Source organism: Dermacentor silvarum, chromosome 1 (genome assembly GCF_013339745.2).
Source record: "Dermacentor silvarum isolate Dsil-2018 chromosome 1, BIME_Dsil_1.4, whole genome shotgun sequence".
Classification (NCBI taxonomy): Eukaryota; Metazoa; Arthropoda; class Arachnida; order Ixodida; family Ixodidae; genus Dermacentor; species Dermacentor silvarum.
Window position 1 is genome coordinate 149,579,929 of NC_051154.1, and position 67,150 is coordinate 149,647,078.

At 48.0% G+C, this 67,150-nt stretch overlaps 1 protein-coding gene across 1 annotated transcript; it reads right to left on the reverse strand.

The window, feature by feature from the left end:
- Positions 1-39,035: 39,035 nt before the first annotated feature.
- Positions 39,036-45,922, reverse strand: LOC125946781 (uncharacterized). Its single transcript, XM_049670800.1, has 4 exons — positions 44,857-45,922; positions 43,860-44,046; positions 42,599-43,060; positions 39,036-39,044 (listed from the first exon to the last, which is right to left on the reverse strand). The coding sequence occupies exons 1-4, from the start codon at positions 45,846-45,848 to the stop codon at positions 39,036-39,038; spliced, it is 1,650 nt and encodes a 549-aa protein (XP_049526757.1). The 5' UTR covers positions 45,849-45,922.
- Between the last annotated feature and the right edge of the window lie 21,228 nt (positions 45,923-67,150).

Below are 67,150 nucleotides of genomic sequence, written 5' to 3' on the forward strand. Positions count from 1 at the left end.
GATATCGGCTGCAGCAACGATCACAGAGCAGCATTTACCGGACCACTGTAGCCATCGCCTCAGCACCCGATTTTCTAAAGTAATGCTTCTATACGCTTGATGAATTATCGGATAAAGATAGCTTTTTCATCTGTCTGACTGAACCGCAGGCAGGGCAATCAGGGACGATGCGTCCAAGCAGTGACAAATGTCGTAGAGCTAAACCTATCAGAAACAAAAAAGGCTACCGAAACGAAAACCAAAGTTCGTTTATGAATATAAGCATACCTTACCGTTCTTCACTTGTGATCGTCACGCCCAGAGTGAAATGAAACCTAGGAATCAGCTGCACAAACGTGAATTTTGTTTGATATATTCCACATCTTCCTTATTCTATTAATTTCCGCATTTTGCAATGGTCGCTCGTTCATCAACTTCTGGTATTTGTCGATTTTGTCTTTTTCCCATCTCGCGAGAATGGTTGCAAGAGCTCAAATATGCGTATTACTTTTGTTCCTGACGCCTTAAACTCCGTGTGATACTGATCTAATGTTTGTTAAGTAGTATTCCTTCAGTGTACCTTCTATTAATCTTATTTGGTGGTCGCTTTCATTTCTTTTCCTGATCATTGCATTTGTTGCATTGCTTTTGTATTTCTTTTTCATATGTGTATGTATATACATACGTGTATATGTAAATATTTATCTATTCTGCCCCTCCTGCTTGGGCCCCCGATTGGGCCTGCAGTGTTGAATAAATAAAATAAATAAAAATACGACATTGCTGGGCGGCAAAGCGGACGGAAAGCCTCGCACGACTGACAGTTGAAACCGCGCAGGGTATACAAAAGGCGCGGTCCGAAACGGGGGGTGCCGTACGTGGCATGCGGAAAGGCTTGAGCCGCCCATATGCCGTGCCTACGTGATGATTCAGCTCACTTTTTTCCGGGATGTGCCAGTGATCAACACCTTGGAAACGTCAATCAAACGCCTTTCCAAAACACGGCGGTACGCAAGCCATCATGTTGCAGGTAAGCATGGGCACAACATCATCAGTAAGCGAAGCCACTAACTACATAAAGTAAGCAAAACAAGCAGTGTGACCACATATTATTTACTAGAACATTGAGGCAGAACAAGAAACAAGGAGTAGAAACAGCGCTCGAAAACAAGCGTTTGAAGCGAAGGTAGGAAATAGCCCAACAGTCGCCAAGCGTCAAGAACCAATGCTGCTGCCGACGGGCGACCGACGGAAGCCAACCTCTGTGCTGTGTTCCGATTGGTCCACGCTCTCCGCCACGCCCTACGACTTCCGGTGGCGGCGGTTCGCTGGCGGCGAATATCTGGAGGGAGTGGATCGGCGGCGAACAGCCAGTTTTTTAAGGCGAAAGTCTTTAATGGCTCATACTCGCAGCGTCCGACCTTCCGTCCGTCCGTGCCCTGGAACGGTGCCAGCTGTGGCCTCTCCCCCTGATACTCTCTCAGCAATCACGTGATGGCACAGCGGTGCATAGCAACAGTTGCGCCGCCACAGCTGTGGCCTCTCCATGGAGGAAGGAAAAAAACTAGGAGGGAGCGTCACGTGACAATCTTGAAGCCTAGTCATAAAACATGTAGAGGAATGTGATGATGGGAAATAAGCCCTCACGGTATAGGCAAGCGGTAGATTTTACTCGGCTCGCTTCGGTGGCTTCGGTTTCGTCTGCAGCGGGGGTTTCGGAATATGTGCACATAGTCGGCCTGGCAAACGCGCGCCGAGGTTAGCGAAGGAATTCAACAGTGTGAAGCAGGTGAGTCTCGCCGCTTTATTAGCAGACAGGCACCAAGGCTATTGCGAACGAAGGCGTCGGTTAACCGGCATTGCGCCGAACAACCCGGGAGGACCACCTCAAGTACGACTGGTTGCGTTTCGGGGCGCTTTCAGGAAACGAGGAAACCTTTCGCCCTGCAAACGTGTGAAAGCAAGCAAGCCACCCTTCCGACGACGATTTGTTACGTTTGGGGACGTCTTCTGGGAAACAATGATGCCTTTCGCCCGCGCAAAAATGTGCAGGCGATTAAGCGAACGTACAGGGTCCGAAGCGACTGTTTTCCCACGGCAAAAAAAATTCGTCCTGTCTTGTGCCCAAGGATGGACTGGCGAGCCGCGGACTCCGAACATATTTAGGGCCGTGCCGGCCCATAGTAAAGGTAGCGCAGTCGACACTGTTTCTCTGCTCAAAGTCTTCGGCCTCTCAGCAGACCGGCGAGAACTCCCGTCAGCAGTAGGCGCACCTGCGTGATGAAGTGTTGTGTGCCAGGATGCCCTAATCGAACAGAAAATTGGCGTGATTGTCTGTCCTTCCATAGGTAAGCACAATGAACATTTCTTTTATTTATGAAAATGGAACTGCAATATTCGCTACTGACTACGTGCTCGTGTGAATTATAACTGACGAAATAGTGGTGCAATGGACGTCGTCATTTTTTTCCAACTTTGTCATAATTCCCACGAAGTGTTAAACATTTATTTCTCCTTACAGTACTTTTATCAGCTAGCGTACACTCCTAAAAAGCCCACGATGTGAAACTATTTATTGTCGAACAATTACATTTCCTGCTATAAAAATTGTTACTGCCTTAATTTTGTACGTATTTCTTGTGGCTGAAAACAATAAAAATTGCAATAAAACTTATTCATTGAAGAAACTATGAACGATTAGTCTTCACGTGATATACTAAGTTTTGCAATAGTCAATAAGAACAATAATTTCATAGAGAATATTCTGCACGTAGTAACTCTGCTTGTAAGTGCAAAGTTCAATCATAATGTTGCAAAGATCAATCACTCCCCATGTTGAGGCTAAATACCATTTTTTTTTCTTTTTTTTTCAGAAGATATGGTGTTGGTTGACAAATTTTAAACAACCGGTAAATGACAGTTGAGATGAAATAACGCAGTTGTATTTTAAATTACAGGAGTGAACATCATTTGCATTCATTTATTAGCAGTACCCTGAAGGCCTGGAGGCATTAGAGAGGGGGCATTACATTACATTATGCATGTTTTACAGCTATGTCTATGATATTATTGTGTGAAACATACGCTGCGAAGTTACTACAGCTCCATTTTCACCGAGATTCAATTAGTTGTATTATGACAAGGAAGTCTAGCACGGCTGTGGACGACACGAAGGACGCCGACAGAAAGACATAACAGTGTAGGTTTAGCCAGGCGCACCAGGAACAGCGTCGTGCCCGAGCCCCACTTCAGTAGCGCTGGCGATCCGGCTGCGGAGCTCTGCACCGCGCACTTCTTCTTCCTTAGAGGGAGCGAGCTAGTTGCCGATATTCTTCTGCATACCGGGCGGCTTCGGAAACCGGTCTACCCTCTGATAAGTCGGGATGGTAAGGAAGAATAGTGTCAATGGGAAATGACGGTTCTCGGCCATATAGAAGAAAGAAGGGAGAAAAGCCCGTCGTTGCCTGGGGTGCCGTATTGTAGGCGTACGTGACATAGGGAAGGATGAGGTCCCAGTTGGTGTGGTTGGAGGCGACATACATCGAAAGCATGTCGCCAAGAGTTCGGTTAAAGCGTTCTGTCAATCCATTTGTTTGCGGGTGATATGCGGTGGTACAGCGATGAATAATGTGGCATTCAGTGAGAAGTTCTTGAAGGACATCGGCGAGAAAGACGCGGCCTCGGTCGCTCAGTAGTTCACGGGGAGCACCGTGACGTAGAACGAAGCGTTGAAGCAGGAATGACGCAACGTCACGAGCCGTCGCGGCGGGAAGAGCGGCCGTTTCGGCATACCTCGTGAGGTGGTCTATAGCTACAATGACCCAGCGATTGCCAGCAGCTGTGTATGGCGGAGGCCCGTATAGGTCTATTCCAACAGGGTCAAAGGGTCGTGAAGGGCACGGCAAAGGTTGCATTGGTCCAGAAGAGTGGCAAGGATCAGGCTTGCGGCTTTGACATTCTGTGCAAGCGCGAATGTACTTTTGTACAAATGTGTACATACCGCGCCAGTAAAACCTATGACGTAGTCTGGTGTAGGTCTTGAAGAGACCAGCGTGTGCACACTGAGGGTCGGCGTGGAAAGCGGCACATACATCAGTGCGGAGCTGCCGGGGTATTACAAGCAGCCATTTGCGGCCATCGGAACTGTAGTTACGGCGATAGACGATGGCATCGCGGATGGCGAAGTGCGAAGCTTGCCGGCGTAGGGCTCGGGATGGTGGGCGTTCAGGTGAATCAGAGATGTAATCTATCAAAGATGAAATTCAGGAGTCTTTGCGCTTCTCCAAAGCCATGTCGACTGAAGCCAAGGGGGGAAGTGGGTCGTCTAGGACGGAGACACTGACAATGTCGGTGTGGACAAGCGAGCGCGAAAGAGCATCTGCATCGGCGTGCTTCTTGCCTGAGCGGTAGACAACCCGGATGTCGTACTCTTGGAGCCTCAGCGCCCACCGGGCTAGGCGGCCGCAAGGATCCTTGAGGGACGAAAACCAGCAAAGTGTGTGGTGATCGGTGACAACATCGAAGGACAGGACGTACAGGTATGGACAAATTTTGTAATGGCCCAGATAATCGCTAGACATTCTTTTTCCGTGAATGAATAATTCGCTTCAGCTTTCGTAAGAGTGCGGCTCGCGCAAACAACAACATATTCTTGGTAGCCGGGCTTTCGCTGGGCGAGCACAGCGCCAAGACCAACGCCGCTTGCATCCGTATGGATTTCCGTGGGAGCAGTTCGATCGAAATGGCGCAGTATCGGTGGTGTTGTAAGCAGGCGAGGTAGCGTCGCGAAGGCCTCGTCGCAAGCCGGGGACCACGTGGAAAGATTGGGGTCTCCCTTAAGTAGCTCTGTCACCGGTGCCATAATCGAAGCGAAATTTCGAATGAAGCGGCGGAAGTACGAGCAGATGCCAATGAAACTACGCAAGTCTTTTAGAGACGTTGGCCTTGGGAATTCTTTAACTTTGCGGCATCGGGGAGAACGCCGTCCTTCAACACGACATGTCCGAGAATTGTCAGCTTGCGTGCCCCAAAGTGACATTTTTTCAGGTTGAGTTGGAGGCCAGCGTCACTGAGACAGCGTAAAACCTGCTCCAAGCGATCAAGGTGAGTAAGAAAATCTGGTGCGAACACTACTACATCATCCAAATAACACAAGCACGTGTTCCATTTGAGGCCTCGAAGAATAGTATCCATCATCCGCTCAAAAGTCCTGGGCGCGTTGCAAAGGCCGAATGGCATCACACGAAATTCTTATAAGCCATCTTGTGTGATGAAAGCAGTTTTAGGCTTTATCGTCTGCAGCCATAGGTACTTGCCAATAACCAGAGCGTATATAGAGGGAAGAAAAGAACTCTGCACCTTGTAAGCAGTCTAAGCCGTCATCGATCTGCGGCATTGGATAAACATCCTTTCGGGTTATTTTGTTTAGGCGACGGTAGTCCACGCAAAAGCGGATCGAGCTATCCTTTTTTTTAACTAAAACAACTGGCGATGCCCATGGACTCTCGGATGGTTCAATAACACCACGCTAGAGCATTTCACCTACTTGCTCATCAATGACGCGTCGTTCTGTCGAAGATACGCGGTATGGTCGCTGCCGTAGCGGTGCGTGAGCACCGGTGTCAATCCGGTGACACACAGTCGTCGTTCGACCCAGAGAAGTGCTATGGCTGTCAAAAGCAGGGCGAAATTAGTCGAGGAGACGGAGGAGGTCATGGCGCTGCTTGGGGTTTAAGGCGTTGTCGATTACGTGGCTGAAAACGTCTTCAGGCGATGTGGCAGGTACGGGACTACCGGAGAGGGTGTTGACCTCGGACGATCCAATAGGAAGTTCCAACGCGGTAATGGTGTCGTAAGGCTCCACAGTGCCGAGAGATTCACCGCGAAGCAACGTAATCGGGAATGGGAAGTGGTTGTAGACAGGAAGGTGAGTCACACCTGCTTGAAAGCCAAGCAGTGCGGTTGGGAGTGGTGAAATGTGGCGCCGAACGAAAGCAGTGGAAGGTGGGAAGAGTACGGTAGAGTCGGAGGCAATGGAACAGGATACAGGTGCCAGAACAGATGCGTGCGGAGGTATCTGGATGTCGTCAGTGAGGGATAACTTGGTGCAGGAAAGCGAAACGTCGTCAGATATGGCATTGCCAAGCGAAGAGAAGGCAACTTCTGCACGGGAGCAATCAATGACAGCTTGGTGACGAGAGAGAAAATCCCAACGTAAAATAATATCGTGGGAACAGTGGGGAAGAACGACGAACTCGACGATGTAGAGCAGTCCTTGAATTTTAAGTCTGGTGGTGCACGCAGCGACAGGCTGGACGTGCTGTGCTGTGGCCGTGCGGAGTAATAGACCGAAGAAAGGCGTCGTGACTTTTCGTATTGAGCGGCATAGTTTTTCGGCAATCACAGATATGGCGGCACCTGTGTCTATGAGGGCAAGCACAGAGACACCTTCAACAGCGACATCAATAACGTTGGGGGGGGGGGGAAGAAGAGGGCTTGAGCGTTGCGACGATGACGCAGTTCTTGCCTCGGGAACTGCGCCACTTAGTTTTCGGTGTCAGCGGAAGAGGGACGTCGACGCACCGGGGAGAGCGAGTGACGACAAGGAGAAGGAGAATGGCGGTCAGAAACTGGGCGAAGGCTAGGGCGGGGAAGAGGTAAATCGCGGTCGGCAGCGTAAGACAACGGATGGTCGTACGCTGCTGTGCGTGGGTTGTCACGTGGGTAAAGGGGACGGCGGCGGCACAGGCGTGCAACGTGTCCGGGAATACCACACGAATAGCAGATGGGCCGATTGTCCGCTGTGCGCCAGGGATTATTTGCTCGATGGACTGGGGGTCGTGGTGGCGTGGAGGTAAAAACAGGGCTAGGCATCGGAGGCGGAGCCCGGAACGTCGGTGGGCGTGGTCGTGCGTCGGTGTCGGCGTAAGTCAGTGGGGCGGTGAGTTGAGGCGCCCGCTCCAGAGGAAGGACCTCGGACACATGTTCTTCTATGACGTGGCGTATAGGGTCGGCCTAAGGGACGAACTGGACTCCGGCGGGTTCGAGATAAAGGAGAGCTGTCGCGCAACTTCTTCCCGGACGAAAGCCTTGATCTGCGAGAGGTGGTTAGAATCGTGAAAAGGAGAGGTCAAGCCGGACAACGATTCCTGATGGGGAACAGGACGGCGGGTGAGGAGGCGTTGACGGTGGAGCTCGTCATAGCTTTGGCAGAGTTGAATAACTTGGGCAACAGTAGAGGGGCTCTTTGAAATCAGCATCTGAAACGCGTCCTCGTCGATGCCCTACAGTATATGCTTGATTTTATTGCCCTCAGTCATGGATACATCGACGCGTTTGCAGAGAGCGATGACATCTTCGATGTAGCTCGTAAAGGTCTCACCGGGCTGCTGAGAGCGCGACTGCAGACGCTGTTCGGCACGAAGCTTTTGAACAGCAGGGCGGCCGAAGACCTCGCTGAACTTTGTCTTGAACACAGTCCAGCTTGGGACTTCGCTTTCGTGATTGCGAAACCACAAGTGGGCAATTCCGGTGAGGTAAAAAGGTACGGTTGTCAATTTCGTGGTGTCATCCCATTTGTTGTTAAGACTGACGCGTTCGTATGATGATAGTCATCAACGTCGTCGTCATCAGCACCGCTAAAGATGGGAGGATCCCGCTGAAGGAGTGTGTGGGGCATACGGAGGACTGGGGAGCAGGTGGTGGTAAGCTCGTGGCGCTTGCGGAGATCATGATGGCAGGGAAGATCCGGCTGCGCAATTCCAGGATTACAGGAGACCCAGCAAACCTCCACCAATTATGACGAGGAAGTCTAGCACGGCTGTGGACGACACGAAGGACGCCGACAGGAAGACACAAGAGCGTAGGTTTAGCCAGGCGCACCAGGAACAGCGTCGAGCCCGAGCCCCACTTCAGTAGCGCTGGCGATCCGCCTGCGGAGCTCTACACGACGCACTTCTTCTTACAGTATGTGTATTTTACAGGCCCACTTAGATCGAACATAGTTTTCTGCACAAGGGGATGTTGTGTGTAGGGAAAGCATGCACAGATCATGCGAGGCCTTTTGCATGACTCTGCAAAGGTTGTGTAAGTTCATTCCACAGCAAATGTTATTGTTGGACCTCAAAATACCTGGTGGGTTATTCTTTAACTGCAGACGCTTGCAAAGGATGATGCCACAACAATGAGTCAACCTTAAAGTGAAGCAGCTACATCCACTGGAACATCGCAGCATCAAGATGAGCCAGTAAGTTGATGCACAGCTGTATACAGCCATAATGCATGTTTCCAGTTTGATCATGCCTTTTTCATGACTGTGGTAGATGTCCCCCACCATTCCTGAAGTAAAGTATGCTTTTCTTATATTCGGGCAGGTCTCTCTCAAGTCACAATGGACATGGACATCTCTGAGGGCTTGTCGGATGTGCTAGCAGAGGGTACTGCTACATCTTCTAGATTGTCCTTCACTGATTCAGACATCGCTGATGAGCCTTCCGAAATCCAACATGTCCTGGCATGTATGAGTGTCGTAATGATCACAGGGCTTGCTTAAGACATTTTCTCATTCGTGTGCATTGGTTCATTCATGTTCTGATCTGCTTTGCAAAAATCTGTTGTTTCCCTGTAATATATATTTTGGATTTCACCTTTAAAGTAATTATTACAGTTTCAAAAATGCATATGAGACTGTCATACAGCTTTTTGTAATATGTTTTCGACAGATTTAAAAGAACTATTAGTAATGCTCAGAATGAAGAGAAAGATAGAACTGTTCAACCTATAATCAGCTACATTACAGCCCTTTTTTGACACAGGTGACAAGCATACTGCATTCAAATTTTATTGTTGACACTGGCAAAGGCAAGTGCTAATGAAAGAAAGCCATATATGCTACATCATAACCTCACTTTAGTCAATCTAGGATAAGTACAAGATAAGGAAAATAAAACGAAGTGCAGCAAAGCAGTGATACAAGATGAAAAACTACTCTTTTCTTTCAGTAAAGTTGGAATAAGGAAAACACACTCCTTCTCTGAATTATACTTCAGCCATGTCCTCTCATTACGCGCGTAATTAACACCCTTGCTAGGATCCAACATTTAATACAGTAATAAAATTTATAACATGCCAACTGTGCTGGTAAGCTTTATCAACATCATTTCTTGGGAGAGTAGATAAAAAATACAGTACATAGCCACAGCCACTGATCTCCCTAACAATGTCCTGCTTGCTGGTCATTATTGTGCTTAAATTTTAAATGAAGCCAATGGTGTAGCTATTAGTCCTGGGTTTTAGCTTCAACTGTGCATCTGGTATTTCGTTTGCACGGCCAGCAATTTCAAGCTACGTTGCAGTAAGCAGTCCCTTATCATTTCACTTGGTGTATTTTGTCCAGTCTCCCAGTCCAAGGCCCACTAGGGCGCTTAATGGCGAAGCTTCTGCAACGCTGCCTACGCACAACCCAGTGACTCCTCGAACAGCAAGGCATACTATGATAAGGATAATACTCGACCACTACGATTTTTACATACTTGTTTTCTTTGGTAACTGCAAGGGAAGTAGCATTTATTTTTATGGCAACTGTTTAATAGCTGAAGCATAATAAATGTCACTCAGTGAACTGCCCTTGGACACTAACATTTAAGATCACGGCAACCATGTAATTAAAAGCTGAAACATTCATATTCGCCCAAAGCGGTATGAGTTTCCTCAGGGTTTGAATTAAACACCAATTGGCGGCCAATAGTTCGTTTTCAATTTCTCTTTTCCATTCAAATGACACAATGAACTCGAAGACAAACAGGTTTTTCACAATTTTCTATGCTCTTTATTTGTTTGATCGGGCACGATGAGCCGTGATACGGGGAAAAGTGGTCTTTTGTGTAGGAATATGAGCTCAGTATGTTTTGCCCACTCAAACTAAAAGGCTTCTGTGAAACATCTCGCATTGAACTATACTACATTGACCTCTTTTGTGTAAGTTGTTTTGTACTTTTACCTTTCCTGCCTGTGCCCAGATGGTCCTGCGGTATTTTGCAAATAAATAAACAAACAAAATTAGGTTGCACTAGCAAGCTCGTGTGGGTGGCAGTTGTATGCCCTCGCAATTTTTAAATTCACAAACGTGTAAACGGAAACCGTTGTGAGCAAGGTAATGACTTAAAATTTAGCCTTATATTCTTCATAGCTTGCACGAGAGGGTATGCTACAGCAATTAAGTACTTTGTTCTGCCTACGTTATTTGTGTCATGTTGGTTGCTCGTACACCTGTTACAACATGTGATATTTTGCAGCCACAGCCAGAAGACACGCCTGTAAAGGCTTTTCTGAGGCATGAAGTATGGCGTTACTCACAATTACAAACTGCGGCCAAGAAGATCAAGATTCTACAGCAATCCCATCACCAGCTTTTGCAACAGGTTACTCATCTCCAAGATGTCACAGAAGTTTTATCTGACAATCGCAATCTAGGAAATGACGATGTCGCCATGTTGCAGAGTCTTGGTGGGGCAAAAAAAGATTTGCTCATGCGTCAACTGCCACGTAAGTCTGGTGCAGCAGTGTCACCCGCTTACTCGCCAGAGCTCAGGGCATTTGCACTGACTTTGCATTTTTAGTCCCCTAGAGCATACAGATATGTACGAGCTGTTTTCAACACATGCCTCCCGCATCTAAAGACACGGTGTAACTGGTATCAATCCATTCATGGGGCTGCTGGCTTTTCAAAAGAGGCAATGACTGCATTGGCTATAGATGTAAAGCACGGCCACTCCACATTATGCAATCTGTTTGTGGATGAGATGGGCATTCGGAGATATTTGAAGTGGGATGGAAAAAGGTTGCATGGATATGTTGACATGGGCATTAGTGTCAATGATGACAGCTTTCCAGTTGAAAAGATGCATTTGTTTTAATGCTTGTTGCAATCAATGGCAGATGGAAGCTGCCGATTCGCTACTTTCTAGTGGATGGCCTTGGTAGTGAGCAGTTGCGCAATTTGGTGCTGCAAGCTGCTAGCTTCACTCAAGAAAAAGGTGCACACATTGTGAGTTTGACGTGCGATGGCGCTGCAGCGAATTTGTCATTTCTGCGCAGCCTTGGCTGCAAGGTGGACCTGACTGAGCTGGATACTTCTGTTCCGCATCCAGTCACAAAAAAAGCCTTTATCCATCAACTTCGGCTGGCGCACTAGGTTCTATGTTAAGGCATTTGTTTTTTAGCGACCTTGTAAAGCGCATATATTGTTCAAGAGCGCATTGTTCAAAAGCGCATATATTGTTCAAGGTATGCAGACGTCAAAGTTTTATAGAGGGAAAATGTGATACCTTATTGTAAATTGTGCAAGTACATGTTTGTTGTCTTGCTGAATGCTGTAGCTTGAATCACCTGAATGCGAATTCTGCTTAAACAATTGTTCTGTTCAGCACCAAGCTAAACAGTATGGACAATGACGGTGGGTTAACTGGCCTACCTTTCACTAAAGCAAACTGTGTGATGACATGGACATGCTGTGAATGCTCTCAATGTATTGTGCGTGAGCTAAGTACACTCTTGAGGATGACAATGTATTTTTGAAAGTTTGATCCTGTATGTCTTTTACCTGACCTTCGTGGAAATTTGCCTCTGTCACCTGGAATACCGTTGGTTTTACTATTTCCAAAATAATTTAATGTGCTCACTTTGTTCACTTGCTTTACAATAGGCTTTTATGATTCCAGATTCACTGTAACCACGAACAATTGTTGTATACCACTAAATGAGTGTTTTAAATACCGTTAAATATGCATTTATTTTAGGTTCACAGTGTAATGTAGCCGTCACCACTTAATTTTGCTGCGTGTTAGCTCAGCTCGGACAGCGCTAATATTTTTTAGGTATGTGATACAACATAAGCTTTTTTGTACATTTCACTTGCAGCAATATGCATTGTATTTTGAAGTTGACATACTTAGTTTGTGGGTCTGACCTCACATCAATTCTTTGAACTTTGACTTTGTCAACTATACCACTTTTTTTTCGATTTCTGCATATGCATTGCTTATTTTTTTTTTTTTTGACAAGCACAATCACCGAAGCCTCTCGCTATTTTTGAGTACAGCGCAGAGATAAATATTATACAATTATTTTCCTCTAGTGAAGGCGTTGCATACAAGCCATTGTAAGCAAAACTGCAGCTACATTCAAGGATAGCTGACCCCACTGACCAGTTTTATTAAAGGTATCAATACTACGTGTGATATAGTTTACTTTGTACAACATTATTATACAAATGTCCTGTGGCATACAAGTATGCTAAGACTGATACCAAAGAGCAGTGGCACAATAAGTTTTTCTACTTGGTGTTTATAATTTTCTTTTGTGTATAATCTTTCCAATATACTTCATTTAAAATATAAATGTGGCATTCTTCTGTATTTGTGTGAAATCTTCTGGCTTCTATAGGTGCAATAAACATTGAATAAAGAATGAAACAATTACTGTTGTCATAAAAATGTGCTTTCCATAGTACAAGTACACCAGAAACACAATGAATCCACAAGTGCAAATGAATGCTGATATTTTTCCCTTGCCGCTATGCATTCAGTTTTCATGGCGTTTCACACTAGGAGAGGAAGAATGGTCCCTCTGGTAGTGTTTGACTCTAGGACATAATTCTGCTGTGAAGCTATACTCGCATTCGAAAACAGCTGAATAAACTCTAGATAATCCACAAATTTCGTCCATTTGCATTATCATATAACGAAAATGGATCCCCAAAGCGCGTCTCAACAGCGTCGTCGCACCACACAATCTTAGAAAATAGTGCACGTAAATCTGAATAACCGGTGACGACTTCGGCGTTTAGAATGCAGGCTGTTGGGACTCGGGTAGCGTTTAGGCCGGTGATCCTTCAGCCGAAGAGGAGTACGTCCGGGAGTAAGAGCGATAGAAAAAAAAAGGGTTTATTCTACATATTTACAGTGGCTCCAAATATGGAAGGCCACTCCATGGGAGAGCACTTTGAAAGTCTCAGCTCACTACATGTCTGAGCACATATCAGAACACGTCAGGACACACCACTGCACCCAAGGTGTCTCCTTATAAAACATTCGTCATCCCTAGTCTACCCGACTGAGGAATCAGATGACCTTGATGCGGCCAATCAGAGGGGTCGTATTGTTCACTGAACTCCGCCTCTACTGTTGCACCTTCAAAGCAAGGACGAGGCAATCCGGAAACAGGGGGTTCACACTCCTTCCACGAAAGTCGGTGGCTTAGTTTCTTGCCCTCCGACGGTCATCTTGCCAGGGTCGGGAGAATGGCCTTCGCGCTAATCCCCGCTTCTAACGAAAGCTCGCGGTTGTGGTCGGTCGCTTCTAAGTGAGCTTCTTTGTCATCGCGTCACTGCCGGTGTCGGGCCGCGTCGCCAGGTAGGCGGCCGCTGATGAAAGGGGCGGCATCGGGGATGATGATGATAAAACCTTTTATTGAAAATAAGAAAATAAAGCTTGGGTACGGGAAGACATGGTCAGGTCCCTAGTCCGGGACACCGTTGGCAAAAGCCGCTGCCCATGCTCTTTCGATGAGGGCTCGTTGCTCCTCGAGGTCCGAGCTAGACAGGGCCGTCTCCCAGTCCTCCCACGTTGGCTGATATATTATGGCAATACTGCTATTTTCCTGACAAGCCCATACCATATGGTACAAGTCTGCCTTTTGGCCTCAAAATTTGCACTGCGCCGAAAAAGACTCGGGCTCTATGGCGTGAAGCCTAGATGGATTATTAAATGACATAGTCTGTAGCCGACGGAGGTGAGATTCTTCTGATTTATTAAGAGCCCTAGCGGGCCCTGGCAGTGTCTGCCTCTCAAGACGCAGATGCTGTAGTATCTCTGAGTATGTTGTTTACGGAGAGGGGGAGACAAAGTCAGCAAAGGAGGACGTAGAAGGATCCCGGGGAAGAAAAGCTCGGGCTGAAGCATGTGCACGCTCGTTTCCCTGAACCCCCTCGTGATACCCATATCAGCTAGCCTGGTACCCATATCAGCTGCTTCGGTGCAGCGCGAGTCTTAGCTTGACTAAGAATTTTGCATGCCAGCGGCGTGATTCTGTCACGCATATAGTTTCTATAAGCCGCCTGCGAATCTGTAATAATGTATTCTGACGCGGAGTGTTTCGCGGCTAGGGCTATCGCCACTTCCTCCACAGCCAAGGTTTCCCCATCACGAACTGAAAGCCCGTCTACAACCTGCATTTGGTGCACCACTGATATTGTCGATATCCCCTTTACAGGGCCCGCAGCGACCACGAAGAAGGCCCCATCTGTTCTGGAATAGCACTTGTTCATCGGGGGAAGCACGCAAAGAATGCGCACTGCTGAGTTGGGGCGCCTGTTTGACCGTATCGTCGGTGTCGGGCACTGTCGCCGTCTGGGCGACGCCGATTAAAGGGCCGGCCTCGATGGGAAACAATCAAAGAATGCGCCCGGCCGATTCGGGACGCAACAAGGCTAATGCTAATTATTTCTCTAAAAAAAAGTATCCCTCAAAACATCTCGTTTCTTCTTAGGTGCAAGACAGTGGGACAAAAATTAGCAAGATAATACGCACCGCAGCTTAAGGTGCACAACGGCTTATTTGACGAAACTTAATAAGGAGCACGTGGGAAAAAATAAGACCACACTCGGGCGTTGTGGACGGGTTTCGAGCCGCGAGCGCTGGCAACTCCACTAACCGCGGTGGTAAGCGCTAGTGAGGCCTTGAAAATTTTCTGTGTTCATGAGTAAAGTGCCGCAATCTTGCTGCAAGTTTCAAGGCATCCCATTTGAAGCGAAGAACGACGCGCGCAGTAGCAGAAAACCACCACCCGTATACGGGCCTCCAAGCCTGTGACGTCAGGCGCCACTAAAGGTTAAAACGTACCTAACAATCACGAATGCTCCGGCAACCTTGTGGGCCTATTCCTACCCAAAAGGCACCGCGCACAGGGCCCCCGAGAGAGGGAGGGGCGGCTTCAAAGGAGGTTGGCTTGCCGAGGCTAGCGGAATCACGTGACGCTCCCTCCTAGTATTTTTCTTCTCCCATGGGCCATTCCCCCTTACACTCTCTCAGGAATCACATGATGGCACAGCGGCGCGCGCGGCAACGCTCCTTCGTCAGATGTCTCTTTGCAGCAGTCGAGTTAGTCGGATGGCTCCCAAGCGGCCTGGTGATGATTCCACAGCAAGCGGTTCGGAGAAGCGCCCCAAGAATGTGGATTCCCCCGATACCAAACGCCAGAAGAAGAATGAGCGAATGCGCATGCGGCGGTAGTCAGTCGAATGGGAACAGGCTTTCGCCGAACCCACTTTGGAATTTACAAAGTGTCCTTCAAATTTTTGACGTCGGGCGGCGCGCGGCCTTCGCCGAGCGGCCGCCGCCGAAGTTCATCGCTTTTTCGCGCCATGGAGGTTAGGCTTTAGGAAAAATTGCACATCGGATGCACCGTGGCGTTTATTTACATTTTGCTGGACATCGTGAATAGATTCACTAAAAAAGTGTAGTTGCGGAGTAGCCTTTAAAATGCGCGGAAAGTAGAAGGTGGCATAACTACTTCCACAACGCGGGCGTAAAGCTTTCCGTGTGTCTGCGCATCCAACGCTCCTCTGACTTACTGGTTAACAGCTGTACAACAAAAACTACTGAAGACTTATGGTTGAACCATGCACTTCGGCGCACATTTTCTAAAGTATTCCGCAGACGAGTAGACCCCCCTTCCGACAAAAGCAAATATAGCACACGCAACGCACGGGTGTCAAGCGACGGCCGAGAGGCAAGTGGTGTTAGCGGGCTATGCGAGCTCTCTGTCCAGAAGAGTCCGCGAAGCTATCGAAATAGGCGCATCGTAGAGCCACGCACCTCGTATATTTCCCAGTTCGGCAAAGGGCGCTGAAGGAAAAGTACTTCCGCAATGCGGGCGTAAAGCTTTCCGTACGTCTGCCCATTCCACGCTCCTCTAAACGCAATAAGTTGTCTCGTCCGCGCGGCCCATTTTCGTTGTTGTCACCGTAGAGAAAACTCCAACAATGATGGTCAACAGTATACTTACTGTTTTATAGCCATGGGATATCCCATTCACCACAACTTCTGAGAAAGGCATTTTTCATTCACGTTCTTTTCATATACGTCTCGCCGCTAACGACGCTCGTTTCTTTTGCGTGGAAATGGTGCGTATACAAATGTATCAATGAAGCGAATGAGTTATTCTTTATGTCTTTTCCGTCTTTCGTGTCATGGGCTATCTCTTTATTGCAATATACGCACAGTTTTCTATCTTACGGCGGTACCTAATGTATTTGATACGATACCGGACACACGTTTTACACCTCGAAACAACAGCGCATTTTCTCGCTATGATTGGACATTATCGCGTGTTACGGGGCCGCCTGACGTTCAAAAAATGTGTTCGCACATCTTAAAACGTATAAAATTAGCATTTAAAAAGCCCCTCACAAGGTATGAACATTGTAAACATGCAATCACGCCGTGATGATCTTGTGTTCAAAGTGTGTGCACTGATGTACGCTGTAAAAACAACCGAAGATTCACTAAAAAAAGCTCGGGCACCCATCTTCTGGAAGGAGCGGATCGGCCCACCATCGAGATGACGTCAAATGTGTGGCGCTTCTTCGCCACACGCGTGGCGCTTGCAGCCCATCCAGTAGCAGCGCGAACAACTCGCGGATTTCCATGAAGGTCATGAAACACACGCGCTCGAAAACCGCCTCTCGAACAGCACCGCACACCATGAAAAGAAGAGAGATGAAATAAAGGAGGCAAGGCTCGTGACAGTGGTCACCGTGACATAAACGAAGTGTAGCTCACCTCCCGACTCTGGTCTGTGGCACTTTATTTGCTTATATCTCGGTCATCAATAAACATTTTAAAATATTCTTAGCGTTTAACGGTCCGTCCACGGGGCTTTACAACTTATATACAGGGTGTTTCAGCGAACACTTTCAAAAATTCTTAAAGGTTGCCTGTGGCACATAGCACAATTCTAGTTCATGAACTGGTCTACTCGAAGAGGCGGACATTACTTCTACAATTGAAGTGCATATTCGAATAATTAACAGAAATTCACTAATTAAGTTTCTAACTAATTACCGAATGGCCAATATTGCCATTTACAAAATGTAGCCGTGGAATTCGCAAGGCGGATCCACATGAAACGAATTCTCGGGATGACACCTGTTTCAAGATATTAATTCCAGAACTTTGCGGAGAAATGCATTGGCGTTCCAGTTAGGTTCTTAAGAAAACGTCGTTTTTTTTTTTTTTGCATTGAAGCACAAATATGGAGCTCTAGCAATATGTCTACATCCATCTTACGTGCACGAGCTCGAACGTCGTCGACGAGGCTTCCCGGACGGTGCGTAAAGCGAAAGCGAAGAATACAAAGAATAAGGAGACGTAGACCTCGACGAGGCCGTTGGCTGGCGCATGTTCCCTTTGAGGGGCACTTGCCACAGCATTCTTGACCTTTAGTTGACTATATAAGGGCCAGAGCACCAAAGAGCACACCGCTGAAGAAAGTGTGAAGCGATTGGAAAGTAACCGAGAGATGTTGAGACCATAATTAATGTACCCTGGCAACCAAGGAGGATCTTTCCGTTGCCTCTTTTTCAAATTCTTGAAGCCAATGGCGTGCAGAGAATTAAGTGCCACATAACAGTAAGAGCGATTCCTATAGAGCAGATCCTACGGAGATGAGAATACATTTGCCACGGGTGAACTCTTTTATTCTAAGCTGAGTCAACAGGCCACAACACAACGCGAGATAGGCTGGGTCTCATGCATAATTTTGTGTTTTGAAGCTGGCTGAGAAACATGGTAAAATAAATGCAAACCCCTTTCTTTGAACGTATTTTAGTCATTCCTATTGGTCCTCCGACGGAGAAATCAGTGGATAGAGTATGTGATTGGTCACTAAAGAGCAGCGTGCATTTTAAGCATCGATTTCATATGACTGACCCAGCGCACGCCTTCCACTCTATAGTGCGTGAAGCTTTTGGGAGGCATGCCTTGTCGCCAGGCAAGTCTGCTGTCGAGTACGTAGTGGGAGAAACCTACAGTAAGCAACATCTTTTTAAATACAACCAACAAAAAAGGAATGCTTGGGTGCTATGCTTGACATTCTCAGGATCCTCCATGAGAGAGTTTTACAGTGATTGTAAAACACCGTCAGGCTAGCTGTTCAATCAGGGGCCTTTTTGGCGTTAGTAACTGACCAACCGACCTTCCGTAAGCAGTATCGCATGTCACATGCCACCAAATTAACCCCCACGCTTGAACGGGCGAGCACATTTGCGAAACAACAATCTTGCGAGGCGGCCAATACACTTCAGTTTTAGAGCAACCTCACGACAAGAATGCATCGTTGTGAAAGTTACGAGGCATACAGATGTCGGCTAACCATTGGAAAGAGAACTTCGCCACACCTTGAACTTTTTACAAGATGTCAAAAGCATTCTTCAGAGCACTGCAATATCACGCTCGGCGGCTAGATACATCGTGGAGGTATGGTAATGGCCAGCATAACACGTGCTAACTGGTGTGTCCACTGTTGCCCGCTTCTTTGTATTACGACACTTTCGTGGGTTTTACTGCATAGCTTCCTGACACTGAATAATTAATGAGGCTGAGAAGGTGGAATTTTGCAACGAAAATTAAGTAAATCACACTAAGTTTCCACTCACCTGCGCTTTGTCTTCCCTATAGTACAGAGCGCAATAGTGAAGCATTTATCTCGTTCACCACTTCGCACTTTGCACGAACCAGCCGTAACTTTCTGTTTACTGAAATTAACTAGAAAAGTGCACTTAGAGTAGATCTCATGCCGTTTTAGGTGTGTATAGGTCGGTCCAGTAGGAGTCAAGAAGATAAGTTGCCGCTTTCGTTTTATTATCTGGTAAAATGTATTATCGCAGAAATCTCAGGCCTTTTTCCCGGCAGGCGTTTTTTTTGTTTTATTTTCAACTTCATATCAGTGCAGGCTCCAGCAAACCAAAGTGGGAATAACGCGGGAAGGTTACTCGAGGCGCTGAAGCAGCAAAAGTAGTCCTCTAGAGGCAAAAGTATCGTCGATACTCGGGGATTTGTTGTAGCTTTATACCAAACATTAGGTCCATCATGCGAACGTACGCGTAGTGAACTTTATTCTCTTCTGTCAATGCAACTAGCAATACTGCGACGAGTGTACAGATACTTCGTTGCAAATTAACGCCCGACGTTAAAGAGGGAAAAAATCTAGACAATGAAAAAGTTAAGTTACCAAAGGTTAATAACTTTCCCACGATCTTCAGTTTTCTTTTTTTTTTCTTGTATTGCAGTAGCCACACCAGCTATTAAAATGCTGCGTAGTCAGAAAAGCCGCGGGGCGGTGAACAGATGGCGAAATATTGGCGGGAGGCCATTTCTTTGAGAGTGCGATAACGTCTCTTGCGTAAAGCCCTGTTGACGATGGTGGCCAGCGAGGTGAAAATAAAGTACACTCAAAACGCCGCTCAATGCGCACTGAAATGACGCAAGGCACTGTCTTGCTGGCACCAAATAGGTTGTCATTGCACCTTCGTAGGTGCTCATGTGTGCCACCGGTTAATCAGTCTGGCCAAATGAACTTTGAGACTCATGGGTGCGATGTGTGACGAGACAAAGTAAGATGCTGAGCCGAAGGAAAATGAGAAATGGGAAAACGAGTAAAGAAAAAACACAGGTGTGTGCTACTTTCCGCGGCAGCCAGTAAATATATTGTTTGTCATGTCGCATCAAGACACGCCTGTTAGGACATAAAACAAAATTGGCAAAGTTTAGTTCTGATAAACGATGCGTCATGTTGAAAATAGGAAATATATGTATCTGCTAAGTGGTGGTGGTGTATTGCTTCAACAGCTGGTTAAACTGGTGATCAAAGCCAGCATTTCCTCCACCTGAAATTGTCTTACAATGTCACTGCGGCGTCGCAGTGACATTGTAAGACACTTTCAGGTGGCGCAAATGCTGGCCTTGATCGCCAGTTTAATCGCGTTGTCGCGGTGACATTGTAAGAAGAAGACGTGAAACTTCCTTACCTGCCTATATCGGACACTTCTGAAAGCTCAAAGTGTTGCAGGTACGAAACCGCTAAGTTATACGTATAAGAGAAGGGCCTCGCAAGGCGAAGACTTACTTTGGTCGTAGCAACCAAGTCGACGAAGCATGGTATGCATGAAGCAGTAGGCAGCATCACTCAGCTTCGTGTAGTACCTCTTTGTTTGAAGCCGACTGAGGGATTCTCAAGCACAGTCGAAGACATTTCCTTCTAAGCTGTTATGCTTTCCAACGGAGACATCAGAGGCAACTGGTATCTTACATGACTGGTAACCGACGCCGAATGTAACAGTAGCATGGACTTTGGGTGGTTACGCCAGCGCATGCGAGCCACGTGCTGAAGCACTTGGATCCTCTGGGGCAATTACATCGCAACGTGCACTGCGTGGCGTCATGGTGGTCTGTGGTCCACAGTAAGGCCCAGAAATTATACGCTGGTGACTTTTAGAACAGGGCAGCCGCCCAAACTCAGCTTCAAGTGTGTAGATTTTCGCTTCATTACGGGAAACGGGACGAATGACGATTTCTCAGCTGATAGCGATAGGATAGCACCGTCGTGCGAGACGAAGGTGCCAGTACCCATATGTTCATACAGAAATCCATATGCAGCATAGATGAACATCCTCACTGATATTATATGATCTATTGTGCGTGGAAGAATAACCATGGCGACGTTAAAGAGTAAGCGGGTAATACACTTCCCTGCAGTATGCCATGAAGGATACGCACTTAATCACTTAGTATGTCTCCAAAAGGAACTCTAATGCTGCGATCACTGAGAAATATGCTGATTAAGCGCAAAAGGTTTCCCTTGATGACTATAACTTGCAATTGGAAGACGATGGCTTCATCATAGCGAAATCATAACAGCAACCACAACAACCGTGCCTACCGGGTCAGCTGCCGCTGTTGTCATCCCAGCGAAACAGATCAGAATGAAATTTAAGCTGTCACACGTGGTGGCCTTACCAGCTACGGAACTTGCAGCCTTCCGTGTCTCTGCGAACTATGTCACTGACCAATCAGCACAAAAATCTGTCTGGCACTGCTACTGAAACGCCGCTCTTGGGAGCCTCAAATCTGCTTTACGTCACAGTACATATGAGCACATTGTACCTGAAATAAGAGAATTTAACTAACATGCTCTGGAAAAAGGGCACAATATCATCGTTCAGCGGATTTCGGGTCATTGTGGCATTGTCAGTTACGGCTTCGCTGACAAGGCTGCCCAGGAGGGCACTTTGATGCACTCATACATTTGACGAAGACGGATACTGTAAGGTAATTTCGTTTGCTTGCTTGCACAACGACCCAAGCTTTCTGGAATTCTCAGAGAGTCTGAAAGCGCCGGCTGCGTACTCTGGACCGTTTGTTACGGCTCAAAGTGTCTACTGTAGCCTCTGCCGCGGCGGTGCAGCATTGCTATACTGCCTATGTCTGTGAATGGCACTTATGAACGCTTGTTCTTACCGTATAGGAATGGCCGATAGACTAACGTTCGACTCTTGTGGGCGTGAAGTAACTTTGGAATACCTCTCATGAACCTGCCCTCAAACGATGTCCAGCGCATCTATCTACAGACCATCACTAAACCAGCTGGACTCCCGAACATTTTCTTAGACGAACGTTCTTGCACCGTGGCCGCATGTCCGTCGCTGGCGCAGAAAGCTTTACGCGGGCCACTGCGCTTCTTTCTTTTTTTTTGAAGCGCGTCGGCCTCGGTAACCGTTTGTAGTCTACCTTCGCATTCTCATGCGTGCGCACAGTGTACACACTCTCTCTCTTTATCTTTATACTGCACTTTTCCTTCAGCATAGGGAAGCAAACCGAACGCTCGTCTGTTTGACATCCCTAGCTTTGCACTTCTCGCATTCTCTCTCTCTCTCTCTCAGCTCTGAATATGCTAGCGTTGCTGACGGCCTGGCATACATGCTACTTCCAGGGGATGGGTGATAAATGAGATTATATAAACTCTGATATCACAAGCACACCTCCTTCACAGATGAAGTGAAATTAACGTATTTGAAGCAAATAATCATTTTTCGCAAACATGTGTGGACGCACATTTGTATAAAGAAAAAAGAGAAGCCCTGCACAAAGCGTCACGTTCCGCAGTTTCTGCAAGTGGAGACAAGTCACTGAAAACACCACTAATAGAAAAGTAGACAAGACTAAATAAGTTAAACTTATGAAGGAAACACAACAAACAAAAAGACAACTCTGCAGTTGCCTACATTCCTGGGCGCCTTCAAGATTATAGCTTAAACACATATCCCCCAACTCCAAATAGTGGAGGTCCAGAACCGCCATGCTGGTTGGTTTTGACGCCTCACTTGTATGTGGAAAGTGCAGCGCATCCAGACGTCCGTCTAATTTATCGAAATTTTCATACACCACGGTGCCTGAAGACCTCACTCCGACCCAGGGCACTGCTTCACCGTAGGTACGCTCCAATCAATAATCGCACAGCGACTCACGTCGGCGGCGATGAAAGGAAAAGGGAGGCTGAGCGAAGTACAGCACTGTACTTTGCCACTTACATTTCTGCTCCTCAGACGCTGGGGCTTATAGCGAAGCTCTACAATTCGCTCGCTAGTACGCAGCGCTCTCGCTTTTCAAAAATGGCCAACTTCGTAAGTGCACTTCTCGCTGCAAGCGCTCCGTGCATAATGTGTCGAGCATTCCCCGAAACGTGCGTCAAATTCTGTAGCTTAATGAAGTGTCTGTTCCACTAAAGCTTCAAAGGGCAAAAGAGAGAGAGAGAGAGAGGCCCCATGCAAATGAACATCTCCCGACAAGTAAGGCTACATGGTGAGGAGCCTGACCGAAACATTGAGCAAAGCGAAATGTAGAAGCTCCAGGTTGCGCAGAAGGAAGGCAATCAATTCGAACTTGCCGTCGAGATCCTCCGCTTCTATAAAGTGATATCTTCGCAGCGAGCTTCTGTGTTGCGTTTGTGTTAATATCCACCGCCGAAGAGCAGCTTTGTCTAACCGTGGAGAGAAAATCCGGCGCTTACTGTAATATTTATGTCCGTAGAGAGATTCTTCTTCTGACTACAAAATAAAGAAAGTAAGCTTTTAAAGACCAAGGATTTATGTAGTAAGAACCTCAACTATTTTCATAGTAAGGACACCATAATAGCGAATATATGGAGTTGGATAAGAAGAAATTCTATCAGCAATGATGAGCAGCTACATATGTGCCGCGTTATATATGAGGGGGCATATAGAACAAAAAGTTTGCGCGGAGTGGATCACTCCTACGAACACCTTCATGATTGCAAATGATAATTAATATGAGCCTGTGTCACTGAAATAAAGCGTGTTTGCAAACTTTGGATGCGGCTCAGTGCCCTCTATTGTGTTAGGTTTTCAGAAGGTCTTAGGTTAGAATACGCTGTTTGTGAGCGCACACAAGACAGCATATAAAGTAGTAATATAATGATTCTTGCTTATTGGCGTTCTATGTTTCGAATATGTAGACGGCGTTTGCATATCGGCATCTATCCCGTTATTCCGCGTTATCTGTGAACGTTGTCATACAGAATAGACAGTCGGAACCAATTTCTTACATAGTGGAGCACACCTATGTGCGCGTCCAGCAAAGATGGCCATTAAGAATAATAACGTTTTGAACCACTGCTAGCGTACCGTTTTCTTAGTGTTGTGTTTTACCATAGACTGACAATCTCATGACATACAGCCGCTAGTACAAAACGTTAACCATGAGATTCAGATCCTCCGCTGTCGTTTTGAAGTTGAGCGGCGTGGCTTTACAGAATGTTTGTTAGCCCTATAGCTAAGGTGGATTCATTACTTTCTTGTAGCTCTTCCTCATCCCTGCTTCATTGTTTTCCAAATTCATGTGAAAAAAGCCTTTACAAGCTCTCGGAACCGAGTCTGCAAGTCTGCATGTAGGTATCGCAAGCTACATCGAGCAATCAGATATACATGGTATACCAGCAACCACCTTCGAAAAAGAATAAGCTCCAGGCAACTCCATATTTTTCTTTTTCGAATGCAGAAGGTGATGTGGAATGTAAGGACGCATTTCCTCAATTTCTTATTTACTTTGAGGCGCCTAGGTATGTTTGTTAAAAATCTCATAAGCGATTTTAGTCACCCACCGTCTTAGTAACTGCGTCTCGCCATACTCTGACGCAGCCGCTGAAATCTAATGACTCGGAAGGGAGGTCCTTTTTATTTCAACATGCCTAAGGTGGCGCGCAAATTGCGCCAGTTGATGAGCGACGCTTCTGCGCGAGTTCGTGTCAAGTCATGTTTTGTTTGACAGTAGTGCTTTTTTTTTTCGAGGCACGTTTGGTAAGTTGCGCATTCATTATTATTCATTTCTCTGAGGATACATTGGAACAACTTTAAGTTTTAGGGACGTTCTGTTAGGCAGAGGGCAGTGTTGGTCTCTTGGGATCCTGGTAGAGGCAGATAAATTTTCGAGTTAATTTGATGTTTGCTTTCAGAAAAAAGTGACAGCTGAACGCTCGAGAAAGAATAGCGCCAGTGGTTTTTTCGCAGAGATATGTAGATAGTTCGCGTGAGTTTCCGTTAAACTAAGACGTTTTTTTTTCAGATTTTGCGAGTTCTGAAAATAACACTGTATCAGGTTAGATACTGGTTATTCTGCAGTCTACTTCAGCTGATTTAAGAAATTGCTGGATGGTTGTTCCCGCACGCACGTAGAGAGTACCGCGCCATTGAAACGGGCGGCGCGGATCGCTTTTAGTAATGGTATTCTCTACAGATTTCTTTTCTCTTCGACACATTATGTAAGGGTATGTCTAAGGCTGTGCGTGTCTCGCACATGTACCTAGAAGACGGCAGCATTTGAGTTTCATTTAGTGCGTGGAAGTACTTATAAATAAGCGCGAATCTTCCTGTAGTCTTGAACGCGTAATTTGCGGAAGTTTTTGTTTTTGTTTGTTAAATGCGTGAGTCGCACGCAAGAGTGTTGACCGCAAAATGAAAGCGAGTCTGATAGTACATTCGTGAAGTCAACGAGGCTCTCAGTGGCACTATTACGTGCATTAATAACGGATGTAGAGTACGAACATATGACATTTCAATTCTCGATGATTTAGGGTCCTTCTGCAGTTGTGTTGGAGGATTTTGGTGTTATACGCATAGACGTGTAGGGTTCTGTTCAATTTTTTTTTCAGTCCACTACATTTTCAGGCATGGAGTGGCGCCTGAACCGGCAAATGAACGCCGAGAGCTAGTGGGGCTATGCTAGTCAATGTGCAACCAAATTAGGAAGACCCACTAAGCTTCAGCAGTGTCCCTACCTCACCAGAACAGGAATTGACCTTCCTGGGGCAGTATTCGGCCAGTTCCTCCCTCATCATTCCTACAATTAACCCATAGCCCTCAGTCCCCAGCGGCTGCGGAGCACCTGACCAAGGTGGCGGTCAGACAAGCGACGCGGCAGAGGGTGCTAAGAATCTCTGGGTCCGGACAGGCCGCCAATGGAAACTGAACCTGGCAACGTTCAAGACTCGCACCTTATCGAGTGAGGCTAGTTTAGTAGGGCTATTTGAAGAATTATCAGGTATAGCCTGGGATATTATTGGCCTTAGTGAGGTTAGAAGAACTGGTGAGGCTTATACAGTACTGACTAACGGCCAAATCCTCTGCTACAGAGGTCTTCCGGATAAGAGAGAATTCGGAGTAGGATTTCTAGTCCATAAGGACACAGCGGGCAACATTGATTAATTTTACAGCATTACTGAGAGGGTAGCAGTCGTCGTAATAAAGCTCAATAGGACGTATAGAATGAGGGTAGTACAAGCCTACGCCACAACCTCCAGTCACGCTTATGAAGAAATAGAACAGTTTTATAAAGATGTTGAATTAGCAATGAGGAAGGTGCAAACTCAGTATACTGTAGTAATCGGCGACTTCAATGCAAAAGGGGGGAAAAGACAGGCTGGTGAGCACGCAATTGGCAACTACGGCATCGATTCTAGGAACACTAGAGATGAGATGTTGGTTGAATTCGCGGAAAGGAATAGGCTCCGAATAATGAATACTTTCTTCAGGAAGCGCAGCAACAGGAAGTGGACCTAGAAAAGCCCTAATGAAGAGACACGGAATGAAATCGATTTCATACTCTCTGCCGATCCCAGCATAGTGCAGGATGTAGAAGTGTTAGGTAGGGTAAAGTGCAGTGACCTTAGGTTAGTGAGGCCTACGATTTCTCGCAATTTGAAGAGAGAAACAATAAGATTAGTCAAGAAGAAACAGGCCAACCTAGACGCAGTAAGGGTAATAGCAAACCCATTCAGGCTGGTGCTCGCAAACAAATATGCAGCTTTAGAACAGGAAGATGAAGACAGCATAGATGTAATGGATGAAACAGTAACTAGGCTGATCTCAGAAGCAGCAGTTGAAGTTGGAGGTAAGGCACCACGGCAACCAGTAGGTAAGCTCTCCCAAGTAATAAAGACCTAATAAAGAAACGGCAAAACATGAAACTGTCAAACTCTAGAGATCAGATAGAATTCGCTGAACTGTCGAAACTGATAAACAAGAAGAAAGTTAGGGATATCCGAAATTATAACGTGGAAAAGATTGAGGAAGCCGTAAAATATGCACGCAGCATGAAATCAGTGAGAAGAAAACTTGGCATAGGACAAGGCAAAATGTATGCACTGAACGATAAGCAGGGTGATATCATCAGCCATTTCGATGACATAGTAAAAGCAGCGTAAGAATTCTATACTGACCAGTACGGTGCCCAGAGCAGCCCAGCTACTTTCATTCGAAGTAGTGATGAACAGGATACAGAGGCTCCTTCTATAACTAGCGCATAAGTTAGAAGGGCCTTGAAAGACATTACCAGGGGAAAAGCTGCCGGAGAAGATGCAATAACAGTCGAAATAATCAAAGATGGAGGAGATATCATGCTTGAAAAGCTTGCGGTCGTTTATACGCAATGCCTCACGACTTCAAGTGTACCAGAAAGCTGGAAGAACGCTAACATTATACTCATCCATAAGAAGGGAGAGGTTAAAGAATTGAAGAACTATAGACCCATTAGCTTGCTTTCAGTATTGTATAAAAATATTTACCAACCTAATTTCGAATAGAATCAGGGCAACACTTGACTTCAGCCAAAGAAGAGAACAGGCTGGCTTCGGGAAGGGATATTCTCCGATGGATCATATCCATGTCATCAATCCAGTAATAGAGAAATCTGCAGAGTACAATCAACCTCTCTATATGGCTTTCATAGTGTGACAGGAATAGACCCTGTTTGAATTGCGCGGCCGAATCTGCGTGACTGCTCTGGTGCGCGATGGACGAGGAAGAAGAAGGGCCGGTGCAGGCGCTGAAGGGGCAGCCATGTAAAATCTTGTAGGAAAGAAATTGTGATAGCGGGAGACTTTAATTCGCATCATGTGGCTTGGGGTTTCAGAACAGACTCATGTGGAAAGAGATTGTTGGATTGGGCTAATAATCAAAATTTTTGTTGCCTAAATACGAAAGCAGTTACGTTTATTCACGGCCTTTATAAATCAGCATTGTATCTAACATTTGCCAGTTCGGGGATGTCCGTCACTTCCTGGTCTACAGTCGACTCTGCCTCAAACAGTGACCATCTACCCATTCGGTTTGATATCGTGTGCCCTCTTACTTCTTTAGAGTCTCCGGCGCGCACTTTTCTTAATTACCAGAAATTACAGAGTATTTTAAAAGCGACTCTCAACTCCCAGATAACGGTGCCGAATGACATCAAAGCCATGAGCCTTTGCGCTGTATTAAAAAGTTCCAATAAAAGGTCTCAGTTTAATGTTACCAAAGATAAAACTACTCACTCTCCTTGGTGGAATTCGGAATGCACGCGGGATTATAGACGACGAAAAGCTGCTTGGAAAAAACTACTTTACAATCAGTCTCTGAATAACTGGAGTGATTATAAGTTTGCAGCTGCCACATTCAAGAGAACAGTATCACATGCCAAAGACGAATATGATAAAAAAACATGAATTCCTCTCTAAGCCTAACAACAAAAAAGCTCTATTCAGATTCCTTCGGTATTGAAAGTTTATACCAACACCAGTGAATATTGCGTCGGTAATTCTTTCACCACGCGAGATGTCTGTTTCATTAGAATTCATAGCAAATGGCTTAGCACAACGCTTAACATCATGTTTGCCAAATGGGCCATTAAGACTTCCCATCGCGGATGACTTTGTGGAAGTCACAGTGTCAGAGCTTTCTAATATCGTTAGATCTTTGCCTGCCTCAGCCCCAGGTCCTGATGGCATTTCCACTGCCATGCTAAAAATTTTGTTTGCAATGTCTCCTGAGGAACTTCTGAACACAGTAAATTATTCTCTAAAAAATCCTTGGATTCCTCAAGAATGGAGGACAGCCAAAATAATTCCACTACTTAAAAAACAAGGAGCTGGCTACAATCTTGACAATATTCGGCCTATTTCTCTTACGTCAAATATAGTAAAACTTATTGAAAAAGTTCCATATGATCGCATGATGGATCATATATCCAAAAATTCGTTACTGAGCCCAAGTAAAATAGGTTTCCGACCTGGTCTCTCCATTTGGTGTGCGCATGTAGACTTGGAAAGCCGTATTCAACTTGCTCGGAATAAAAAAATTGAGTGTTTAGTGACTCTTGACGTGGCGAAAGCTTATGACAGTGTCGAGTACCCACTACTACTGGACAGATTACAGTCTTACAATTCTCTGAAATATATAACAACATGGATTTTTGCATTTCTAAGAAACAGAAAATTTTATTGTTTTCAAAACAGATTTTCTTCAACAAAGTTCGATCAGACAAAAGGGGTGCCCCAGGGGGCTGTTCTGTCTCCTGTACTATTTAACCTTTTGATGAGTTCAATTCCACTTTGCCGGGAAGTTCATCTCTATGTCTATGCAGACGACATCGCATTTTTCGCGACAGCAAGAGACATAAATTCCCTTTATATGTCCTTGCAAACGTACCTATGTATTCTAGAGAAGTGGCTTCACACCCTTCACCTGTCACTAAACGTAAACAAAAGTGCAGTCGTTGTCTTTCCGCTTTCCGGACCGATAGATTTATCATTAGTATATGATCACAGAACCATGCCACAGGTAGAGTCGCTTAAGTACCTGGGTATCACATATGATGAAAAACTTAACTGGCGTTCTCACATACAAAATATTGCAACGAAAGGGACACGAGCTGTAGGTTTATTACGTAGAATCAGTAACCGTCGTTCTGGTATGCGAAGTGACACATTAATTATGATCTACCGTATGTATGTACGACCGATTCTAGAATTTGGGTGTGTTTTGTTTTCCGGAAGGGCAAAATATAAAATAACACCACTTCTTCTTTTAGAAAGAGAATCTCTTCGATTATGCTTAATTCTGCCTAAATTCGTTGCTAATAGCGTGTTATACCAGGAAGCACGATTACCTTCTCTTCACACGATATTCCGCATGCTTACGGTTCAAACCTACTTAAGGACTTATGAATCTCCTCTTAGACGTACAGAATATATATTTATTAGTGAACCAAATTTATTTTTTGAGAACACGTGGCCTCGGTTACATACACCGCAGGTTGTATTTGTGCAGGCACAATTAGCACCTTTAAATGTTCGCATTGGGGAAATCATTCCGTTTGATAGGTCCACATTGTCCCTTAAAATAGAATTTGCGGACATTTTCCCCAATAACGCAAAACTACTGCCACCAACATATTTTAATGCCCTTTTGCAAGACTATTTGGCCCATTTCCCAATAAATGTAATAGCGACTGATGCTTCCTCGTGTGAAGAGAAGGCAGGCGTGGGAATTTACTCACCATCCCTCGATTGGTCTTTTTCACTTCGCCTGCCAGATTACACATCAGTTTTTCAGGCCGAACTTCTGGCAATAGTTCTTGCATTACGAAAGTTACCGCTAAATGTCACAAAAGTTGTTATCGTCACAGATTCCCTTTCTGTATGCAGCGCGCTTAACGCGTCTACACATTCGACAGCTTTGAACACGTTTTACACATTAGCTCCAACCCACTTAAAGTTAGTTCATTTAGTATGGGTACCAGGCCACCGAGACATCCAACCTAATGAAATAGCTGATTCTTTAGCGCGAGCTTCTTTAAAAGGTCCGGCAATATCTGTGCTGCCGGCAACTGCGCATATCACTGCAGCCAGATATAGACAGTTTTCTCTGAGCGAAGACAACAAAAGCCTCGCGTTAGCAAATTCTACAGATTTTATACATCTAAATTATTCTTGGAACCGACAGTGGTGTCCTAACCGGCAATTCGAAGTAACATTTACAAGGCTGCGTTGCCGTATTGCACAACTAAATTTTTACTTGCACAGATGTGGTCTAGCGGCATCCCCATTATGCTACCTCTGCAATGAACCAGAATCCATCGATCACTTTTTATTATCGTGTCGGCGTTTTTCTAATCATCGACAACGATGTTTGGAAATCCCACTTCGCAATCTAGGACTGCCTTTAAGCAGTCCAGTTATACTCTCACTTGCAGCCACGGTGTTAGGGTATGGCCACGGGAATGTTTGCCGAGCAATTTATAATTTTCCTTGTGACACAAAAAGATTGACTTATTAATTTTTTCCCATCTTTCCATGATTGATTTATTTATTCTTCAATAAATTATAGATTTAGCAAATTCAAAAAGTAATGTCACGAAATCACAATTATATTAGTGTTAATATTATTATTCAAAATTTACGTCTATCCTTTACTGTATTCAATTAATTAATAAATTCATATTAATATTCCTATCTAGGTAAGGCTGACTAACTTGGTATAGACTACTTAATTGTTTTATTATCGGTTCGTTTCACATCTTCAATTATTTATTTTCCTTTAATTTATATTACTTATTTATTTCTAAACTAATTTATTTTAAATTTCTATCATAATACCACCCGGTTCGTGGCCTATCCCCCACAGTGGGTTGTGCCATTGATTGAGGCATCATCATCATCATCATCATCATCATCATCATCATCATCATCATCATGTCAACAGTCTGAGCTGCTTGGTCTGGGCTTACGTCCCGAACGAGCCGAGCAGTCCACCTGCCCCTGGACGGTGTTCCTGGTTGAGCTGGGAGAGCGGTCCGGGCTGTCGCTGTACCTGGGCTGAGCCTGTACCCGGTCTGAGCCTGTGCTTGGTCTGGGCTTTCGTCCCGAACGAGCCGAGCTGTCCATCTACCCTGGGCCGGTGTTCCTGGGTGAGCTGAAAACCAGGCCTGGCTGTTCGTGTGCCTGATCCGGCCTGCTCCACTGCTGTGTGGGCATATGACGCCGACGTGTTCCGGTGCAGCCGAGGCGTGTTCCGGTGCAGCCGAAGCGTGTTCCGGTGCAGCCGAGGCGTGTTCCGGTGCAGCCGTGGCGGGCTGACGTCCCGACCCAGCTGTCACGCGAGTGACTCGTCGTGTGGCGGGCCTCCGCCCCGGCCTCCATCCCCTGCGCCATCCGCTGCTAGAGTCATCACTGTGACTCCTCGTGATGTGAGTTCGTGATACCGACACGCTATTAGACTTCATCCGAAAGTGACGCTGTATAAGCGACAGACCACTTAGAAGTGAATTTTGTGTGTGATCGTGTACGTCGTCATAGTCCCGTCCCCGTGCCATTAAAGCCTCTCTGTGTTCATTGTCCCATCTATGTGTGTTTGAGGCCTGGACCCACATCATAACCATCACAATAGATTATGAAAAATCATTTGATTCAGTAGAGATACCAGCAGTCATAGAGGCACTGCGAAATCAATGAGTACAGGAGGCATACGTGAATATATTGACAAATATCTACAAGGATTGCAAAGCAACCTTGGTTCTCCATTAGAAAAGTAGAAAAATACCTATCAAGAAAGGGGTCAGGCAAGGAGACACAATCTCTCCAATGCTATTCACTGCATGCTTAGAAGAAGTATTCAAGCTCTTAGACTGGGAATGCTTAGGAATGAGGATCAACGGCGAATATCTCAACAACCTTCGGTTTGCACATGACATTGTCCTATTCAGCAACAATTGGGACGAATTACAGCTAATGATTGAGGACCTTAACCGAGAAAGTGTAAGAGTGGGGTTGAAGAATAATATGCAAAAGACAAAGATAATGTTCAATATCCTGGCAAGGCAACACGAATTCAGGATCGCCAGTCAACCTCTGGAGTCTGGAAAGGGGCACGTTTATCTAGGTCAATTACTCACAGGAGACCCTGATCATGAGAAAGAAATTCATAGAAGAATAAAATTGGCGGCAGGCATTAGCAAATCATGGCTGGGAGATTACCACTGACGTTGAAAAGAAAAGTGTACAATCATTGCATTCTACCGGTGCTAACACTAACATATGGGGCAGAAACTTGGAGGTTAGCAAAAAAGCTCGAGAACAAGTTAAGGACCGCACAAAGAGCGATGGAACGAAAAATGTTAGGTCTAACGTTAACAGACATGAAGAGAGCGGTGTGGAACAGAGAAGAAACGGGGATAACCGATATTCTGGTTGACATTAAACGGGGAAAAATGGAGCTGGGCAAGCCAGGTAATGCGTAGGATGGATAACCGGTGGACCATTAGAGTTACAGAATCGATACCAAGAGAAAGGAAGCGCAGACGAGGACGGCAGAAAGCTAGGTGGGGTGATGAAGTTAGGAAATTTGCAGGCCCAAGCTGGAATCAGCTAGCGCAAGACAGGGGTAATTGGAGATCACAGGGCAGTGGACATCGTCCTGCAGTGGACATAAATATCGGCTGATGATGATAAGGAGGATTTTTGAAAATTGTCCTAAGGTTTATTGAAGCACCCATATAATACCCTGGCGTTCTTCAGGTGACGTTTGAATACTTAACCTCTGCAGCATTTTTTTAGACGATAGACCATTCTGGATTTGTGAGCCCTTAGAACCGCAGCCTCGGACATCATGGATCCAGTATTGTACTCAAACTTTGCTGCTACAGTGAACTAGAGTATATAGGAAGCGCGACGACCGACGAGCGCCTCGACTTATCGCATGTGTCGCGCGAAGTGCTGCTCGTCGCGGCGGCGGTGTCGTTGCTGGCTATTCAACGCGTCTAGCAAGCATGGACGGTCGGGAGCACGCGTCTGGCCAGACGCCAGACACAGGTTCCAGATCGGTCGTGCTCCAGTGCCCGGCGAGCTTTATCTCGATGCATCTTCAGTAGTTAGCGACTGCGGCACCGCCGCTACTGGCGACACAAAACGCGTAAGCGGAGACGCGCGGTCGCGCCATTCAGCGAAAGTTGTAGTATACACGATATATATATATATATATATATATATATACAGGGTGTTTCAGCGAACACTTTCAAAAATTCTTAAAGGTTGCTTGTGGCAGATAGCACAATTCTAGTTCATGAGCTCGTCTACTCGAAGAGGCGGACATTACTTGCACACGAAATTAAAATGCATAATCAAATAATTAACAGAAATTCAGTAATGAAGTTTTTAACTAATTACCTGATGGCCCATATTACAATTTACAAATTGTAGCCGTGGTATTCGCAAGGCGGATCCACTTGGAACGAATCCTCGGAATGACAACACTTTCGAGATATTAATTCCAGAACTTTGCGGAGAAATGCAGTGGCGTTCCAGTTAGGTTGTTAATAGATCGTCGCTTTTAGCATTGAAGCACAAAATTCACTGGAACACCAATGCATTTCTCCGCAAAGTTCGAGAATTATAATCTTGAAACTGGTGTCATCCTAAGAATTAATTCTAAGTGGATGCGCCTTGCGAACTACACGGCTACAATTTCTAAATTGCAATATGGGCCATCAGGTAATTAGTTCAAAACTTAATTAGTACATTTTTGTTAATTAGTTGATTGTGCATTTCACTTTCTTGTTCAAGTAATCTCCGCCTCTTCGAGTAGACCAGCTCATTAACTAGAATTGGGCTATCTGCCACAGGAAACCTTAAATAAATTTTGAAAGTGTTCGCTGGAACACCGTGTATATATATATATATATATATATATATATATAATATACTTTTGTAGTCAATCAGGTCAAATTTTCTCGACGATCGAGCACCCGTGACTATATGGTCGGCACTCACGTGCACGCACGTGCGCTGCCTTGGCCGGGATAACGTAACACTTATTCCGATCGGCGTCGGCGTCGCCGTCGTGTTCCCGATAAAGTCCAAGTGCGAGAACACCGTCGCCGCGCCTCGTTTGCTCTAGGTATAGGCGAGAAAACGATCGCCTGAAGGCGCTGCTGCGCCTCCTGACAGCGCCCCCTATGTGGAAATTTCAAGCAGCGCGGTCGCTCCGTGGTGCAGTCTCCGCTTTGTTGACATTGTTTCGCCCGCGCTTTCCTTCGCTGCTCGTGCTCACTGCGCTCCGTTTTCGACGGCGGCAGATCCCGTGCTTGCTGAACAGCGATGCAAAGACTGCAGTGCGGTTTCAAGACGGTTGCCGACGCCAACAGCTTTTTTCGTGGCGGCAACCTCAAGAAAGGGGAGCGTCTGCTTCCACAAGTGTGTGGTGTTGAACAAATTGTGGGCGGTGATGTGACAGTGAAAGCCAAGTGCGTGCCGGAGGTGTCCAACAAGATTGTATACGACATCGAGTTAGAGGTACACACCGAGTTCAGTAATTTAGTCATTTTTATTTCTTTATGATGCAGTCACAAAGCGGTCATGCATGCTTGCAGACATGTGCAGAGACGATGACGATTGCGGTTGGTTTCGTTGGTCGCTGGGCGCACACACATGGCTGCTCTCAATTAGGCTCCCAGGGAGTGGCATCAGCACTGTCGGAACAGAAAGAACGCATGCATTAGGCACCAATAAGCCAATAAAATTAATTAACGATGTAAGTACTACATATGTGCATAATGCCTTATATCATGCTGCATAAATATTTAATGTATATCATGACTTATTTATTGCACATGTTAGAGTCATGGCAACTCATTGCATTATTGAGCAAGGTATCTTTTCACTGGTCACGAGAAATAACTCCTACAAACTGCTCCGCGAAATGAACACAGACCACGATAACCAGCGATTACCTTGGGACCAGCAGCACGAGGGCAAGAATTAGCGATAAATGTCTCGTGAAAGCAAATCTAGTTTCTCGTCGGGCGAATGGCCCCGCCGCAGCTAAAGTAAGCTCACACCGATGGCCGGCTACTACACGAAACGAAGATTCTTGGCAGGAAGACTGAAGCAGGAAGAATGTGCAAGGTGGCAATTACTTTAAAGCATGCTTGGATATTGTGAACGTAGAAAGCATGGCCAAGCAACAAACATAACGTGCGCGTCTCGGGCATTTGCTTTGCGATCTGCCGCTTACCGACGCATGCGATGACCGCAGCTTCCATTAAATACGGATTGCCACCACACAAAAGACAAGTAACGTGTGGCCCATTTTGTTGCCTGCACAACTAGGAATTTAAGTTGCAGCGTTTGGAAAAAGGATATAATTATCTTGAGCTCCTCTTTGCTGATCGCTAGTGAACGAACAGTACAATCAATTAAATTCCCGGGTTTTACGTGCCAAAAACACGAATCATTATGAGGCACACTGTAATGGAGGGTCCCAGGAATAAATTTGACCACCGGAGTTCGTTAACGTGCACAAAAATCAAAGTACACGGTAACAACTGTGTTCTTGCATTTCGCCCCCATCGAAATGCGGCCGCCGTGACCGGGAATCGAGCTCGCGTCGTCGAGCTTGCCGGAGCAACACGTATGCATTTACCGCTAAGCTAACATGGCGGATGCCACTGTACGATTCAACTACGCGACATGTCTAAACAAACGGCCATGCGCTAAATACAGGCATATTACTATTGCGTTTTTATCGAGCGACCGTGTTATTGCACGCGAATGCGACAGTACGTGACTTACTTGACTCGGCGCACAGCAGTTATCCACGCTTGTCGTCTGTCCTTCTCGTACCACCTTTCCGGAATTCTGTAGGACTTCACGGGCGGCTTTCGACCTTTCGAGGCTCTTGTGGCAATCAACAACACGCCGTATTGCGTGCCACCTTTCCTGGTTGATAAGGTCGCGCTCGCCGTTGCGAAAAGAACGCGCACGATTGCTCCCGCCGTACAGAACACGGGCGCGCGCTGGCCCAGCGGCGGCCTTCGACACTTCCATCCTTCCGCCAGGGGAGTATTGGCGCTGGTGCCACGCGGGCAAACTTAGGCTATCTCGTCAGCATGAGAGGGTGCGTCGAGAGGATGGTAACTAGGGTAGAGCACTGCACGGGCTCGGGCTTACCCGAAAGCCCGAGCCCGGCCCGCCCCGTTGGCCGGGCCGGGCCAGGTAGAACAGTTTTTTCGCGGGCTCGGGCCGGGCTCGGGCACGGCGTGCGCTTTCTGACCCGGGCCCGGGCCGGGCTCGGGCTTTCTGGTGGTGTGCATGTGACGTGCAGCGAGTTATTCTCGGGCGTCTCAACTCTGAAAACATTATTTTTCGGTCTCGGGCCAGGTTCGGGCCGGTTTCGAGTCGGGCTCGGGCCGGGCTCGGGCCGGGCTCGGGCCTAAGGTAAAGGGGTGGCGGGCCGGGCCGGGCGGGTAACGTACATTATTTCCGGGCCCGGGCCGGGCCCGGGTCTCGCCATAAAAGTTTTGATCGGGCTCGGGCGGGCCGCCCAACGTAGAAACGGGCCCGGGCTGAAAAATTCGGCCCGTGCAGTGCTCTAAAACTAGGTGCCTCGATGCCAGCGCCGCCGTTCAGGGTGGAGACAACCCCGCTGGCGCCACCGTATTGAATTACGAGCTCAGACTCAGCTACGCTTGCGTTCATAAATAGTGTTACTCGCGGCGCACTTCCAAGTGCTTTGCCTTGATGAGGATTTTTTTATCGGTATCGCATCTGCACATCTTTATAACCAATAGCCGTTAACTCGTCGAAGGTCGAAGACGGAAATGTATGGCGCCGGAAACATGCCCCAAGTTGCCTAATTCAATCACGTTTAATATGCCCTGTGTATGTTTGAAATACGCACTTTTTTTGCGCTTTGATGCTTGGTATATAAGGTTTGCGACCCCCTGTGTGTGAAAGTTTATCTTTTTCGCTGTTGTATTTTGGTTCACACGTCACGCCTCCTTTACTCGCGCACGGCGGTTAGTTTTCCTTGCGTTGCGCGTGCTCTTCGCGTTCGTTGCAATTATTTGACGATATCTACGCGCAATTTTGCTTTTTTTGCCTACAAATTTGTGTTCTGACAGGATTAAGCTGGTGTAAAAATAACTGCGATGTGAAAATAAGGTCTAGTTAGTGCTGTAGAGAAAAATGCAACGTAACTTGTCTGTGTCAATCTTGCGTATGCACACAAGAAACCAAACGATGCACGAAATACATTTACTTAGTAATGTCTAGTACAGTATATCATGAAAGAGACATGTACATGAAAAATTATATGTACTGTGTGGCGCCTGAAGGTTGTGTTGAAAGACGAGATAAAAAACATCGCAAGGTAGGCTCGACACACACAATGCGGGAAAGGGAGAGTTTTTTTTTTATTTATTCATTGCATGGGGGGGGGGGGGATTTCAAGTGAGTACATCAACCTTATTACACACAATATAAATCAAAAACAAGAATACAAACAACAAAACGCAACCGCGGGTAATATTACTCAAGATATCCAGCCAGAATACATCAGCTACCATCGAATACGTCGTATCAGCCAAACAATCGATGGCGAGTACAGAACATTTTATAAATAACCATTAGAACACTGATAACTACATTGAAAAAATAAACAACACTGCATACATATCGCGTACAAAAACCGTAAATGAAACTAAGACAGTCAAATACAGATTAGCAATGTTTTTCACTTCGAAAATATAGTCCACGATGATGTAGGGCTGTTGATTTTAACAGACGGCGCCCATCCTGCCGATTTCTCTCGTACTGGTCCTCTTCAAAGTGTTTCTAAGTACAAGTAAAACAACAAAAGTGATTATTGATATGAAAAGTTGCCTTGTAAATACAGAGAACATTACAGTGCTTAAAAATAAATTTTCGCAGAAGTAATGCTGTATTACGTCGCTTCACAAGTTTCGAAGAAATGCACAGGCTACGACACCATGCCAGAAGCGCCGAAACATTTTGGTCCCATGATGCCCCTTAACTCTACTACACCTGGGCATACCGTGCACAGGCATTTAAAGACCGTCACAGTACCCACTACGATCGGGAATGAGCACGAATAACCATCGGCTTACGAGCACCACGCTACAAATATATTCGTCTAAAAAATCAGCTATATAACTCGAGCGGCAGGCTGCGTATGGCGCGGTAGAGTGCGGCTGAGCGCGGTCGGGCCTTGCAAGCGATCCGCGCTGAGTACAGAGTGAAGGTGCGCCGCGGGCTGATAGCTTCGTGTGCGCTGTGTTCTCGCCGCTTAGTTCGCGTTGAAGCGAGCGGCAGCACGAAGGTCAATTTGTTCGCTGCTGCTGCCGCTCTTCTTCACTCCAGTGTTTTCAGAGCGCCTGTTCGAGCTTATCGAGGGACATGTGATTATGTTATTCTGTGCGCGCGTGACACCAAACTTGTTAATTTAATTAGCGAATGTTTACGAGTTTATACGGCCGATAAAGCTACTCTTTTTACTTCGTATAGTTGTCTACTAATTTGCTGTAGATATCGATGCTTCGTTTTTCCAGCGAAACAGCGACTTTTTTACCCAAATCCGCCATTATCCCTCAGTGATAGGTTAAAATGGCTCGGGCGCAGCCCATATGGGCGGGACACAAACCATTTTGACCCATCGCAGATGGTTAATGGCGGATTTTTGATAAAAACATTGAAATAGTCTTACGGTACCCCTTTTCCCTTGGTTCTTACCGTGGTCTTGTTTTATTTTTGTATGTCATGAAGGCGTAGTAGTGAGGTGTCGTGTGCTCGAATCATTTCTTTGACCTATCGAAAAGTCCAAACTAGTCGTTCTGCATTCGAAGAAAGCGAAAGAGTACGCAAAGACTTGCCTAGTCTAAGTGTTCAAGAAAGGTGGTTGTCATTCTATCTACACTAACGATCTCATTCTCTCCGTTTTATTTCCAAACATGCCGCATTTGGCAATGTTTCTCACAAGCGGCTCCTTCTGAAGTTGCCGTGCTATACTGTTAACCCCCTTGTTTTCGAATGGGTATGTAACTTTCTTGCTAATTGGAAACTGTTCGTTTATGCTAAAACAAATCTCTATTCCTTAGCGCATCGCTGGGCATAGTTCTTCAGTTAAATACTTATTCCTAATATGCATTAAAGACTTACCTAACGGTATCTCTTTTAGGTTCGCCTATTTGTTGATGGCTGTGTAATTTATGGTCCTATTACTAGTCACAACTACACTCTCATTGTCCAGTTTTATCCTAGTCATACCAATTTTCATAGGCTGATGTTCCTCAACCTTACTGAAACATTAATTAGGTTTCATCGTCGTCAGTACTAGCCATCAGCTAAGTTCACACTATCACCGGTTCTGAGATATACAGGCTGTTTCAGCGAACACTTTCAAAAATTCTGAAAGGTTGCCTGTGGCAGATAGCCCAATTCTAGTTAATGAGCTGGTCTACTCGAAGAGGCGGACATTACTTGCACAAAAAATTTCAATGCATAATCGACTAATTAAGAAAAATTCACTAATTAAGTTTTTAACTAATTACCTGATATTGCAATTTACAAATTGTAGCCGTAGAGTTCGCAAGGCGGATCCACTTAGAATTTTTCCTCTGGATAACACCAGTTTTGAGATATTAATTCCCGAACTTTGCGGAGAAATGCATTGGCGTTCCATTTAGGTTCTTAAAAGACGTCGCTTTATGCATTGAAGCACAAAATTAACTGGAACGCCAATGCATTTCTCCGCAAACTTCGGGAATTAATGTCTCGATACTGGTGTCATTCAGAGAATTAATTCTAAGTGGATCCGCCTTGCGAACTCCACTGCTACAATTTGTAAATTGCAATATGGGCCATCATGTAATTAGTTAAAAACTTAATGCATTTTTGTTAATTAGTCAATTATGCATTTCAATTTTTTCCGCAAGTAATGTCCGCCTCTTCGAGTATACCAGCTCATTAACTACAATTGGGCTATCTGCCACAGGCAACCTTGAATAAATTTTGAAAGTGTTCGCTGAAACACCCTGTATACTGCCAACTCTACAAGTGCCGTGGCATCAATCTGTGTAATAACCTCAGTCGGTCCTCCCACAGTTCAATCCTTAGCAATCGGGTTACTAACCGTTCCCTACGTTGCCTCTGTGCGCTACCTACGCCTTGTTCACCAGTCAGTAAAATTGCTAACATCAGTAGCCACAAACCATAGTCCGACGCAAGCTGAAATATGCACGCGCCCCCAGCTTAGGACACTTACCAATCAAATCTTTTAACAGCTCTGCAATTGACATAAACTCGCGCAGTAATGTTAATTTACTCCGTTTATTCGTATCGCATTAGCTACGCTACACTAAATCTAAATGACGTCATAATTTGTGCTTGTAGGTTGAACATCTCGAACTTAAAACAGTGCAACAAGAGCCAAGGACAGTGGAGGAACAGACAGCTCTGTGTATGTTTACTCTCCCTGTTCCTTGTTTCGCGCTTTTAAATTCAAAACTAAATCGAGATAGAACCTTCCAGCCATGGAACTGCCCAACAACATAGCAAGATTTTATCTTTTTCACAAGTTATATAATTCAGCATTTGACCATACTGATATTATCGCACATGCGCACGCATCCCATTTCATCCTGATTTAGCCATGCTGAAGATGTTTAATCCTACCAGCTTACAGTACTCGTGATATTAACCCATGATCAAACCGTAAAAGACTGGAGTCATTTTACTGCGAAAGCCGTTCACCAGTCAAATCATGCCTCCATCGAAAATATTACCCGATAAAAAAGAAATGTTCGGCCCTCGTGCAACAACCCGTATTGCTGCCCTTGATGCACTAATATATAAAACTAAATAGGTAAATAAATAAACACGTACTGCTGCGGAGGGTGATCGCTACGCATCCGTAAATAATCCAGTGGTTTTTTTTTATATGCCAAGACATTCCCAACGAGCTAGCGGCAAAATCAACAGCACGCGAGCACGTACATTTAACCTATTTATTTATTTATTGTATTTTATTTTTCATACGAACCATGGGCAAGAGTCAAGAAATAAAGTTGTGCGGAGCGTTTCCCCGAAAAATAAAAGTCGCTCTTTTTGTTTAACATATTTGAAAAGAGGCACGGTGTCGTGTTCTAGATTTTCTTTCTATAATTTAATTTATGTCGCATTTGGCCATTGCTACGTGAGTATTTTCCTTTCCTCAATGTCTCTCTCTCTCTCTCTACCCTTTTTTTTAAAGGCACCAATTTTGTGGTTGGAGCGGGCAACATCAGTGGCCCTCGGGCCACAACACCGTCCTCTTTTAAGCGTAGGCACCAAAATGGAGGCACCACCGTTTGGCAGTGGAATTGTCATGGCTTCACTCGCAAAAGGGCGACGCTGCTGCAGTACATTGTCAAACAAGACACACCACCGGATGTAATAGCCTTACAGGAAACAGGGAAATCACCAAGAATCACCGGGTATCACGCTCATGCGACAGCAGAAGCAGGTACGGCCACACTCACGAGCAAATACCTCACTGCAATAGACCACACTTATACGCACACGGGAATCAATCACGTGTTCACGGAAATAGTGCCGCAGCGCAGGGGGAACACGAGTGTTTTTATACCTAATATATACAGTTCGCCGAAGGAAACGCTGGGACCCCTAGACAACTTGGTGCAGCAAGCGAGACAGCTAGCTGATGTGAGGACTGGACGTGATGGCTGAGGCGTGAAGGCTGAGGCGTGAAGGCTGAGGCGAGAATAACAGGGTAACACTTATTTATTAGAAAACATAGTGGCACGCGCCAAAAACCGTGACCGTCCGTGGCGGCGGTCGTAGCGAACGGAGAGAGAGCCCTCCCTCGCTTGGGCTTGGCGTTGAGTCGGCGTAACAGCGCTGTAGGTGGCGCTAGTGATGAGATAGGCGGCACATGCGGGCGCTCACATCCCACCCCAGTCTGACTGACCACGTCTCGTGGTCAATTGCTTCTGCACACTGTCACACGCACGATACCACACCCACACACATGCACGGAAACGCTGCAACTTCACTCGAGCACAAAGTCGTCGAGGTGGTTCGGTAGACATCGAGTGCGTTGGGGCCGTTGAGGCTGTTGCTGCTCTGTAGAGGCGACAACATTTGCTGCTGAGGCAGGCGTGGTCTCTGCATTGACGACGGGCTGCTGTTCGATCACTGAAGAAACTGGTGGTACATAAGGCTTAAGCTGGGACACATGCACCGTTCGTGGTTGATTAACCAAACGAGATGTCAAGCATGACACACGTAAAGCCCTAAATGTGGATGGTGTAAGCTGCTCGATGAGGCGGTAAACACCATTGAAGCGAGGTGCCATTTTCTCATTGGCAACCGGAGTCTGTCGCCTCACCCAGACCATATCACCGACGGTAAAGGTGTGAGAACGGTGGCTGCGGTCGTAGCGCTCTTTGCGTGCACCTTGGGCTGCTTCCGAATTGGCGGCTGCTTCGGAACGCTGCACTGTTGTGTCGAGGATGCGCTCGGCCAGAGCGGAGTGCTGCAACGGACGATGTTGTTGGAGTGGAATCTTCGGTACGTAGCCATAGAGAAGCTGAAATGGCGTAAAGTTCGTGCTGGCATTCATGGACGTGTTTACTGCAAATGCTGCCTCTTGAAGTTTGGTAGGCCATGACAGTGGTTCCATTGCACAGATCTTGCGGAGAGCTGCCAGGAGAGTTCCGTTGCTTCTCTCGACTAAGCCATTGCCCTCAGGTCGATAGGCAGTTGTGAAATGGAGCTCCACGGAATGAAGACTCATGAAGCGCTTGAACTCATTGGATTCGAAGGCTGAGCCATGGTCCGAGGCAGTGGTCTGGCGTGCCGTAAGTGTAGAACACATTGTGCAAATGCTTGATAACGTCGCCCGTAGACGTGGACGAAACTGCTGCGGGCACGATATAGCGGGTGGCAAAATCAACGACGTTAAGAATGTAGCGCTTTGAGTTGATGGGTGGCATGGTTATATGGTCAATTGCTATGCTGGAAAATGGAATGTCCGTGGTAGGCATTCTGCCAAGAAGACCTACACTGCGTGAGGTAGGGCGATTGAACTGCTGGCAGCACTGGCAGGATGACACATATCTCTCCACTGATCGGTCCATGTCAGGCCACCAATAACGATCCTGGACCTTGAGCAACGTACGCTTTGTGTCAAAGTGCCCTGCACCATCGTGTAATGCTTGTAGAATGGCAGGGCGCAGTTTGGACGGAGCTACGACTGCATACGTTCCCGATGGCAGTCGGCGGTATAAGATGTCATCTAGCTTGGTGAACTCGGCTGTTTCCTCTTCATTGGCTAGGCGTGAAAGAATCGCAGCGCACTCGGAATCTTCTTGCTGCATCGTAGCCAGCGACTGCGAAGACTGTGTGACAGCACCTGCCAAACGGGACAAGTGGTCGGCTACAACATTTTGGCGTCCTGGCTGATGTCGCACGGTGAAATCGAACTCTACTAAGTCCATGAGCATAGAAGTGAACCGACGAGATGGCCGCACGTTGGACGTTAAGCAGGCAACAGTCCAGTTGTCTGTGACCAGAGAGAATTTTCTGCCTAGGAGGTATTGGCGGAACTTCACGGTTATTGCCCAGTGAACGGCGATACACTCCCATACGTTGCTGTGCAGTTTGCGTTCCTCCAAAGTAAGTCCACGGCTGGCGTAGGCAATGACACATTCTCTGGTGTCTTGGATTTGCGATAACACTGCTCCAATGGCTTCCTGCGAAGCGTCTGTGGTTAGCGTTGTGGTTGCCATGGGGTCGAAGTGCGCCAAAAGGGGAGGCTGGGTGAGGGCGAGCTGGCTGTCAATGCGAGCCGGTGGAATGTCAGGATGAATGTGCACGAGCGCCGTGTCGGAAGCGCGGAAGTTTGACACTAGAGGAGCGCTACTTGAGGGCAACGTTTGGGCTGCTAACGCTTGCCATGGTGGCTGCTCTGGCAACGGCAACGGATCACGTTGTAGGCAGTCTGTGGAACTGGGCCTGGTTTCTGGAAAAAGGACGGACCTTGTTGGGATCACAGCATTTGCCATTCTTGGGATTAGCTTTTGGTTTGCGGTAATGGTGATATTCGTGGCTGTATGCTCCAACTGCGCTGGCTTCGGAGGCTCAAAGATGAGACGTGCCTGCGCTGCCGAGAACCAATCCTCACCAAGAATGAGGGGGAGTACATTATCTTCTAAAACAGCAGCTTCAACAACTCCTGTGGCTGGGCCGATGGATATCTTCAAAAATGCAGCACCAACAGGTAGCACTGTGCTTCCTCCTACCACCACGAGTGGAGGCTCGGTCCATGGGATGATCATGCTTGCAGGCACAAGAGCTTTAGAGATTAATGTCACCTTGGACCCAGAGTCAGGAAACGCTTCACACTCACCGACTCCGCTGAGAGTTGCGTTGAAGAAGGGGCATTGCTGTTGTGAGCCGTCAAGCGGAACGGGTGCACTGTGCAGTGCTGGGGGCTGCTGTGTCTTGGGCATGGTTGGAGACGCTGGTGATGATAAGCGGCTGGTGCGTGTAGGGCACTTGGATGCCAGATGACCCAAGGCATGACATTGGTAGCAGACAGCTTGAGACAGGTCTTGACCGCTAGGAAAAGCTGGAGCGCCATACTGTGCCGAAATAGCTGCATAAGTAGCTTCTTGTTGCTCGGCGGGCAGCTCTGAAATGCGCGTTTTTGGTGTGGCTCCTCGGGAGGACTGCGGTGTCGATTGTTCTGAGCGAGGCTGCTGGCGCTCTGCGGGCTTAGCGGCACGAAAGGGATGCGACGGCGGCAAAACAGAACCGGCAAATGGTGACGGGCTTGCTTTGGCGTGCAGATGTTGCGCACTCTTGTCGAGGCTGGTGCAAGTAGAAATAAACTCAGCTACCGTGGGCGGCCGGTTGGCTGCTATGGCGGCGAGGATGTGTTGTTCCCGTAAACCATGCAGCAGGTAGTCAATCTTTTGGGCCTCAGAGAGGTTAACGGGGCAACGCTCAATGATCTTCAACTTGGCAAAGGCATATTGGTGCAAGCTTTCGGATGGGGCCTGGGTTACCCTCATGACCTGCTCTTGCCACTCAATAAGGGACAATTCTGTACAAAATGTGTCCTTCAGGGCGGCACTCCACGTGGCCCAGGTGCTGTACTGGTTGCCGAACGCGAGATGCCAGTCTCGCGCCGTGCCTTTCAGCTTACTAGCTGCGATCAGGCGTGTGGTGGCGTCGTCCCACGAGGCGAGCTGCTGTACTCGTCGTACGTTGTCAAGCCATGTATTGACACTGTGGCTTTGCGAACCAGCGAATTCCGGGATGGACGATGACAGGTCTGGCAGTGTCGTCACCGTTGTTGCAGGGCGAGGTAGCTGCTGGAACAGCATGGCGAGGCTCTGTAGAGTGGCTGGGTCCAGCGTCAAAGACGCCGCAGCGTTCGAGGCGGATTCATTCGTTTCAACCGGGGGGGTAGCTTCACGCTGCTGCTGAATGTCGGCTTGCAAACGCTGAACGAGCTCCTCTTTCGAACCTGTGAGGTCCAGCTGTCGACGGGCCAATTCTTCGCGTATAAGGTCGACGCCGAGGCGCGACATGGTCACCGCGTCGAGATTCTGCCACACAATTCCCGGCATGGCGTTGCGGAACGAGGCTGGGCGCACGGGAGACTAGGCGAGTGATCGCTAAGCCTAGTTGTCGACTAGGGCTAGTCAACATTGACGGCACTCTTCATATGACGGCCGTGCTTTACACAGACGAGCGGTAAAATGGCAGGAGTATCTTCAGGCGTGAGTCTTCGGCGGCGTGAGTGCGTAAGTACAATGACGGATGCAGTTGAGAAGGCGTACTGACCGGCGTTCGACGCTGGCGTTGTTGCTGGCGTTCGACGCTGGCGTTCGAAAGGCGTTCTTGCGCTGCCGTGGCTGTATGGCTTGGCTGAGGTTCGGGGTCGACTGCGCCAGATGTGAGGACTGGACGTGATGGCTGAGGCGTGAAGGCTGAGGCGTGAAGGCTGAGGCGAGAATAACAGGGTAACACTTATTTATTAGAAAACATAGTGGCACGCGCCAAAAACCGTGACCGTCAGTGGCGGCGGTCGTAGCGAACGGAGAGAGAGCCCTCCCTCGCTTGGGCTTGGCGTTGAGTCGGCGTAACAGCGCTGTAGGTGGCGCTAGTGATGAGATAGGCGGCACATGCGGGCGCTCACACTGGACAAAACGGCCTCCTCATATTGGGCGACTTCATCGCGGCGCACGAGGCGTGGGGGTACGTCAGACATACCAAAAAAGGAACAACCTTGTACAACGTCATACAACACCACCGACTTACGATAGTGATGGAACCGACATATCCAACGAGAGTAGGCAACAGCACGGCACGCGACACCTATCCCGATCTTGCGCTACCGTCCAGACTTCGGAACGTCGAGTGGGAAAACAGCGAGACGATAGGGAGCGACAACTTCATACTCGACATCTCGGTACACGTGGGAAGCTTCCCAAGAAGAAAGATACGCTCCACCAAAATCACGGACTGGGCAAAGTTCCGGAGCGAAAGAGAAACTCAAGAAGCCCAGGCGATAAGCGATCTGGAGGGCTGGGTTAGAGAACTGCAGGTATCGGTAGCAAAACACTCTAAGGAGGTTGCACTCACCACGGACAATCCGGCAGTGAATCCGCGCCTCTTACACATGTGGGAAGCGCGCCACAGTCTGCTTAGAAGATGGCGAAGGCAGTGGAACAACCCTAAGCTAAAAATACGCATCGCGAAACTAACGGACGAGGCAGAGCGCTACGCAGAGCAACTTGCACGACTGAACTGGGACGAGTTCTGTAACTCCCTCCAAGGAACACTGGGCACTGCGAAGACGCGGACCATACTCAGACATCTCCTAGATCCGACCCAGAGCAAGAGAGAAAGCAAGCACACGATGAGCCGAGTACTACACAACTTCGGAGGCACAGACGATCAGCTATTGTGCGCCCTACATAGTAGATACATTGGCCAGCCGATACTCTGTGCACAGCCAGCGGCTCACTACACTGGACTGCAAAACAGCGAGCTCGACCGGGACATAACGCGTTCCGAGCTGACACGAGTGATCACAAGACTCACTCGAAATACCACTCCGGGCAAGGACGGAATCACCAACAAGTTGCTACGTAACCTGGACGATACAACCGTGCAGGCAGTACTGGAACTCTTCAATGCACACTGGAGCAAAGGGACCTTACCCCCGGAATTCAAGCATGCGGAGATTACGCTCATACAAACGGCAGCATAAACGCCTTGCCTGGACAACCTAAGACCCATTTCGCTCACGTCTTGCCTCGGTAAATTGATGGAACGTGTGATCTTATACAGGCTACAGACCCATCTCGAAGGACGTCAACAGATGCCAAACACAATGTTTCGTCATCGGCCCAACATGTCAACGCAAGACGTGCTTCTGCAGCTCAAAGAGGAAGTACTGACAGCAGCAACGCCGTGCTACCCAAAAGCAATTCTCGCACTAAAGCGGGCCTTTGACAACATGGGGCACGAAGCCATACTAGCCAATCTCAGTGACACGAATTGCGGCCGACGAACGTACAACTACGTGAGGGCTCTTCTCACAGATCGCACAGCCACAATAGGGCTGGAAAATGTTAGGTCACAGCGAGTAGACACACCTAACAGAGGAGTGCCACAAGGAGCAGTGCTGTCGCCGGCACTTTTCAACGTGGCCATGATGAAACTCACAGCCCAACTCGAGAAAATACCGGGGACCAGACATGGCTTGTATGCAGACTACATCACGATATGGACGGTCGGAGGGTCCATAGGAGAACAAGAAGATACAATACAGGATGCAGTAGACGTCATATCAAGATACGCAGATACATGCAGACTGCAATGCGCGCTGGAGAAGTCGGAGCTCCTCATAATCGAGAAGCGCTCACGAGGACGATCAACAGCCCCGGCACCAACCATCCACCTGCGAATAGGTCCTAGAGAAATTACCAAGCTGGACAGACTTCGTATCCTCTACTTTGTTGCGTCCCGAATCGGCAGGGCGCATTCTTTGGCTATTTCCATCGAGGCAGGCCCTTACATCAGCGTCGCCCAGACGGCGACAGTGCCCGACACCGATGGTGACGGGCAAACAAGCACCCCAAATCGGCAGTGCGCATCCTTTGAGTGTTTCCCCCGATGCCACCCGCTTCATCAGCGGCCGCTTACCTGGCTACAGTGCCCGACACCGACCATGACAAGCTGACCATCGCGGAGATGCCACTGATTGATGCGAGGGGCCAACTTCGTGGAATTACTACCGTGGGAGCGGCGACGATCTCGGTTTCGCAGATGGCCACGCAGTTGCGGCAAATGCGAGGGCGAGGATGCAACATTAGAGGCGGAGTTTTGTGAACACTACGATCCCTCTGATTGGCCGCACCCCGCTCATCAGACTCCCTAGTCGGGTCAACTAGTGAAGACGGCTCTTTTATAAGCAGACACCTTGGGTGCAGTGGCGTGTCCTGACGTGTTCTTATGTATACTGAGACATGTAGTGAGGCAGACAATCAAAGGGCTCCTACATGGAGTGGGTTTCCATATCTGGAGCCACTGTAAATATTGCAGAATAAACCCTTTTTCTCTCGCTCGTACTCCCGGACCTACTCATCACTGTGGCTGGAAGGATCACCAGCCCAAACGCTACCCCGACTCCCAACAGCTTACACTTACAAAGAGACGGGGGGGGGACGATACGCCCTACAGAAGCTACAACACACGACCACGCAGATCTTGCGCATGATGCAACAAATTACCAGCAGGAAGAGAGGACCCAAGGAACCGGACCTGATCCGACTAGTGCAGGTTCTGATTATGAGTCGCATTGCGTACTCGGCACCTTATTTAAATTTCAGTAACGCTAAAGTGGAGGTACTCGACCGGCTGATACGCAAGGCGTATAAGCAAGCGCTCCGACTCTCACTCGGAACGGCTACTTTTCGCCTTGAGGAGACAGGAGTATACAAAAACGCACGGGAAATCATAGAGGCCCACCTGGTAAGCCCGCAGGAAAGGCTACTACGCACAATAGCGGGACGCTGCGTCTTGGAACGTCTTGGGTATTCCGTAAGGAAGACCAGCGCACTGACAAAAATCCCAACACGAGCATAAGAAACTATGCACGTGTCATCGATTTCCAGGAACATGCACCCAAACTTCCACATCGTACGGCAACAAGCCCAAGCGCAGGCGCTCGCGAGAAACCATGAAAACCACCACAATGTCTTATACGTAGACGCGGCCAGCACCGCAAGAAGCACCGCATTCGTCACCAGCGTAGTCGACAATCACGGGACCAAAATAAATGCGTCGTCGGTTTCCAAAGCGAGCGCTGCGGAGGCAGAGGAAGTAGCGATAGCGTTAGCGATCACGACGAGACCGCACCGGGATTGTGTCATAGTTCTGACGGACTGTCACACGGCATGTAGAAATTTTTCCAGGGGTGCTATGCAGGATGCCCCGAGTTTGGCGAAACTCGGGATCTTCACGAGCTCTGGCGACGCCCCAAGATGAAAGAACTAATGGTAACAAGACAAAGTTTGTCCGTCGGCACACCTCCAGTTTCATTAGTTTATCTAGATTCACTCTCGGTGGCTATTATCTCTTGGGCGTTGCCATATGGGCGGTCTACAAACTGGGCCTCACGTGATCATACGGTCGGTGCATGGTCGTGCATTCTTTCACTTGTTTGTCGTTCCACCGAGTGCATAGAGGCACAAGCAAGTTATCAAATAAATGCATTTAGTACAATAATATTAGTCACATTACCGTAGGGTATAGGTGTTTTAAAGTTTACAAATTGTACACTGAATGTGTATTAGACTAATTTGTAGTTTAATCGTTTCGCGTTATACCACGAGGGCACGCTCGCCCTCCTCTTTCTTCCTCTGGATTGGATTGGCGCGGCTCGCTACGTGCTTGCGCTAGCATTTCCGAGCACAGATTGGTGTGCGATTGGTTTTCGCACTGGGCTTTGAACAGACCGCTAGTTGCTCTTTCTCTTTCCTCTGGATTTAATCGGTGCGGCTCGCTACGTGCTTGCGCTCCCATTTCCGAGCACAGATTGGTGTGCGTCTGATTTTTACACTGGGCTTTCAACAGATCGCTCGTTGCTCGCGCTAAAGTAAGGCTTCGAAACGAAGGGAGCGTCGGCTAGCGCAGAAGTGGTTTGCCACGCGCTTACCGTGTAAGCACTCAGGAATGTCGGAAAACACTCATGCAAGGATGAAAAAAAATCCCCTATATTTTCTTTTAAATTGTGACGCACCTTCATACTGGCTAGCGCCGAGCGATGGCTTCTAACAACGGCAGGAAAGAGTCTTTATACTGGGTACCCCGAGCGATGCGTGGCTTCTAACAAACGCAAGAAAGGGTCTTTGCAGCGCACGTGGCCGTTGAGTGCCACCACATTCATTACAGGTGGGACTCCAGCATCAGTGCAGTTACTCTGTACCCACTGCTGACGAGGTGGCGTTTCATTTTTTGACAATAACCTTCTATTTTTTGCGTGTGAACGCCCGTGTTGGTTTCCACAAAGTGCACGCTGTGGTTAACTGTCTCCCAATGCAGATTGAGGCATAGCCCCGTTAGCATCCACTGAATTTGGAATACAGTTGTATGCGGCCAATTCGTCACTATGATTAATGGTCCCCGGTTGAACATTGGCTGCAATAATGGCGCCTAGCGTCGCCGCCTTTCGTCGGTCGACCTTGAAAAGTAGCAGCACCCCTCAGGTCGCGCAGACCATACCGAAGACCCATGGGCCACCATCTTTAACACCACCGTAGTTTTGGCGGCTCGGCGGAACGTTGTCGCCCGTCATTAGGTGGCCTCGATTGCACTTTTGCAGGCCGCGAAGAAGGCACTCGTCAATTTGCGCTGTCTTCCCGGGGCCACCGAGTGGAGCTCGCGCCAGCAGCTCGTCCCTCGCGACCTTACGGGGGTAGCTCCTCCAGTCGGCGATGGCGTGCTCCGATAGAGGAAACAAGTCTACGGTCTCTTTCAACATCCATATGTCTACGCTTTTGCTCACGCAGTACGTGAGCCAAATCATTTGCCGCCTGGAGAGGTGGCCGTTCGGACGGCCGAGGTGGTCCGTGTTGGCGCAGTAACTTCCTTCGCCTCTCTGCCCGTGCCGTGCAGCAGTATCGTGTACCTGCCAAAACTGATTTCGGCACCTGTTGCACCGGAAGGCAGCCGGGCCTCCATTCTGAGTCTTCCAATATAATGTGACTACTTCGCCTGCGCAGGTTGGTTGGTCCGGGTTGAACCCCAGGTGTTCGCAGGTGCTCCAGTACTCCGATGACGACGCCGAACCTGGCCTGGGGCTGGGGCGCGGTGGACGAGCTTGCTTGAAACAGGAGAGAGCCGAAGCGATCGCACGAACTATTCCTCCGAAGCCTAGTCACACCAGTCTGCGCTGGGAAAGCATAATTTGCCCGCCACCCTATCTCCGCAGACGACGGCCTTCGCCTAACTCGTCACACAGCCAGCGCACTCACGTTTTGGAAAGGCAAAAATGACGCTGAAACTCTACGTCGGACATGTAGGTGAACGGGTCCAGACGGTCATATTGACGCTTGCTGCCGCTGGATGCGATTACACAGGCTGCTGCTGCCGCCACCATGTTCCCGAGTTCAACTCGAGGGGGGTTTCGCGATGTACGAGTTTGGCCCGAGTTCGCGTGTCAATCAAAACCATGCGTCACGCCCCGCGCGAGGCATGTAACTCTTGTGCGCGCGCCCGCCACGGTTGGACCACGCCCAACTTATTTTCCGGCAACAGCGACGTGGTGCGGAACTGAGAGGCATCAACAATCTTGACCGCCGACAGAAAATACGCACAGCACACTGTCATCGGTGATGCACTGTAACTGAGAACCACTATCAAAAACAAAGCGGCGACTTTCGCTGGCTCATGCATCTATCTTCTTAGGCTGTGATGGCCCCACAACATGGTTCATTGTCTGCATTGTAGCGACGTAGCGCACAGCAAATAATTATCGGAACGACACTGTAGCTGCTTGCAAGGCGTCGATGCGCCGTGGTGGATGACGATGCTGAGCAGTGCGTAGTGTTTTCCAACGTAAAGGTATCGCAGCTGTTGTTTGAGATGGCTGCTCTGTCATCGGTGGTGTATCGGATCTGCAGTGTCGCAAACACGCTCAGCGCCGAGAAACGCTCGCTTTTTTAAACCCAGTGCGATGACATTTCTTCATCACAAGCACGGCACAGTAAATAGTTGCAACCCCTACGTGCGTTCGAAGTTTCATTTCCTAACTGCACACAGGAGCCATCACCCGCCAAAATGCGATTGCTGCGCTGTCGTTACTATATCTATCTGCGATCGCTGTTAGCTCAGCAGCGGAAGCAATCGGCAAGCACATTAGAGAGAACAACACACTCAAACTCTGCGTATACAAGCGAACGGAGGCACCTTCACTGGGAAGCGATGACAAGCGATGAATTGTGTCACTGGGCAGCGCGCTCTTCTTTGCAATGCATCGCGGAGGCTTTCCGCTCGCAGATAAACGGGCGCATTTTCACTGTGCTGCGTCACTACGGACCCTAGAATACCGCACAGCCATTTTGCAGTGACAACCGTTGCTCCCATCGTTTCAGTTGGTAAAGCGGCGGCCTTAATAGCCGCCTAAGTGAAGCACCTGCGGTGAACAACCATGCTGTAGTGCTGCGTTGCCATTCCCCTAATAGTCAGGAAATTGAAAGATCATTGTCATGACTGACTTTATCAAGGATTAGAGTGCCTCGATCCGCGCGGGCATCAAATCACCCTATCAAGGATAGCACTGCAGTGCCCCTGGCGACTGCTCACCGTGTGAACTCCCTCGTGCGTGCGACCCTCTAAAATGTATCCGCTTGTAAGCTTTCGCCTCAAAAAAGTGCAAAAGTTAATAATTCGCTCGATCTCCGTTTGTCATCAAACATTTATGGCATTCCAAACGAAAAACAGATACTTCAAGAAATAAAGTATTTCTTATTTTATTTGTTGTATTTGAACGTAATCGATTGAGGTAAAGTGTAGGCACAACAATGCACCGCATGTGCCCTATTCGTATTCGACGAGGATAGAAAGATAATGCTGTAAAAAGGAGGCACGCCCTTTACGCGCCCTAGAAAGGCGTGGCAAGTGGCTCACGGCAAGTGTGCAGATAGACAGCGGTACAGTCACGGTATTGCTAAATGGTGATAATACGTTGATAATAATACGTTGATAACAATACTGCGCAGCAAACGCTGGCGCGTTTTGCTGCGCAGTCTTCTGTGCTTGAAGCACGGAATCACTGTGCCGCGCAGGGTGCGCTCATGTAAGCTCATACGCGGCTTTATCTCGACATTTCTTTTTGCCTGCTGTTCTTGCACGTTCCTTGCTATCTCCGTTCACTGACTGCCATCGAGCAAACTCGGGTGAAACTCGTGCGAACGAGAAACTCGGCGCATCCTGCATAGCACCCCAGGTCTAAAACTTCCAGGGCCGCACATCGCATTCTGAATGGAGCGCCCCAGCTCCCACCATGTACATGCAAATCGTGTGGACTCCGGTGAATGAGTCCTTACGCGGCAATCAGCAGGCACACGCCTACGCCCGAGCGCATGCACACCGGGAGCCACGAGATGACCGCGCCGAGCAGTTCCATCCCGAGCCCATACCATTAACCTACACGCACATCCTACAACACTATCGCCTTTCACGAAGAACACTACCACCGCCTCACAATGCTCTGACGCGAGAGCTAGCCGTAATATGGCGAAAACTCCAAACACATATCCACATTTGAGTCTTTACCATGTCATACACCCTGCGCTGTATTCCTATAAATGCCCACACTGCGATCAATGCGCAGCGCTTTACCACATGATATGGGCTTGCGCAAACACACCACAGCTCACACCGATAACACACCCCACCACACGGCAATGGGAGGTAGCGCTGTCCAGCTCCGACTTGACGGACCAGCTCAACCTGGGGCGGTATTCTGCAAGAGTCGAATTAGTGGACTGTCCATTTCAGCTGTCGATTGGCTGCTGCTTCACGTGCAGGAAGGTGCCAGCCAGTCTCCTTCCTCCAGGTGAAGCAGCAACCAATCAGCGACAGCCGAAATGGACAGTCCACTAATTGGACTCTTACAGAATACCGCCCCTGGTCAGCCGAGCAAGAAGGGCTGCTAAGGCTGCTAGACTCCTGGACTGAGGGGACCACCCACTGCAAAGCGGAGGAGCTACCTAGGCTCGCGTGCTCTTTTGCATAAAGTTTATTCTCTCTCTCTCTCTAGAATGACCGTTTCATGATGCAGTGAGTCCACCCATTTCTCGAGACTAGAAAGTTTCTCCTTTCGTGCAGCAAGTGTTAGAAACCGGATCTTCGAACCAGCCAAATAACCATTTAGAGCGAGCACTTCAGTGACTACCAACGCAAGTAGTACGTATTATAAGTATTCTATTGGCTGCATAATTTGGTGGACTGTCTTCAAACGCTCGGTAAACAGCGCGCAAAGTCTGTTCTAATGCAACTTCAATCTCATTTACATCCCAGAAACAGACAGGCTCCTCCAATAAATGGGAACGAAAAGAAAGAGGGAGAGAGAGAAATGCAATTTCAAAGATCCTCAAAGTCAATGTTGCGAGTCTTAGGGGAAGTGCTCGTATAGTATTACAAAACGAGATAAGACCATTTTCACGGCTCATTTCTTTCTCACGCGTGTCACCATTTGTCGTGAACACGAAGTCCCTTCAATTCGCTATTCGCGAGAAATCAACCACCCGTGCTTCGTGAGACGTGCAAACGGCATTCGTATTCCTAGCGGCCAAACAACACTCACGTCATTTTGACGCACCGTTACCCCTGCCTTACATGGGTTATGCCCCCGTTTTTCAACCGCACTCCTGTGGTTGAAACTGGGCTGGCTGATTTCACGCTCACTCGCCCACAGTACCAGCCATGGGCACGCTTCTTTTTTCTTTTTCTTTTGTGTCTCGCTACGCAACTACCATTTGGCAAGCGAGAATTTTGCGACCGCTGCAGTCGTCTGTCATACATATATGTTCGTGTGCTCTCAAGGCAGCAAATATCCACGTATTATACGTATACATGTCCTTTCGTGCTCTACTGCCAAATCGCGCGCAATTTTATCCTAGCCGATGCATTTGCAATGTTTCGATTATCGACGCTCTCCGAATGCTGTGGCCTTGTGAATTATTAGCTTCTCTTGAGAGCCATGGCTGTGTTTCAGGTAAAGAAAGGGAACACAATACCTACGCAAAACGCATCAGCATCGCAGTTTGAAATTTGCGCAGCCGTGCCTTGTGAAAATGATGCGAGCAAAAAGAACTACAAGCGAACTTCTTTTTTAAGGTTGATAAATTGCTGCGTCATCCCTGAGTCATTGTTTGTCTGCTTATTTTAAACTCCTACCGGATTACTTCGTATACTTGTGCAAGTAAACAAAGCGAATAAATAATCTTCTCTTATACGAGTGGTGTGATGGCTGCTCAGACGTGAATGATAGAATGCATTGGGTCCCTGAAGCTTCAGCGAAAACCTCTCCAAGATGTTGACGTTATGGAAAGTTTCGGGCAACGTAGAGGTAAGCACGGTGATATCAATTTATTAAATTATTCATTTATTCATTTATTCTGAATACCTTTGCGCGGAAGACCCTCAAGGAGGGTATTGTATAGAAATGACGGACGGGGGAAGGGGTTAAGCACTGAAGAAAGGGTTCACTATTATAAAGTTGAACAGTAACACAAGAAAACAAGATGATTTCAGTAGATAAGTGCCACAGTAAAACAATTATGTACACTGTAATATATAAAAATATAATTACATAATATATATATATATATATATATATATATATTATTGGCGAGAGTAACATAGCAGCATAAATAAATTCTCTCATGTATATTACAAAAATATCCCTAGGGCGCATAGACTACTATATGGTGTGACTGCGCATTAGGTCTTGAAATGTAGTAAAGTTGAATTCCGTTAGCAGTGTGCTGTGGCAGATTATTCTAGTGAACTGTGGTTCGAAGTGTGAATGAACGGGCGAAAGACGGCGTGTGGCAAGTGATTCGTTTGACTTTGCATGAATAGTCCCGGCGAGGGAGGGTAGTCGAGGTTGGTTTGAAAAAGTGGTCACGCAGAGATTTGGGATTACGCAATATACAAAAGAGCTAAAGGCAGGCGATTTCATAGTGGCTTGCCAATAGTTCCAGCTGGGCACGTTGTTTTAAATATATTACACAGAGGTAGCGCTAATAATTTGATAAGATAAAATGACCGCGATTCAGAAGCGATTCAAACTCATTAATTATGTGTGTTTGGTCAGGATCCCAAATGGCAGAATCATGTTTATTCTTGGGGCGAATAAATGTAACATACAAGAGCTTACGTGAGTGTGTGTGTGCCTGCTATAGGATACCCTCAAGCATACTTTATAATCGCTTTAGCCTACGCAGCGGCTACGGCCTCTTGCATCATTAGCGACTCCAAGTCTGCTATCCGCAATTTCATCAGAGGCCTCATCTCTCCGCAAGCAAACCGCATACCGTCAAGCAGATCCTCATCCCGTCGCCGCGGGGTTCAGTTAATCTTGGTCCCGGGCAATTCGGGCCTTGCCGGGAACCAAGCCGCTCATGACGCTGCCCGAGAAATCGTCCACCGGGCGCGTCCCCCATCATGAGCCTGCTTGATTTAATCAGGTATGCTATACATGCTTTTATCTAGCATTTTTGTATACATTTCATTAACCTTTTTTTTCTTTAATTTCTACCTCGTACCGCTACCTATGACTAAGAGATCAAATCAGGTCATATCAATCCCTTTCCTGCTTTTTTTCCACAAATACTCTTAACGACTCTCGCTTATCTCGACTGCTGAACGGTTGATGCTTCCGCCCACATTAAATCCAAGCGCTTCTGAAAGGTGTACGTTACCTACTGTTCTCACTCGGTGAATCCCTTAACATTCCATTAGGATGTGTTGAGTGGTCTCCGGATCTTTGGTGCAGCATACACCATGCCTCATCTAGCTCCGAATATTTGCTCCGGTATGTTCTGGTCCTTCGGAAACCGGCTCGAGCCTCAAATAGCAAGGCACTGCCGTTTGTGTTACAGATTTTCGCTTCTAATTTCTTTATTCTCCTGCTTGTAAATATCGATGGTCCTTTTTGTTTCCATCCTTTGCATCCAATTCACTGTCTCTATTTCTCTAACTTTCTTTCTGATGACTCCTGGTTGTCTATTTACAGTTCTATTTACAGTTGTCTATTTACAGATGTGTGGAGGCGAGCGCTATCTGGTGGTGGTGCAAGGAACCCAGCAGTGCGTGCGGCGCGCGTGCTCCGCTGTGATTGGCTCGCCTGTTCGGCAAGAAAAGAGCCAGGCCGAAGTCATGGTCACGAAACCCGGCGGGGTTCGTAAAGAAAAGCTTCGCTTTTAATGCTGTCAACGACTAGGTTAATTGGAAATGCAGTAATGGTATGGTGGCTGCCAGACTGAGAAGTCGGTTTTCAGAGCTTATAGGTCCTTTTTTTTATTTATTTCTTTATTTATGTTACCCTCAAGGCCCGAGGGCATTACAGAGGAGAGTTGTAAAACCGGAAGCATAAGAATGAAATACGTAAAATAAAACAAACAATGTAACATATTAGTCATTACTAATTATTCAATGTTATGTAATGTTGTATTGCCTAATAGTTTTCAAGCGCGACAAATATAGTAAGCAAAATACCACCTTGATAATTCATGTTAATACAACGTTAGCTAATGTATTTCTTAATCGTTTGTAAGTAAGGCAAATAAACGAAATAACATGTGAATAATTCCTAATTATACAATGTTAGCTAATGCCTTACGAAAGAGTTTGTTATCGGAAATGGCGAGAATATCACCGGGAAGGTGGTTTCATTGCTACGATGATTTGGATGAAAAATACTGACTGAAAGCGTCAGTGCTGCTTGTTTTAATTGTGACTTTATGGCGACGATGAATGCGGCACGACAGGTAATGAGGCTGGAAAATGAAGTCACTGCGAAGGAAGCAATAGTAATAAAATTTGTGAAGCAGGGTCGAACGTGCTATTATTTTATGAGATATTTTTCTAAGATATAGATTGTCTTTCATTGATGTTATGCTAGCGGTACGGTTATAATTCGGAAATATGAATCAGACTAAATTATTTTGAAGAAGCTCGAGTGAAGAAATAAGGTTATCATAGTATGGGTCCCGCACAGCTGTAGCGTATTCTAACTTGGGACGTACTAATGACTTGTACAGTAGTAATTTTAAGGATGATGTTGTCTTAGAAAAATTGGGACTAACTAACCAAGCATGCTGTTACCTTTATTTATTATGTACTCAATGTTCCAGGTTAGATTTGCAGTTATATGAACTCCTAAGAATTAACCGGTTCAAGAGGAACTTTACTCACATAGTGTGATGATGTGGATAGTGGCGTGTGGCGGTGACAAGAAGAAAAGTGCTGATGGTGATTGCGAAGGAAGACGACGTGCCACGGACAAGGAGCCTTTGCCACCATAGTTTTCTTTTGTTCATATATTTCTTTTAACCTATTATTAATTAGTGTTTTTTTTTCTTCTCCTCTCACAAAATTTTCCTGTCTAAACTCCAGTATTCTATTCGTCAATTGCCTTGTTTTTATGCACCGAATATAACCACCCGATTCATGGCCAATCCCCCACTGTGGGTATGCGCCACAACCACTCAGGACAACAACAACAACAACAACAACAACAACAACAACAACAAGCGGCGTGAGAGCACGAGAGCGCGGAGAGCGTGAGAGCGAGCGGCAGCCTCGAACGTCAGCTCGCAGAACGGCTGTTCAAGGCTCGGGTACCGGCGACCGGGTGTCCTGCTACCGTGCGGACCTGGTCGGAGATCCTGCTCGTGACTGGGCTCTCCTGCGCACCAGCGGCCTGCTGTTCTAGCGGCCTGGTGCAGTGCTTCATGCTGGGGACCGGGACGCCTGAGTTACCTGCCTGCTGAGTGAGCCCGATGACTAGCGACCGGGTGTCCTGCTACCATGCGGACCTGGTCGGAGATCCCACTCGTGGCTGAGCTCTCCTGTGCACCAGCGGCCTGCTGTAATACCGGCCTGGTGCAGTTCTTCCTGCTGGGCACCGGGCGCCTGAGCTACCTGTCTTCCGACCGAGCCCGACGTTCTAGCGGCCGAGGCGTTACAGGCCAGGTGTTACGGACCAGCTACAGCAGTGGCCTGCTGTTCTCCCGGCCTGCTGTTCCTCTGCTTCCACGTCGCGACAAGGTGCGGCGTGATGGCTGGTGCCCGACAGCGCAGCGACGTAGCCACAACGACCACCGTCACGGGCACCGCTACGACGACGCACACGGGCGAGCGGTGACGCATGAGTGCTAGGCACATATTTAAATAGAAGGACAAACGACTTCCGAACTCTAGTCCGCATACATGTAAATTGTCTTTATCGTGTTAGCGTGTGTATATAAAGTCTGTGTTCCGTGTAATAAGCTCCCGTCTGCCGTGTCATTATTAAAAGATCCTAGGCCCAACGGAAACAGCGAGTTTGTTTTCCATCACACATAGTAAGTAGGAAGGGCACTGTAAGGGCACTTTATATTTATTAATGCTAAGTATCCAGGTGTTACACCAATCAATCACATGGTCTAAGTCAGATTGAAGAGCATTACTGTCACCGTTAGTAATTATTTCAATATATCTCATGCAATCATCGCAAACAAGTGGATGTGAGGTGTCATCGAACAAGGTAGGTCGTTAATATAAATTAGGAAAGGTAGGGGCCCTAGTACTGATCCCTGAGGCACACCACAGTAAACCTCAGTCTATGATGAGTAATAATTATTCGCAGTAACAAATTGATCGTGGTTAGTAATAAAATACTCAATCCATTTCAGCAGGTTGCTGTCAAGCTTGAATAGCAGCAGCTTGTTGCAGACCTTGTCGAATGCTTTGAAAAAATCTAATAAAACACAGTCAGCACAGGAAGCAGGATATAAAATACAGTGTAATCTATGACTAAAAGATATTAGTTGGGTTTCGCAGGAGAACATCTGGTGAAAACCGTGTTGAGCTGAGGTGAAAAATAAGTGAAGAAAGCTGGCGAAGTTTGTAAATATCGCATGTCCAAGAAGTTTGCAACAGGCGCTGGTAAGCAAAATCGCGCGGTAATTCAGGGGCGAGTTTTTTGTTACCAGACTTATGCAACAGAACCACGTTCCCTATTTTCCATTGTGCAGGCAGAGTACAAGTATTGTTGGAAAATATTAGCAAGTATTACAGAACTGAATGCATTAGTGCTTTTGAAAATTTTGCTATTAATACTATCAAAACCGGGGGCTGAGTTCAAAGTCAAATCATCAGTGAGCTTAGAAACACCATAGGAATGAATAGTTATGGGATGCACAATGAGATAGTTGTAATGCTCTGTGTATGGTAGATGAGTGTTCGATGAAACGTAACAATAATTTGCAAACGATTCGTTAAGAGCGATCGCGCAAGCGTCACTTGGAATGACGCCACCTGACCCAATTTTCAAGGTGATAGAGCTATCACAAGCAGGGTTATTGACGCGCCATAAACTTGCGGACATCTGTTTTAAGCATTTCATGTAATGTACGGGAAAAAATGTATTTAGCATTTTTAGTGCAGTTAAGTACATTGAATTAGCAGCGTTATAGGCTGCCCAACGTATTTTACTCGCAGATGCTTTAGCTACGCGAGAGAGGCGCTTTTCTCTGGTAGATTGGGCGCTATAACGTAAAATGATTCCAAACTGTTTTGATTCCAATTTCTGTGCATCGCCGAACCACGCAACCTCCTCGCATCACACACGTGCCTAGGGCGGAGTCCCGCCGCGGATTGCGTGCGCTTGGCCTTCCCTCTCCCCAGCTGAGGAGAAGCAAGTGTTCGCTTAGCCGTGATGTCACTGATATGCTAGAAAGCTCTGAGCAGCCGGCGCGCCGACAGACGTGTCGCCTCTCTCGTCTAGTGAACACGCGTGCACCGCTATCATGGGGCAATCGAAGAAAGGCAAGGGCGCTATAACGTAAAATGATTCCAAACTGTTTTGATTCCAATTTCTGTGCATCGCCGAACCACGCAACCTGCCTCGCATCACACACGTGCGTAGGGCGGAGTCCCGCCGCGGATTGCGTGCGCTTGGCCTTCCCTCTCCCCAGCTGAGGAGAAGCAAGTGTTCGCTTAGCCGTGATGTCACTGATATGCTAGAAAGCTCTGAGCAGCCGGCGCGCCGACAGACGTGTCGCCTCTCTCGTCTAGTGAACACGCGTGCACCGCTATCATGGGGCAATCGAAGAAAGGCAAGGGCGCTATAACGTAAAATGATTCCAAACTGTTTTGATTCCAATTTCTGTGCATCGCCGAACCACGCAACCTCCTCGCATCACACACGTGCGTAGGGCGGAGTCCCGCCGCGGATTGCGTGCGCTTGGCCTTCCCTCTCCCCAGCTGAGGAGAAGCAAGTGTTCGCTTAGCCGTGATGTCACTGATATGCTAGAAAGCTCTGAGCAGCCGGCGCGCCGACAGACGTGTCGCCTCTCTCGTCTAGTGAACACGCGTGCACCGCTATCATGGGGCAATCGAAGAAAGGCAAGGGCGCTATAACGTAAAATGATTCCAAACTGTTTTGATTCCAATTTCTGTGCATCGCCGAACCACGCAACCTCCTCGCATCACACACGTGCGTAGGGCGGAGTCCCGCCGCGGATTGCGTGCGCTTGGCCTTCCCTCTCCCCAGCTGAGGAGAAGCAAGTGTTCGCTTAGCCGTGATGTCACTGATATGCTAGAAAGCTCTGAGCAGCCGGCGCGCCGACAGACGTGTCGCCTCTCTCGTCTAGTGAACACGCGTGCACCGCTATCATGGGGCAATCGAAGAAAGGCAAGGGCGCTATAACGTAAAATGATTCCAAACTGTTTTGATTCCAATTTCTGTGCATCGCCGAACCACGCAACCTGCCTCGCATCACACACGTGCGTAGGGCGGAGTCCCGCCGCGGATTGCGTGCGCTTGGCCTTCCCTCTCCCCAGCTGAGGAGAAGCAAGTGTTCGCTTAGCCGTGATGTCACTGATATGCTAGAAAGCTCTGAGCAGCCGGCGCGCCGACAGACGTGTCGCCTCTCTCGTCTAGTGAACACGCGTGCACCGCTATCATGGGGCAATCGAAGAAAGGCAAGGGCGCTATAACGTAAAATGATTCCAAACTGTTTTGATTCCAATTTCTGTGCATCGCCGAACCACGCAACCTCCTCGCATCACACACGTGCCTAGGGCGGAGTCCCGCCGCGGATTGCGTGCGCTTGGCCTTCCCTCTCCCCAGCTGAGGAGAAGCAAGTGTTCGCTTAGCCGTGATGTCACTGATATGCTAGAAAGCTCTGAGCAGCCGGCGCGCCGACAGACGTGTCGCCTCTCTCGTCTAGTGAACACGCGTGCACCGCTATCATGGGGCAATCGAAGAAAGGCAAGGGCGCTATAACGTAAAATGATTCCAAACTGTTTTGATTCCAATTTCTGTGCATCGCCGAACCACGCAACCTGCCTCGCATCACACACGTGCGTAGGGCGGAGTCCCGCCGCGGATTGCGTGCGCTTGGCCTTCCCTCTCCCCAGCTGAGGAGAAGCAAGTGTTCGCTTAGCCGTGATGTCACTGATATGCTAGAAAGCTCTGAGCAGCCGGCGCGCCGACAGACGTGTCGCCTCTCTCGTCTAGTGAACACGCGTGCACCGCTATCATGGGGCAATCGAAGAAAGGCAAGGGCGCTATAACGTAAAATGATTCCAAACTGTTTTGATTCCAATTTCTGTGCATCGCCGAACCACGCAACCTGCCTCGCATCACACACGTGCGTAGGGCGGAGTCCCGCCGCGGATTGCGTGCGCTTGGCCTTCCCTCTCCCCAGCTGAGGAGAAGCAAGTGTTCGCTTAGCCGTGATGTCACTGATATGCTAGAAAGCTCTGAGCAGCCGGCGCGCCGACAGACGTGTCGCCTCTCTCGTCTAGTGAACACGCGTGCACCGCTATCATGGGGCAATCGAAGAAAGGCAAGGGCGCTATAACGTAAAATGATTCCAAACTGTTTTGATTCCAATTTCTGTGCATCGCCGAACCACGCAACCTGCCTCGCATCACACACGTGCGTAGGGCGGAGTCCCGCCGCGGATTGCGTGCGCTTGGCCTTCCCTCTCCCCAGCTGAGGAGAAGCAAGTGTTCGCTTAGCCGTGATGTCACTGATATGCTAGAAAGCTCTGAGCAGCCGGCGCGCCGACAGACGTGTCGCCTCTCTCGTCTAGTGAACACGCGTGCACCGCTATCATGGGGCAATCGAAGAAAGGCAAGGGCGCTATAACGTAAAATGATTCCAAACTGTTTTGATTCCAATTTCTGTGCATCGCCGAACCACGCAACCTCCTCGCATCACACACGTGCGTAGGGCGGAGTCCCGCCGCGGATTGCGTGCGCTTGGCCTTCCCTCTCCCCAGCTGAGGAGAAGCAAGTGTTCGCTTAGCCGTGATGTCACTGATATGCTAGAAAGCTCTGAGCAGCCGGCGCGCCGACAGACGTGTCGCCTCTCTCGTCTAGTGAACACGCGTGCACCGCTATCATGGGGCAATCGAAGAAAGGCAAGGGCGCTATAACGTAAAATGATTCCAAACTGTTTTGATTCCAATTTCTGTGCATCGCCGAACCACGCAACCTCCTCGCATCACACACGTGCGTAGGGCGGAGTCCCGCCGCGGATTGCGTGCGCTTGGCCTTCCCTCTCCCCAGCTGAGGAGAAGCAAGTGTTCGCTTAGCCGTGATGTCACTGATATGCTAGAAAGCTCTGAGCAGCCGGCGCGCCGACAGACGTGTCGCCTCTCTCGTCTAGTGAACACGCGTGCACCGCTATCATGGGGCAATCGAAGAAAGGCAAGGGCGCTATAACGTAAAATGATTCCAAACTGTTTTGATTCCAATTTCTGTGCATCGCCGAACCACGCAACCTCCTCGCATCACACACGTGCGTAGGGCGGAGTCCCGCCGCGGATTGCGTGCGCTTGGCCTTCCCTCTCCCCAGCTGAGGAGAAGCAAGTGTTCGCTTAGCCGTGATGTCACTGATATGCTAGAAAGCTCTGAGCAGCCGGCGCGCCGACAGACGTGTCGCCTCTCTCGTCTAGTGAACACGCGTGCACCGCTATCATGGGGCAATCGAAGAAAGGCAAGGGCGCTATAACGTAAAATGATTCCAAACTGTTTGGATTCCAATTTCTGTGCATCGCCGAACCACGCAACCTGCTCGCATCACACACGTGCGTAGGGCGGAGTCCCGCCGCGGATTGCGTGCGCTTGGCCTTCCCTCTCCCCAGCTGAGGAGAAGCAAGTGTTCGCTTAGCCGTGATGTCACTGATATGCTAGAAAGCTCTGAGCAGCCGGCGCGCCGACAGACGTGTCGCCTCTCTCGTCTAGTGAACACGCGTGCACCGCTATCATGGGGCAATCGAAGAAAGGCAAGGGCGCTATAACGTAAAATGATTCCAAACTGTTTGGATTCCAATTTCTGTGCATCGCCGAACCACGCAACCTGCTCGCATCACACACGTGCGTAGGGCGGAGTCCCGCCGCGGATTGCGTGCGCTTGGCCTTCCCTCTCCCCAGCTGAGGAGAAGCAAGTGTTCGCTTAGCCGTGATGTCACTGATATGCTAGAAAGCTCTGAGCAGCCGGCGCGCCGACAGACGTGTCGCCTCTCTCGTCTAGTGAACACGCGTGCACCGCTATCATGGGGCAATCGAAGAAAGGCAAGGGCGCTATAACGTAAAATGATTCCAAACTGTTTGGATTCCAATTTCTGTGCATCGCCGAACCACGCAACCTGCTCGCATCACACACGTGCGTAGGGCGGAGTCCCGCCGCGGATTGCGTGCGCTTGGCCTTCCCTCTCCCCAGCTGAGGAGAAGCAAGTGTTCGCTTAGCCGTGATGTCACTGATATGCTAGAAAGCTCTGAGCAGCCGGCGCGCCGACAGACGTGTCGCCTCTCTCGTCTAGTGAACACGCGTGCACCGCTATCATGGGGCAATCGAAGAAAGGCAAGGGCGCTATAACGTAAAATGATTCCAAACTGTTTGGATTCCAATTTCTGTGCATCGCCGAACCACGCAACCTGCTCGCATCACACACGTGCGTAGGGCGGAGTCCCGCCGCGGATTGCGTGCGCTTGGCCTTCCCTCTCCCCAGCTGAGGAGAAGCAAGTGTTCGCTTAGCCGTGATGTCACTGATATGCTAGAAAGCTCTGAGCAGCCGGCGCGCCGACAGACGTGTCGCCTCTCTCGTCTAGTGAACACGCGTGCACCGCTATCATGGGGCAATCGAAGAAAGGCAAGGGCGCTATAACGTAAAATGATTCCAAACTGTTTGGATTCCAATTTCTGTGCATCGCCGAACCACGCAACCTGCCTCGCATCACACACGTGCGTAGGGCGGAGTCCCGCCGCGGATTGCGTGCGCTTGGCCTTCCCTCTCCCCAGCTGAGGAGAAGCAAGTGTTCGCTTAGCCGTGATGTCACTGATATGCTAGAAAGCTCTGAGCAGCCGGCGCGCCGACAGACGTGTCGCCTCTCTCGTCTAGTGAACACGCGTGCACCGCTATCATGGGGCAATCGAAGAAAGGCAAGGGCGCTATAACGTAAAATGATTCCAAACTGTTTTGATTCCAATTTCTGTGCATCGCCGAACCACGCAACCTGCTCGCATCACACACGTGCGTAGGGCGGAGTCCCGCCGCGGATTGCGTGCGCTTGGCCTTCCCTCTCCCCAGCTGAGGAGAAGCAAGTGTTCGCTTAGCCGTGATGTCACTGATATGCTAGAAAGCTCTGAGCAGCCGGCGCGCCGACAGACGTGTCGCCTCTCTCGTCTAGTGAACACGCGTGCACCGCTATCATGGGGCAATCGAAGAAAGGCAAGGGCGCTATAACGTAAAATGATTCCAAACTGTTTTGATTCCAATTTCTGTGCATCGCCGAACCACGCAACCTGCCTCGCATCACACACGTGCGTAGGGCGGAGTCCCGCCGCGGATTGCGTGCGCTTGGCCTTCCCTCTCCCCAGCTGAGGAGAAGCAAGTGTTCGCTTAGCCGTGATGTCACTGATATGCTAGAAAGCTCTGAGCAGCCGGCGCGCCGACAGACGTGTCGCCTCTCTCGTCTAGTGAACACGCGTGCACCGCTATCATGGGGCAATCGAAGAAAGGCAAGGGCGCTATAACGTAAAATGATTCCAAACTGTTTTGATTCCAATTTCTGTGCATCGCCGAACCACGCAACCTGCTCGCATCACACACGTGCGTAGGGCGGAGTCCCGCCGCGGATTGCGTGCGCTTGGCCTTCCCTCTCCCCAGCTGAGGAGAAGCAAGTGTTCGCTTAGCCGTGATGTCACTGATATGCTAGAAAGCTCTGAGCAGCCGGCGCGCCGACAGACGTGTCGCCTCTCTCGTCTAGTGAACACGCGTGCACCGCTATCATGGGGCAATCGAAGAAAGGCAAGGGCGCTATAACGTAAAATGATTCCAAACTGTTTGGATTCCAATTTCTGTGCATCGCCGAACCACGCAACCTGCTCGCATCACACACGTGCGTAGGGCGGAGTCCCGCCGCGGATTGCGTGCGCTTGGCCTTCCCTCTCCCCAGCTGAGGAGAAGCAAGTGTTCGCTTAGCCGTGATGTCACTGATATGCTAGAAAGCTCTGAGCAGCCGGCGCGCCGACAGACGTGTCGCCTCTCTCGTCTAGTGAACACGCGTGCACCGCTATCATGGGGCAATCGAAGAAAGGCAAGGGCGCTATAACGTAAAATGATTC

What these genes read in the sequence shown, in the direction of transcription:
- LOC125946781 (XM_049670800.1), bottom strand. Translation starts at nt 45,848, where the DNA reads ATGCCGGGAATTGTGTGGCAGAATCTCGACGCGGTGACCATGTCGCGC. An exon ending in TATGCAGCTATTTCGGCACA is followed by an intron (nt 44,047 to 44,856) that starts GTATGGCGCTCC and finishes TCGCATTGACAG; the next exon opens with CCAGCTCGCCCTCACCCAGC. An exon ending in AACGCAAACTGCACAGCAAC is followed by an intron (nt 43,061 to 43,859) that starts GTATGGGAGTGT and finishes ACGGCACGCCAG; the next exon opens with ACCACTGCCTCGGACCATGG.